This window comes from Panthera uncia, chromosome B4, assembly GCF_023721935.1.
Source record: "Panthera uncia isolate 11264 chromosome B4, Puncia_PCG_1.0, whole genome shotgun sequence".
Lineage (NCBI taxonomy): Eukaryota > Metazoa > Chordata > Mammalia > Carnivora > Felidae > Panthera > Panthera uncia.
The window spans coordinates 5,101,458-5,173,546 of record NC_064809.1 but is presented as its reverse complement, the minus strand read 5'-3'; the positions used below and the strand labels follow the sequence as shown (position 1 = coordinate 5,173,546).

Genomic DNA, 72,089 nt, shown 5'->3' with positions numbered 1-72,089 from the left:
CTTCTGCCTTAGGACTTCTGCATAGGCTGTCACTCTACCTGGAGATTCTCCCCCACCCCTACTCCATTATCAACATGGCTAAATACCCTCACCTCCATGTCTTGGTTCAAATGTCGTCTTCTCAATGAGAACATATTTAAATTTTTTTTTTAATTTATTTTTGAGACATAGAGGATGAGCAGGGGAGGGGCAGAGAGAGAGAGAGACACAGAATCCGAAGCAGACTCTAGGCTCCGAGCTGTCAGCACAGAGCCTGATGTGGGGCTCGAACTCATGGACTGTGAGATCATGACCCGAGCTGAAGTCAGACTCTTAACCGACTGAGCCTCCCAGGCACCCCTCAGTGAGAACATATTTAAAGCTGTACCTTCCCCATAAAACATTCTTTTTTTAAAAAAAAATTTTTTTACATTTATTTGTTTATTTTTGAGAGACAGAGAGAGACAGAGCACAAGCAGGGGATGGGCAGAGAGAGAAGGAGACACAAAATGTGAAGCAGCTCCAGGCTTCGAGCTGTCAGCACAGAGCCTGACACGGGGCTCGAACTCACAAACTGTGAGATCATGACCTGAGCCGAAGTCAGATGCTCAACCGACAGAGCCACCCAGGCACACCCCCACCCCCAACAAAACATTCTTGATCCACCTTACCATATTCTTCTTTTCTTCTATGTAGTATTTTACAATGTCTTCTATAATTTCCTTATTTTTTTAATTCAAAATAATCTATCTTTACTAATGTACACCCAAGTGTTCTGCATAGTTATGAGCAATCACTTTTTCTTAAAAGTGCTCTTTTATATTCCATTTTTCTTCCATAATGTTATTTCATACAAGCAATGATGTTATTTTATATCCATCACGATGGGCCACAGGGCTGTGGTTTCAAATAGTGTTTTTGTGGGGGTGCCTGGGTGGCTCAGTTGGCTGACTGTCTGACTTCAGCTCAGGTCATGATCTCGTGGTTTGTGAGTTTGAGCCCCACATCAGGCTTTATGCTGACAGCTCAGAGCCTGGCACCTGCTTCGGATTCTGTGTCTCCCTCTCTCTCTGCCCCTCCCCCACTCATGCTCTGTCTCTCTCAAAAATGAATGAATGTTGGGGGAAGATCCAGCGTGGTGGAGAAGTAGGAGGACCCGAAGTTCCCTCGTCCCTCAGACAAAGCAGTATTGAGGCCACAGGACATTGAATTCCAAGAGTCTGGGCTGCAGAGTGACAGAGAATCTCCAGGGGCACACCAGGACAACCTGGCAGGCCATAGATGCTCTGGTTGTGAACTGGGAGAGATAAAACAGGCCGTGTAGGCACGCAGGGGAGGGATCCCCTTCTGCAGAGAGACAAAGGGAAGAGAAAGGGTGGCTGGGGAAGCATAGGACTGTATCTGGACAAGAGAAAAACCATGGACTGGGACAGAGAAGGCTCCAATCTCTAACCACGGAGCTTCCTCGGACGGGGACCAGCTGCCCTGCTTGCACACCTGGGGAGGAGGGAGCCTGCCCTCAGCTTGGTAACTAGTTCAGAGGCACAGTCTGTAGCAGGAGAAAGCAGTCCCTTCCCTGGAGTGAGGTGGGAAGAAGGTATAAACTGCTCAAAGGAAAAAGACTGCCTGTGCCCGCCAGCTAGAGGCCATGAATCGGTGGTGCAGAGCGACACTTCCCTGGAACCGGAGCGCACAGAGCAGGACCCTTTAAGACATTGGGGTAAATCCCAGCCAAGCGCCAGGGAGGCATGGCAGACTGTGGAGCGGGGGGGGGGGGGAAGGCCCCTTTGTGCCTATGTAGCACTGTGAGAATGGCCTGAACAGACTGGTTTGGGACCCCCGGTACAGGGAGGAGAGACTGGGGTGTCGCCATTTTTCTCCCCATCACCACCAAGGTGGGGCCTCAGGGAAAGCACAGCTGGCCCCGCCCACACCAAACCCCGCCCCTCAGTGCCTGCTAACTGCACATTTACTGGAGTGGGATTGACCTGGACAAACCAGACAGCCCTTCCTCCAGCCCAGTGATGCCACTGGTTCCAAGGCACCCAGTGGTTTTGCATTCCCTGACTTAATTCTTGGACAGTTTTTATTGTATATATTTTTTCTTCCTTTTCTCCTTCTTATTTCCTCCCTTGTCTAGTCTGGTTTTTCTGATTTTGGTTTGTTTGAGCAGACATATTTAATCTATTCTCTTTATACTTGCTCTATATCTCCTTATTTTCCTCTCTCTCTCTCTCTCTGGATTAAGCCATATAGTTTCTCTGCCTGGTCAATTTTCTTTTCTTTTCTTTTTCCCCACCTCTGTCATTTCTCTCTTTGTATGGGATAAGGCATTTTCCACCAACACCACCCCCCACCCCAGTGTTTTTATTTGTTGTTGTTGTTGTTGTTGTTGTTTGGTGTTTGGTCCCCCCCCCCCAGGGCTACTTCAATGAACAAATCAAAGCACACCTGGTGGAGGGTCCAAAACATCACTATGAGTAGGGAGATAAAGCAACCTGAGTCACAAAAACTGAGAGCAAGTAACACACTCTAAAAACCACTCCTGAAGGGCCAGGCCCTGGACAGTGTATGACCTTTCTTAAAATAGTAGTGCTCACAGGTGTAGGACACATAACAAACTTCTAAAACACATAAGGGACAGAAAACTAGCCAGAATGACAAAATGGAAGAATTCTCCTCAAAAGAATTTCCAGGAAGAAATGACAGCTAAATAATTGATCAAAACAGATATAAACAATGTATCTGATCAAGAACTTAGAATAATAGTCATCAGATTAAAGGCTGGGCTTGAAAAAAGCATAGAAGACAGCAGAGAATCTATTGCTGCAGAGGTCAAGGAACTAAACAATAGTCATGAGGTGCAAAATAAACTAGAGGCAGTGACAGTGAGGATTGAAGAGGCAGAGGAGAGAATAAGTGAAATAGAAGATAAAATTATGGAAAAAGATGAAGCTGAGAAAAAGAGATAAAAAAAATTCTAGACTAGGAACAGCATGGAAGTTTTTTGTGTGTCTCGTGCCCATGAAATACAGCCAGACCAACACTAAACCATCCTACACACCTAGAAAACTGACTGGCAGATTAACACAACAATCTGCACAACCTGAACCACAGAATTCATCAGGTACAGAGTGCAGAGAAGTGAACTTGGGGAGTGAGAAGGCACTGAGGGTAGGGAACCGCTTTTGCAGGCAGAAAGGGGATGGAGACTGGGGGGGGGGGGAAGCATATGGGAAAAGCACCCCTCCCCAAGAGCAGCTGGAGAGAAAGTGGAAAATTGGAAACAGCCACAGGCACTAAACTAAAAAGGAGGAAAGGAGAAAGGAGAGGGTTTCAATTCCATTAAGACTGTAAACAAGGGGAGCTCAAAGTCTGCAACTCCGCAGCTCGATACCTGATGGTGCTCTGGTGGGAAGGACGAATCCCCAGGAACAGAATGGGGTCCAGGAGGTTCTCGGGTCACACGGGGAAAAGCGGTTCCACTGCTGGAAGGACATTTGGTAGAGACTGTTGAAGCCAACTGGTCCCAGCAGACCCCAGAAAACAGCCACATTCTCTGGTGCTGGAACAAGGTCATTAAGGGTGAAGCCTGGTGCCAGATGTGTGTTGCGATTTTCCATAATCCCAGAAACGCTGATGCCACACTGTTTCGCGATCTTTTTCTGGGGCAGGCTGGCACCTGGCCGCAGTCTCGGGGCACCGGCAACAGCAGGGTCCAGCAAGCGTTCCTGGGTGCAGCCAACATTCAGCCATTGCTTATTCGGCCATTGCTCGGTGAGACCTTCCCGCAGAGGGGTGGAATGGATCAAAGCCACAGTCCTTCAGAAGTAAGGGGCCAGGGAAAACAGCCACATCTGAGACAAAACTCAGGAGAGAGGTACTGCCTGGGGCCTGGTCACAGAGAGTGGGAAAGAATGGGGAGTGGACGAAAGCTGAAGACAGAGGAAGGGTGCACGATTGCTGATCTGGGAAAACAGACCGGGTAGCTGGGTGGCGCCATTTTCACCACTCCCGTGCATGCGCATATGCACTTACAAGCGCCACAACACTCCACCCCAGTAGGCTAGCAGTGCCATCTAGTGGAGATCGGAGCCATTACACTGAGCCCACCCAACTGGGCCAACTTCGCTCTTCAAGAACACAAGTCTCACCGCCAGCTTAGTTTATGGACTATAAAGCGCTACATAGACTGATTTCTAGGGGAAAACAAAGTAATTTCAGTCCTACTTCAATCTGTTAGCAGGTTCATCTATTCAATTTTCTTTCTTTTTTTTCTTTTTCTCTTTTACATTTTTCTTAAATACAGAAAGAGAAAAAAATTCATTTTTATTTTCAATTTTTATTAAAAATATTTTTCTGTAATTTTTATTACTATATTTTCTACTTTTGTGTAAATTTTTTCAAATTCTATTTTACTTTCACCATTTGATTTTAGTCTACATCACTGTATTCACCTTTTCAAATTTTCAATTTCCTTTTTTTCCTTTCTTTTTCTTTTTTCTTTTTCATTTCTTTTCTTTTTCTTGAATGCAGAAAGAGAAAAAACTTCATTTTACTTTCAATTTCTATTAAAATATTTTTATTTAATTTTTTACTATGTATTTTGCTTTTATATAAATTTTTTCAAATTCTATTTTACTTCCATCATTTTATTTTAGTCTACTACAGTGTATTCATTTTTTCAAATTTTCAAACGATTTCATTTTTTTTCTTTCTTTTTAAAAAATCTTTTCTCTTTTTGGCTCTTCTTTTTTTCTTGAATACAGAAAAAGAAAAAATTTGTATTTATTTTTAATTTTTATTAAAAATTTTTTTAATTTTTTTCTACTATATTCTTTATTTTTGTGTATATTTTTTCAAATTCTATTTTACCCCATCATCTCATTTTAGTCTACTTCAGTGTGTTAATTTTTTCAAATTCTCAAACGATTTCCTTTTTTTTTCTTTCTCCCCTACCCCCATTTTTTTATCTAATCTGTCAAACCACTTTCAACACCAGACCAAAACACACCTAGGATCTAGCATGATCTATTTGATTTGTGTGTGTGTGTGTTTTTAATTTTTAATTTTAATATTTTTTTAACTTTAATTTTTTTATTTCAATTTTTCTACCTCATTAATTCCTTTTCTCCCTTCAAAATGACAAAATGAAGGAATTCACCCCAAAAGAAAGAGGACTAAGAAACAACAGCCAGGGATTTAACCAACACAGATACAAGCAAGATGTCTGAACCAGAATTTAGAATCATGATAAGAATACAAGCTGGAGTCGAAAATAGGTTAGAAACCCTTTCTGCAGAGATAAAAGAAATAAAAACTAGTCAGAATGAAATAAAAAATGCCATAACTGAGCTGCAATCATGGATGGATGCTGCGCAGCAAGGATGGACGAGGCAGAACAGAGAATCAGTGATATAGAGGACAAACCTATAGAGAATAATGAGGCAGAAAAAAAAGAGGGAGCTTAAGGCAAAAGAGCACGATTTAAGAATTAGAGAAATCAGTGACTCATTTAGAAGGAACAAAATCAGAATCATAGGGGTCCCAGAAGAGGAAGAGAGAGAAATTGGGGTAGAAGGGTTATATGAGCAAATCATAGCAGAAAACTTTCCTAACCTGGGGAAAGACACAGACATCAAAATCCAGGAAGCACAGAGGACCCCCATAAGATTCAACAAAAACAGACCATCAACAGGGCATATCATAGTCAAATTCACAAAATTCTCAGGCAAGGAGAGAATCATGAAAGCAGCAAGGGGAAAAAAGTCCCTAACATACAAGGGAAGACAGATCAGGTTTGCAGCAGACCTATCCACAGAAACTTTGCAGGCCAGAAAGGAGTGGCAGGGTATATTCAGTGTACTAAATCAGAAAAATATGCAGCCAAGAATTCTTTATCCAGCAAGGCTGTCATTCAAAATAGAAGGAGAGATAAAAAGTTTCCCAGACAAACAAAAATTAAAGGAGTTTGTGACCACTAAACCAGCCCTGCAAGAAATTTTAAGGGGGACTCTCTGAGGGGAGAAAAGATGAAAATGTGTGTGTGTGTGTGTGTGTGTGTGTGTGTGTACACATATATCAAAAGCAACAAAAATTAGAAAGGACCAGAAAACACCACCAGAAACTCCAACTCTACAAGCATCATAATGGCAATAAATTCATATCTTTCAGTACCCACTCAAAACATCAGTGGACTCAAATGCTCCAATCAAAAGACATAGGGTAACAGAATGGATAAGAAAATAAGATCCATCTATATGCTGTTTACAAGAGACACACTTTAGACCTAAAGATACCTTCAGATTGAAAATAAGGGGATGGAGAACCATCTATCATGCTAATGGTCAACAAAAGAAAGCCAGAGTAGCCATACTTATATCAGACAATCTAGACTTTAAAATACTGTCGCAAGAGATGCAGAAGGGCATTATATCATAATCAAGGGGTCTATCCACCAAGAAGACCTAACAATTGTAAACACTTATGCGCCAAATGTGAAGCACCCAAATATATAAATCCATTAATCACAAACATAAAGAAACTCATCAATAGTAATACCATAATAGTAGGAGATTTCAACACCACACTAACAGCAATGGACAGATCACATAATCAAAAAATCAACAAGGAAACAATGGCTTTGAATGACACACTGGAACAGATGGACTTAACAGATATATTCAGAACATTTCATCCTAAAGCAGCAGAATATACATTCTTCTCCAGTGCACATGGAACGTTCTCCAGAATAGACCATATACTGGGACACAAATCAGCCCTAAGTAAGTACAAAAAGATCGAGATCATACTGTGCATATTTTCAGACCACAATGCTATGAAACTTGAAATCAACCACAATAAAAAATTTGGAAAGGTAACAAATACTTGGAGACTGAAGAACATCCTACTAAAGAATGAATGGACTAACCAAGCAGTTAAAGAGGAAATTAAAAAGTATATGGAAGTCAATGAAAATGATAACACCACGACCCAAAACCTCTAAGACACAGCAAAGGTGGTCATAAGAGGAAAGTATATAGTAATCCAGGCCTTCTTAAAGAAGGAAGAAAGATCTCAGATACACAACCTAACCTTATGCCTTAAAGAGCTGGAAAAAGAACAGCAAAGAAAACCCCAAACCAGCAGAAGACAGGAAATAATAAAGATTAGAGCAGAAATTAATGCTATCGAAACCAGAAAAAACAGTAGAACAGATCTATGAAACCAGAAGCTGGTGCTTTGAAGGAATTAACAAAATTGATAAACCGCTAGCCAGTTTGATCAAAAAGAGAAAGGAAAGGACCCAAATAAATAAAATCAAGAATGAAAGAGGAGAGATCACAACCAACACAGCAGAAATAAAAACAATAATAAGAGAATAGTATGAGCAATTATATGACAATAAAATGGGTAATCTGGAAGAAATGGACAAATTCCTAGAAACATATACACTACCAAAACTGAAACAGGAAGAAATAGAAAATTTGAACAGACCCATAACCAGTAAGGAAATCAAATTAGTATTCAAAAATCTGCCAAAAAACAAGAGTCCAGGGCCAGATGGCTTTCCAGGAGAATCCTACCAAACATTTAAGGAAGAGTTAACACGTATTCTCTTGAAGCTGTTCCAAAAAATAGAAATGGAAGGAAAACTTCCAAACTCTTTCTGTGAAGCCAGCATTACCTTGATTCCAAAACCAGACAGAGACCCCACTAAAAAGGAGGACTATAGACCAATTTCCCTGGTGAACATGGATGCAAAAATCCTCAACAAGATACTAGCCAACCAGATCCAACAATACATTAAAAAAATTATTTACCACGAACAAGCAGGATTTATACCTGGGACACAGGGCTGGTTCAATATCCACAAAACAATTAACGTGATTCATCACATCAATAAAAGAAAGGACAAGAACCATATGATCCTCTCAATAAATGCAGAGAAAGCATTGACAAAATACAACATCCTTTCTTCATAAAAACCTTCAAGAAAGTAGGGATAGAAGGAGCATACCTCGAGACCATAAAAGCCATATATGAACGACCCAATGCTAATCTCATCCTCCATGGGGAAAACCTGAGAGCTTTCCCCCTAAGGTCAGGAACAAGACAGGGATGTCCACTCTCGCCACTGTTATTCAACATAGTATTGAAAGTCTTAGCCTCCGCAATCAGACAACACAAAGAAATAAAAGGCATGCAAATCGGCCAGGAGGAGGTCAAACTTTGACTCTTCGCAGATGACATGATACTCTATACGGAAAACCCAAAAGATTCCACCAAAAAACTTCTAGAATTGATTCATGAATTCAGCAAAGTTGCAGGATATAAAATCAATGCACAGAAATCGGTTGCATTCCTATACACCAACAATGAAGCGACGGAAAGAGAAATCAAGGAATCGATCCCACTTACAGTTGCACACAAAACCATAAAATACCTAGGAATGAATCTAACCAAAGAGGTGAAAAATCTATACACTGAAAACTATAGAAAGCTTATGAGAAATTGAAGAAGACACACACACACACACACACACAAAAAAAAAATGGAAAAAGATTCCATGCTCCTGGATAGGAAGAACAAATATTGTTAAAATGTCGATACTACCCAAAGCAATCTACATATTCAATGTAATCCCTATCAAAGTAACACCAGCATTCTTCACAGAGGTAGAACAAATAATCCTAGCATTTGTATGGAACCAGAAAAGACCCCGAATAGCCAAAGCGATCTTGAAAAAGAAAACCAAAGCAGAAGGCATCACAATCCCAGACTTCAAGCTCTACTACAAAGCTGTAATCATCAAGACAGTATGGTACTGGCCCAAGAACAGACACTCAGATCAATGAAACAGAATAAAGAACCCATAAATGGACCCACAAACGTATGGCCAACTCATCTTTGACAAAGCAGGAAAGAATATCCAATGGAATAAAGACAGTCTCTTCAGCAAGTGGTGCTGGGAAAACTGGACAGTGACATGCAGAAGAATGAACCTGGACCACTTTCTTACACCATACACAAAAATAAACTCAAAATGGATGAAAGATCTCAATGTAAGACAGGAAGCATCAAAATCCTCGAGGAGAAAGTAGGCAAAAACCTCTTTTATCTTGGCTGCAGCAACTTCTTACTCAACACATCTCTGGAAGCAAGGGGAACAAAAGCAAAAATGAACTACTGGGACCTCATCAACATAAAAAGCTTCTGCACAGTGATGGAAACAATCAGCAAAACTAAAAGGCAACTGACAGACTGGGAGAAGATATTTGCAAATGACATATCAGATAAAGGGTTAGTATCCAAAAATCTATAAAGAACTTACCAAACTCAACACCCAAAAAACAAATAATCCAGTAAAGAAATGGGCAAAAGACATGAATAGACACTTCTCCAAGGAAGATATCCAGATGGCCAACCGACACATGAAAAAATGCTCAACATCACTCATCATCAGGGAAATACAAATCAAAACCACACTAAGATACCACCTTACACGTGTCAGAATGGCTAACATTAACAACTCAGGCACTAACAGATGTTGGTGAGGATGCAGAGAAAGGATCTCTTTTGCATTATTGGTGGGAATGCAAGCTGGTGCAGCCACTCTGGAAAACAGTATGGAGGTTCTGCAAAAAACTAAAAATAGAACTACCCTACAACCCAGCAATTGCACTACTAGGCATTTATCCATGGGATAGAGGTGTGCTGTTTCCAAGGGACACATGCACCCCCATGTTTATAGAAGCACTATCAACAATAGCCGAAGTATGGAAAGAGCCCAAATGTCCATTGATGGATGAATGGATAAAGAAGATGTGGTACACACACACACACACACACACACACACACACACAATGGAGTATTACTCAGCAATCAAAAAGAATGAAATCTTGCCATTTGCAGCTATGTGGATGGAACTGGAGGGTATTATGCTGAGTGAAATTAGTCAGTCAGAGAAAGACAAAAATCATATGGCTTCACTTATATGAGGACTTTAAGAGACAAAACAGATGAACATAATGGAAGGGAAATAAAAATGATACAAAAACAGGGAGAGGGACAAAACAGAAGAGACTCATAAATATGGATAACAAACTGAGGGTTACTGGAGGGGTTGTGGGAAGGGGGATGGGCTAAATGGGTAAGGGGCACTAAGGAAACTACTCCTGAAATCACTGTTGCACTGTATGCTAACTAATTTGGATGTAAATTTAAAAAAATAAAAATAAATAAATAAACATTAAAAAAATAAAAAAAATTCTAGACTACAAGGGGAGAATTGGAGAACTAAGTGATTTAATGAAACATAATAATATCCATATCATAGGAGTTCCAGAAGAAGAGAGTAAGGGGCAGAACGTGTACTTTAACAAATCATAGTGGAGAACTTCCCCAATCTGGGGAAGGAAACAAACATTGAAGTCCAGGAGGCACAGAGAACTCCCATCAGATGTAACAGGAATTGATCTTTTGCACAACATATCATAGTGAAACTGGCAAAATACAAAGATAAAGAGAGAATTCTGAAAGCAGCTAGGGACAAATGGGCATTAACCTACAAGGGTAGACACATAAGAGTGTAGCAGACCTATCTACTGAAACTTGGCAGGACAGAAGGGAGTGGCAGGAAATATTCAATGTGCTGAATAGGAAAAATATGCAGCCAAGAATCCTTTATTCAGCAAGGCTACCATTCAGAATAGAAGGAGAGATAAAGGTTTTCCCAGACATACAAAAACTGAAGGAGTTCATCACCACTAAACTAGCCTTACAAGAGATCCTAGGGGAACTCTGAGTGGAATGTTGCAAAGACCACAAAGTACCAGGGACATCACTACAAGCATGAAACCTACAGATAACACAATGACACTAAATGCATATCTTTCAGTAATAACACTGATTATAAATGGATTTAATGCTACAATCAAAAGACATAGGATATCAGAATGGATGAAAAAACGAAGACCCATCTATTTTCTGTCTACAAGAGATCCATCTTAGCCCTGAGGACACCTTCAGATTGAAAGTGAGGGGATGGAGAACCATCTATCATGCTACTGGAAGTCAAAAGAAAGCCAGAGTAGCCATATTTATATCAGACAAACTAGATTTTAAACTAAAGGCTATAACAAGAGATGAAGAAGGACATTATATCATAACTATGGGGTCTATCCATCAAGAAGAGCTAACAATTATAAATGTCTACGTATCCAATTTGGAAGCACCCAAATAAATAAATCAATTAATCACAAACATAAGCAATATTATTGATAAGAATATGGTAATTTCAGGGGCGCCTGGGTGGCTCAGTCGGTTAAGCGGCCGACTTCAGCTCAGGTCATGATCTCGCGGTCCGTGAGTTCGAGCCCCGTGTCAGGCTCTGTGCTGACAGCTCAGAGCCTGGGGCCTGCTTCAGATTCTGTGTCTCCCTCTCTCTGACCCTCCCCCGTTCATGCTCTGTCTCTCTCTGTCTCAAAAATAAATAAACGTTAAAAAAAATTTTTAAGAATATGGTAATTTCAGGTGACTTTAATACTACACTTACAACAATGGACAGATCATCTAGGCAGAAAATCAATAAAGAAACAATGACCATGAATGATACACTGGACCAGATGGAATTGACAGATATATTCAGAACTTTTCATCCAAAAGCAGCAGAATACACATTCTTCTCAAGTGCACATGGAACATTCTCCAAGACAGACCACACACTGGGTCACAAAAGAGCCCTCAAAAAACATAAAAGAATTGAGATCATACCATGAACAATTTCATATCACAATGCTATGAAACTTGAAATCAACCACAGGAAAAAGTTTGGAAAACCTCCAAATGTATGGAAGTTAAAGAACATCCTACTAAAGAATGAATGTGTCAACCAGGCAATTAAAGAAGAAATTTAAAAAATACATGGAAACAAATGAAAATGAAAACACAACAGTCCAAACCCTTTGGGATGCAGCAAAGGCAGTCCTAAGAGGAAAATACATTGCAATCCAGGCCTGTCTCAAAAAACAAGAAAAAAATCCCCAATACAAAATCTAACAGCACACCTACAGGAACTAGAAACAGAACAGCAAAGACACCCCAAACCCAGCAGAAGAAGAGAAATAGTTAAGATTAGAGCAGAAATACACAATATAGGATCCACAAAAAAAAAAAAAAACCAAAAAAAAAAAAAAAAAAAAGACAGAAAAACAAACCCAAAAACCAAAAAAAGAAAAAAATTAGTAAAGATTAGAGCAGAAATACACAATATAGGAACAAAAAAAAAAAAAAAAACCCAAAAAAAACAAAAAAAAACCGACAGTAGAACAGATCAATGAAACTAAGAGCTGTTTTTTTAAAAAAACTAAACAAATTTGATAAACCCCTAGCCAGACTTCTCAAAAAGAAAAGAGAGAGGACCAAAATAGATAAAATCACAAATGAAATTGGATTTATCACAACCAACCCCTCAGAAATACAAAAAATTATCAGAGAATACTATGAAATATTATATGCCAACAAACTGGACAATCTGGAAGTAATGGACAAATTCCTAGATACCCACACACTACCAAAACTCAAACTGGAAGAAATAGAAAATTTGAACAGACCCATAACTAGTGAAGAAATTGAATCCGTTATCAAAAATCTCAACAAATAAGAGTCCTGGACCAGATGGCTTCCCAGGGGAATTCTACCAGACATTTAAAGCAGAGAAAATACCTATCCTCCTCAAGCTATTCCAAAAAAAAAACAGAAACGGAAGGAAAGCTTCCAGACTCAATCTATGAAGCCAGCATCACCTTGATTCCCAAACCAGACAGAGACCCCACAAAAAAAGGAGAATTATAGCCCAATATCCCTGATGAACATGGATGCAAAAATTATCAACAAGATACTAACAAATAGAATTCAACAGCATATAAAAAGAATTATTCACCGGGGCGCCTGGGTGGCTCAGTCGGTTAAGCGGCCGACTTCGGCTCAGGTCATGATCTCGCGGTCCGTGATTTCGAGCCCTGCGTCGGGCTCTGTGCTGACAGCTCAGAGCCTGGAGCCTGTTTCAGATTCTGTGTCTCCCTCTCTCTGACCCTCCCCCATTCTGACCCTCCCCTATTCATGCTCTGTCTCTCTCTGTTCAAAAATAAATAAATGTTAAAAAACATAATAATAAAAAATAAAAAAGAAAGAAAAAAAAAAGAATTATTCACGATGACCAAGTGGGATTCATTCCTGGGCTGCAGGGCTGGTTCAACATTCACAAATCAATCATTGTGATACATCACATTAGTAAGAGAAAGGATAAAAACCATATGATTCTGTCAATAGATGCAGAAAAAGCATTTGACAAAATACAGCATCCTTTCTTAATAAAAACCCTCAAGAAATTTGGGATAGAAGGAACATACCTAAACATCATAAAAGCCATATATGAAAAGCCCACAGCTAATATCATCCTCAATAGGGAAAAATTGAGAGCTTTTTTCTGAGATCGGGAACACGACAGGGATGTCCACTCTCACCACTGTTATTTAACATAGTATTGGAAGTCCTAGCATCAGCAATCAGACAACAAAATTAAATAAAATTGGCAAAATGAAAAAAACTGGCACCAAAATTGGCAAAGAAAAAGTCAAACTTTCACTTTTTGCAGACGACATGATACTCTACATGGAAAGCCCAAAAGAGTCCACCAAAAAACTGCTAGAACTGATACATAAATTCAGCAAAGTCACAGGATACAAAATCAATGTACAGAAATCGGTTGCATTTCTACACACCAATAATGAAGCAACAGAAAGAGAAATCAAGAAATCGATCCCATTTACAATTGCACCAAGAGCCATAAAATACCTAAGAATCAACCTAACCAGAGATTTAAAAGATGTGTATGCTGAAAACTACAGAAAACTTATGATGGAAATTGAAGAAGACACAAAGAAATGGAAAAACATTCCATGCTCATCGATTGGAAGAAGAAATATTGTTAAAATGTCACTACTACCCAAAGCAATCTACACATTCAATGCAATCCCAATCAAAATTGCACCAACATTCTTCTCAAAGCTAGAACAAACAATCCTAAAATTTGTATGAAACCACAAAAGACCCCAAAGAGCCAAAGTAATGTTGAAAAAGAAAACCAAAGCAGGAGGCATCAAAATCTCAGACTCTACTACAAAGCTGTAGTCGTCAAGATAGTATGGTATTGGCACAAAAACAGACACATAGACAATGGAATAGAATAGAGAACCCAAGGGACGCCTGGGTGGCTCAGTCGGTTAAGTGTCTGACTTTGGCTCAGGTCATGATCTCACAGTTTGTGAGTTTGAGTCCCATGTCAGGCTCTGTGCTCACAGCTCAGAGCCTGGAGGTTGCTTCAGATTCTGACTCTCTCTACCTCCTCCTCCACTCATACTCTGTCTCTCTCTCTCAAAAATAAGTAAACATTAAAAAAAAAAAAAGAATAGAGAACCCAGAATTGGACCCACAAATATATGGCCAATTAAACTTTGACAAAGCAGAAAAGAGTATCCAATGGAAAAAAGACAGTCTCTTTAGCAAATGGCATTGGGAGAACTAGACAGCAACATGCAGAAGAATGAAACTAGACCACTTTCTTACACCATTCACAAAAATAAACTCAAAATGTATGAAAGACCTAAATGTGAGCAAGGAAACCATCAAAACCCTAGATGAGAAAACAGGCAACAACCTCTTTGGCCTCAGTCACAGCAATTTCTTGTTCAACACGTCTCCAAAGGCAAGGGAATTAAAAGCAAAAATGAACTATTGGGGCCTCATCAATATAGAAAGCTTCTGACTGCAAAGGAAACAATCAACAAAACTAAAAGGCAACTGACGGAATTGGAAAAGATATTTGCAAATGACATATTGGATAAAGGGTTAGTATCCAAAATCTGTAAAGAACTTACCAAACTCAACACCCGAAAAACAAATAATCCAGTGAAGAAATGGGCAAAAGACAAGAATAGATACTTTTCCAAAGAAGACATCCAGATAGCCAGCAGACACATGAAAAGATGCTCAACGTCACTCCTCAGCAGGGAAATACAAATCAAAACCATACTGAGATACCACCTCACACCTGTCAGAGTGGCTAAAATTAACAAATCAGGAAATTATAGATGCTGGAGAGGATGTGGAGAAACAGGAACCCTCTTGCACTGTTGGTGGGAATGCAAACTGGTGCAGCTGCTCTGGAAAACAGTGTGGAGGTGCCTCAAAAAATTAAAAATAGAACTACCCCACAACCCAGCAATAGCACTACTAGGAATTTATCCAAAGGGTACAGGAGTGCTGATTCATAGGGGCACATGTACCCCAATGTTTATAAGCACTTTCAACAATAGCCAAATTACAGAAAGAGCCTAAATGTCCATCAACTAATGAATGGATCAAGAAGATATGGTTTATATATACAATGGAATACTACTTGGCGATCAAAAAGAATGAAACCATGCCATTTGCAGCAACGTGGAAGGAACCAGAGGGTATTATGCTAAGTAAAATAAGTCAGGCAGAGAAAGACAGATACCATATGTTTTCACTCATATGTGGAACTTGAGAAACTTAACAGAAGACCATGAGGGAAGGGAAGGGGAAAAAATAGTTACAAACAGAGAGGGAGGGAGACAAACCATAAGAGACTCTTCAATACAGAGAACAAACTGAGGGTGTATGAGGGGGTGGGGGAGAAGGAGAAATGGGGGACCGGCATTGAGGAGGGCACTTGTTGGGATGAGCACTGGGTGTTGTATGTAAGCGATGAATCACAGGAATCTACCCCCAAAACCAAGAGCAGGCTGTACACACTGCACGTTAGCCAATTTAACAAGAACTTTTATTTAAAAAATGAATAAATGATTTGACAACAAATTTCATATTTAAAAATAAATAAATAATGAATAATTGTTAAAAAAATTTTAAATAGTGTTTTTGTATTGAATTTTTCTTTCTTTCTTTTACATTCCATATATGAGACATTATTTGTCTTTCTCTGTATTATTTCACTAAGCATAATGCCCCCGAAGTCCATCCATGTTGTCACAAACAGCAAGATTCCATTCTTTTTATGGCTGAATAGTATTCCAGTCTCTGTGTGTAAAATATATAATATAAACTGTACATACATATAAAATATATATATAAGACAATTTCTTTATCCATTCATTCATTGATGGACACTTAGGTTGTTTACATATCTTGGCCATTATAAATAATGCTGCAGTGAACATGAGGGTGCAGATATCCGTGTGACTCCTGTAGGAGAGGTGCAAACAAGGTATTGCCAAAATAACAGGTGGCAAAGAGTGGCCTTTAACAAGTAGGCAGGGATGTAATTCAGTTTTTCTTGGAGACTCAGAAGATGTTTGAGAATTATTCAGTGCTGCTGTTTTATGTGCATGACATCCATTCATTGTGGTCTTTTTTGTGTGCACAAGTGCTATGAAAAGAGATATCTGGCCAATAAAATGAAGAACTGGAGAGAATAGGGCTTCAAAGTCAATTAAAAAGTAAAATACCAAAGGAACTTTGAGTTCAAAAACAGAACAATTTTAAATAATTGTTAAGCTCACTCTACTCCGACAGGTTGAAATATTTAAAATTCAAAATCCATTTCACAGCATAATTTTCTCAACTACAAAGTGATTAGAATTATGGTTAGGAGGCTCCAGATTAATATAACCGGGTGAGCTACCAGGAAATGAATTGGCTTCTTGGGGACTTTTGCTCCCAAGACTCATCATAGGGAAGAAGGTAAGGGGTGATTTTCCCCAAGACCAGGCAAGGGATAGTATACTAGAATTTGGGCCTTTCGCTCCAGGGATGCAATTTACAGACTGTTTATTTGGTTGAGTTTCTGGGTTTTTTTCGTTTTTGTTTTTGTTTTTGTTTTTGTTTTGTTTTGTTTTGTTTTGTTTTGTTTCATTTAGAAGGCTAACCCAAATAGGTCTTTTCTGGAGGACGACCTAGGCTAATTGAGATAATCTGCCTAGATTGTGAGGATAACTGGATGCACAAAAAGTGTTTTGAAGGGGATGGGGTGGGCTACCGGGAAGGGAGTCAGGGAGGTTTGCTGAGACCAGAGACCAGAGGATGGGTCTGGACAATGACCGTCGGGAGTGACCAAGAAGACACAGGGCACAGTCCTCTCCCTATTTTTCCTGGGTCCTGGTGAAACCCAAGGGAATGGAAGAGGACCATTTGCCATCGGGGGTGGAGGGGGCAGGGAGAACACAATCAGATTTTTGTTGATCTTGGCAAGAGAAAGCTTAGAGTCAGATATGATATGACTTACAAAAATAAGGAAATGTGATTGTTTTATATTTTGAGTACCAATAAACACTTCTTTCCTCTTCCATCTGTTTTTGCGTCTTTGGTTTTGTCTGCTCTTTCCTTCTACAAGTAGAGTGGTGTTCTTTCATTCTCTCGCCCTAACTTTCGCTGCCGTGGTTTCCTCAGGGTAGCTGTGATAGTCAGATGCCCTTATGCTGGTCCCTTAGTTCCTAAGTCAATATCTCCCCAAACCAAGTACACCCTCACTTGGTGAGCACCAGAAGGCATCACCTTCCAGTCTGAGAACCAATTGTCCCTGCTTCCTAAATGGCTCCATGAGTCTCCTTGCTGTTGGAAGTACCCCATGACCCAACGATTCCATTCCTAGGTACACACCTCCCAGAAATGAAAACATGGTTATGCAAAAGCTTGTACACGAATGTGCACACATATGACAAAAGTGCATGGAACTATACATATAACACACACGAATGCACAGAAAGCTGACAAAATTTGAATAAGGGCTATGCATTGCGCTAATGGTTGTGCAATGGTTGTGCTACCATACGGTAGTTATTCATGTTAGCCCCAAGATGAAAATAACTCAAATACCCATGAGCTGGTGAATGAATAAACAAAACGCGTAATACCTATCTAGTGGAGTACTATTCGGTCACAGAAAGGGATGAAGGGCTAATACATGCTACAACATGGATGAGCCTTGAAAACATTATGCTGAGACAAACCAGACCCAAAAGGACGTGTTTTATGATTACATTTATAGATTAGATTACATTAGATATAGGTTAGATTAGATTACATTCTAATTCTTCAGAATAGGCAAATGTATAGAGACAAAAGTAGGTTAGAGGTTACCAGAGGCTGGGAGAAAAGAAATTGGGAGTGATTAATAACAGGCACTGGGTTTCATTCTGAGGTAATGGAAATGTTCTGGAATGAGATAGTGGTGATGGCTGGGCAATATCGTGACTATACTAAAAACTACTGGATTATACAGTAACAAATGGTGAATTTTGTGTTATATGAATTTAAAAGTTTAAGACAAGAAAGAAAGAGGAAATAAAAGAAGGAAAGAAAGAAAGAAAACAAGAAAGAAAGAAAGAAAGAAAGAAAGAAAGAAAGAAAGAAAGAAAATAAAAGAAGGAAAGAAAGAAAGAAAAGAAAGAAAGAAAGAAAGAAAAGGAAAGAACGAAAAGAAAAAAGAAAGAAAAAGAGAAAGAAAAGTCCATTAGCCTTGAGCCACAGCCCTCCCCTTCTTGGTGACACAATTTGACATCTTACCCTCCAGCTCCAAGGGCTCAGTGTCTATCCCCCCACAGCAGATAGCTGGTGACTGAAGACCCTGCCACCGGGCATTGTCTGTCCTGACTCCACAGCATTGCTCTCAACACCAGCTCTGCTCTGAGCGGTGGCTGCTGGCCGAGTTCCCTATCCCTGTATGGGCATGCGGATTTGGAGCCAGCAAAGGAACGACCACCGGCATCACCCCTGAAGTCTAGACGCTATACCTCAGGAACTCAGGTGCCCTGCAGTCAATTCAGTGTCGTTTGGCCAGAGAAAATGGGTTTTGGACTTTGTTGGCAGAAACAGAGCTACCACGTTGCCATGGGCGGAAGAGGGCCAACCCCAAAAGTCATGGTCATCAAGTTAAAATGAGGTTATTAGGACTGGGGACACTGCACACACAGAAGAAAGATGACGTGAAGATATACAGGAGAAGATGGCCATGTACCTGGAAGGACACATGTACCAGCCCCGGGACACCAAGAATTGCCAGCAAACACCAGAATCTGGAAGAGGCAGGGGAGGATCTGCCTGGAGAGCCTTCCAAGAGAGCGTGGCCCAGCCAACACTCCTGACCTCCACAACTGTGAGAGAATCAGTGTGCTGTCTTAAGCCACCTAGCTTTGGTACTTTGCTACACCAGCCCTAGGAAACGAATGCATGTGTAATAGCACAGGGCTGTTGCATGGCGGATGGCAGAGCTCCTACATTTAAAAAAAGAAACCAGCGGGGAACCTGGGTGGCTCAGTCGGCTGAGCGTCTGTCTGATCTATCGGTTGGCGAGTTCCCGGCTCAGGTCATGATCTCACCGTTTGTGAGTTCCAGCCCCACATCAGGCTCGCTGTTGTCAGCAGAGAGCCCACGTTAGATCCTCTCTCTTCCTCTGTCTATGCCCCTCCCCTGCGCCCTCTCTCTCTCTCTCTCTCAAAAATAAATTAAAAAAAAAAAAAAAAGACAGAAACCATCATGAGTGTTATTCACAAATGCAACTTCTCACAGGGCAAGATCTCTGATAGAGATCTCAAGGGGATTATGCTGAGTGAAGAAAGTCCGCCTCTCACACGCATTCTTCGAATGATAAAATCACAGACATAGAGCATAGATCGGCGGTTGCCAGGGCTTAGGGAGGGTGTGAGAGGAGGGTGGCTGTGGCCATAAAAGTAACAAGGACGGATCCCTCCTTGTGGCCCATCCCTTCTGCGTCTTGACAGCGTTGGTCACAGACGGATCCGCATGTGTCACACCTGCACAGAACTGAATCCACACGCGAACGGACGCATGGGAACCTGACAAAATTCGAACAAGGCCCACGGATCGCATTGAGGTCCCCTTCCTGGTTGGGATACTATATGGCAGTCACTGGAGATGCTCCCACCGGGGGAACGGAACGCGGAGCAGAGAGGCCCCGTCTTGCCTAATGTCAGTCCTGTGACCGGGAGTTTCTGAGCTTTCTCATCACAGACCGGCTCGAAACAACTTCAGGCGCCGCTTGAGATCCCAAGAAAGGAAAATAACCCGCCTGCCAAAGAGGCAGACGGAAAACTAGGAGCGCTTGTCTGACGAGAGGCACCGGGGCACAGAGACGCGAACTGCCGGGCCTTTCGTTGCTCCCCCCGCGCCCTCCACGCCCCCTTCAAATGTCTGCAATTTCCTTGGGGAAGAAAGGCGCCCCCGGATTTGGACAAAGCGCAGGTGGCACAGGAGGCAGGCGGCCCGACCGGCCACAGCGCGGCGACACCTCCGCCGTCGCCCACGGAGACCGGACGACACCAGCGGAGCTCAGGGCCACTCGCCCGCCAGCCGGTCTCCGGCCCAGAAGTGCAGGGACACCGGCAAAGCGGCGGTCGGAGCGACAGGCGGGGACCAGCGAGAGGGGAGGTGCCCGGGGCGCCGCAGCAATCAGGTGTGAACGCCCACCAGCCGCGCTCGCTGATAAGAGTTTGCGTCGCGAACGCCCTGTGCGAGGGGACACGAGCCCCGGTGGCCGAGTGGGGACCCCGGGGGCGAGGAGACAGGCGGAGGGGCAGGACCGCGGGCCTGCGCAGGTGGCGATGCGGACCCCTCTCCGCGCAGCCCGGGGCGCTCCGGGGACGCGGGCGGCGGCGGCGGCGGGGCTTTTCCGAGAGGAGGGGGTGGGGATGCTGAGTCACCCATCTGTCACGGCTCCGCACCTCTCCCCAGCCCTCCGGGGGCCAAAGCAAAAGCGAAAGCGAATGCGACTGGCGGGGCGGCCAGTCCCGGGAGTGGCGCCCGCCACCGCCTCGGGGACGGTCGGGCATCTGCCCGCGCGGCCGGCGGGGCGTCGGGGCGGCCGCGAGCCCGGGGGCCGGCGGGCCGGAGCGCGGCCGAGCGTGCGGACATGGGCCGGCGGCCGCCCCAGGGCTGCGGGCTCCGCGCCCTCCCCGCGCCGCTGCCGCTGCTGCTGCTGCTGCTGCTGTTGCTCCGGCCGCCGGCGACGCCCGGTAGGGAGAGGCGCGCGTCCCCCGCGGGGCGGGGAGGGGTGGGGGGGAGAGGCGGCGGGGGCGCCCCACCTACCGCGGCCGCGGGTCGGTGCCCAGGACCCGACGCTGCGCCCACGCGCGGGGACACGTGGACGGGGCGGCGGGGAGGGCCCGCACCCCCGGCACGCGAGCCACGCCTTCCCCGCTTCCGAGGCGAAGGGACGGAGCCGGGGTCGCCAGCGGGGCTCCGGGCCGGAGGTTCCCAGCCGCTCGGAGAAATCTGGGAAGGCGGCTGTCTGAGCCCCCCACCCCCCACCCCCCGGGAGAAAACGGTGCCGTCTACACCGCTGGCAGAGCCCGCGGGGGTCCGAGGAAGACCCCCGGTCTCTGGGTCTCTGCCCTCGGACCCGGAGCGCGGCGGTAGGACGGGGTGGGCGCTGCGTCCCTGCGGAGAGAAAACGTGTGCGGCCGGTGAGTGCAGATTCCTAAGCAGCAGGAAACCGCGAAAGGGTTAGCAGCCTGGGGTCCGCGCACCCCGGCCAGCGGGGAAGAGACCAAGCCGGTGATGGCTCGGTGCGCTCGCGACGAACGTGGGTCGTCAGATGTAATCTCAGCAGGAAGACCCGAACGGGGAGCTAGAGAGCAGGGAGGAGAAAGCATAGACGGTCTGGCTTTGTCCTTGTCAGCGTTTCTTGATCCTTTTACAGTCAGGAAGCGACCTGAGGGTCTCAACAGGGCTCGGAACCCTCTCCCCAGAAAAATGCATCAATGCACGTGCATAGAATTGGGGGGGGGGGGCAGGGATTCACTGAAGGCCATCCACCCATCGTACACTCGCCGGGAGTTGGTTAACCCCGTGATGTGTGTGCGTGCGTGCGTGTGTGTGTGTGTGTAAGGCAAGACTCTCCATCATTTACACCGAGTCGGTCCAGTCTGTCCGCCCAGTGGGTGATCAGAGCTATCCATCCACGGCTGCTGCTGCTGCGGCTGGGTTGGTGTGAACCCTGTAGCTCTGCGGGCTTTCATGAAGTTTTATTTTCTTGACACTATGGATTTCCCCCCACATCTGAGAATCTGACTTGTGTTGGTGACCTAGTCAGTTCCTCTCAGCTCGCTAGCCAGCGTGCGGGGTAGCCAGCAGACCGGGGCAACTGTACCCGCACGACGTGGAAGTGAGGTGCAGCTTTAGTCTGAGCCCAGCCAGGCTGAGCTGTACCCTTCCAAGCGCAGAAGAAAGGTCTCCAAAGCTCATCAGCTACAGCGTGGTTGTTGGCCTCACCAAGGTACTGCTGCCATTCAGCTGCTCCTGATGTTTCCTGTTTCTTGAACCGTTTTATTGAAATACAGGATATAATAAACTTCATACATTTAATGGCATGATCTGATGGGTTTAGAGGTAAATGTATACACTTGTGGAACCGTCATGATCAAGAAGGTCAATATAATCATCGCCACCGAAAGTTTCCTCTTGTCCTGCGTGATCCTCTATCCCCCCAGGCCACCACCATGGCCTTTCACTTTTGGCTTGCTGTGATTTCTAGAATTTTATATATATGGAATCATCCAATGTGTACTGTTTCTTGTCTGGCTACTTTCACGCATAGTCATTATTCTGATAATTCTCCCTCCGTCTTGTCCTTTGTATCAATAGTTCACTCCTTTTTATTGCTGAGTAGTATTTCATTGCATGGGTATCACACTGTTTGTTTATCCATTCAGTTCTTACTGGACATCTGGGTTGTTTCTGGTTTGAAGCTATTACATTTAAAGCTGTGATGAACATTCATATGTAGGTTTTGTGTGGACACAGGCTTTCATTTCTCTTGGGTAGAGAAGGTGGGAGTGGAGTGGCTGAATCATGGGGCATGTATGTGTTTAATTTTTACATTCCCACCAGCAAGTGTCTGAGTTCCAATTCCTCCACATCTTTGTCAGCACTCGGTATGATCAGTTTTTTTTTTCCTTTAAAATATTTTCCCAGCTTTACTGAGATATAATTGACATATAACATCATGTAAATTTAAGGTGTACAATACAATGATTTAATATATGTACTTCTTGTGAAATGATTTCCATCATAAGTTTAACACATTCATCACCTCATATATTTGCCAAATTGTGTGTGTGTGTGGTTCATCAGTCTCTTTAGTTGTACCCATTCTAATAGGTGGGTAGTGGACCCTTGTAATTTTAATTTGCATTTTTCTAATAACTAATAATGTTGAGCATCTTCACATGTGCTTATTCGCCACCAATGTATCTTCTTTGGTAAAGCATCTGGTTAAACCTCTTGCCCTTTTAAAAATTGAGTTAAATTGTTATTGAGTTTCCAGCATTCTTTATATATTTTGGATACAAGACCTTTATCAGATATGATTTGCAAATATTTTCTCAGAGTCTGTGGCTTATCTTTTCATTCTCTTAACAGTATCTGATGAAGAACAGAAATTTTTAATTCTGAGAAAGCTCAATTTATTAATTTTTCTTTTATGTATTTTAATAGCTTTCAGTGTCCTCTCTAAGAAATCTTTGCCAAACTCAAGGTCACAAAGATTTTCTTCTAGAGGTTTTATAGCTTTAAGGTTTTACATTTATGTCTGTGATTCCTTTTTGAGTAATTTTCTATATAATGTGAAGTATGGATTGAAGCTTCCCTATTGGTTTGGTTTCAGGTTTTGTTTTGCGAATGGATATCCAACTGTTCTAGCACTATTTGTTGGAAAGATGATCTGAGCTGAATTCTTCTTACACTTATTTTGAACATCAGCTGTTCTTTAAGCCTTGGTTGCTGTAGACAAAACATTAGTCTGTGAAAATCAGTTACATTTCTATACATTAGCAATGAGCCATTGGAAATTGAAATTTAAAAAATAGGAATCATTTTCAATAGCATCAAACAGTACGACCCACTTACAGATAAATCTGACAAAAGGTGAGAAAGACCTGGACACTAAAAACCACCAACCACTGCTCAGAGAAATGAAAGCAGACCTAAACAGATGGAGACTGTATACCATGCTCATGGACTGGACAACCCAATATTGTTAAGGTAACACTCCCCCCAACCCAGGTCAGAATTTCAGCAGGCTTTTTGCAGAAATCAACAAACTGATGGCAGATTTCACCTGAAAATGCATAAGGCACAGTGTAGCCAAAACAACTTTGAAAAACAACTGAATTGGAAATAATACTTCTGACTCTGAGACTTATTAATAAGGTCACAGTAATCAAGACAACAGAGTATTAGGGAAAAGATGAACAGAGAGCTAACAGAGTAGACTGTGCCCAACGTTTTTCAATGAGCTAGGAAGGGAAGTGGATACAAATGATTAAATTTGCTACTTGGTACTATGATCCTGGTCAGAAATTATAGAGAGAAGCCCATTCCTTATCACCAGCTGAGCAAATAATACAGTCTCAGATATGCTCCTGCTAGTTTGCAGTGCTAACAGACACAGCAAGTTGCTGTTATCTGTTCTCATTCAAAAGGCATGATTTGGAGGGGAAACCCATCAACTTGAGCATGAAGTAATTTAATTCTTAAAGATCCTCACAACCTGAAAGGTTGAAGATGATTTTCCAAAAGCAGCTGGAGAAAATGATGATTTGTTTGAAGATAAATATATCTCACCAACTTGGGTTTCGTTGTACAGGGTGTTAGTACACTTTGGGGTGGTTTTACAACTTGTGTGTGCTTAAACATTTTTTAAACAATTTTTTGCAGAATTCTAGGGAGTTTTACTCAAACCTTTCCTTTTTTTTATTTGAAATCCATCTTATCTAGTTATAATTGCTTTGTGCTGCTACTCATAACAAAACACTGATGAAAACTTTAATGCACAAAATATGGGATTTATTGAAATCAACCTAAGTGTTCAACAGTGGAGGACTGCATAAGCAAAGTGAAGTTCCTTTCAAATAATATGCATCATATTATTCAGTTTTTACTAGAAGATCCTTAAGTAGTTGTCATTGAGCAGGGAGATACTATGGGTCATGTGTGTGTGAGTGTAAGTCTGCTTAGTTGTCTGCCTTTTCTTATTTTTCTCTCATAATTTAAATTGCCTTTGTAAAGAGAAAATCAAACTACAAAAGAAGTAGCACAAAAAAAGATGTAGAATTTGGGGGTTTTCTCAGATTCATTTTTAATTAATTATAGCTGATCTTGTTTGGCAATGTTTTCATGACTTCATAAAGTTTGCAAATGCGTTCTATAAAGTTACCATATATAACATTTGTGCATACTTTTATACATATTATAATGTTTTATACATAAATTTTATAACATTTTTGCAGTTTGTTTAAACAGTTCCTTATGGCTAGAGATGTGTGTAGGCTGGATATTTAGGTCGTTTCAAAATGTTGGATGTTCTGAGGCACCTGGGTGGCTCAGTCGATCGAGCAGCTGACTCTTGATTTCAGCTCAGGTCGTGATCCCAGGATCGTGGGATTGAGCCCTATATTGGGAGCTGAGCACGGAGCCTGCTTAAGATTCCCGCTCCCTCTCTCTCTCCCTCTCCCTCTCCCTCTCTCTCTCCCTCTCCCTCCCTCTCTCCCTCTTCCTCTCTCTCTCTCCCCCTCTCTCTCTCTCCCTCTCTCTCTCTGTATACATATATACATACATATGTACATATATACATACATGTATATACATATACATACATATAAAATAAAAGTTTTTTTAAATATTTGATGTTCTAAAAAGCACACAGTAGGAATAACTGGATGAAAATAAGCTATACAGAGCAAAAAAGGGCAGGGAAAATGCCTCAACATCTAAAAACAAAAAATGGAAGAAATACTCCTGGGGATATTCTTTTTCAATCAAATCATCACTTTCAACTAACTTGTTTGGGCTAAATCACCTTTGCCAAATTGATCTTACCAAATAGTGAGTAACTCAGTGACAACATGTATAACCACCCCCACCCCCCCCCCCCCCCCCAGTATATACACTTGGGAGTCATATCCATGTTACTCATTAAACATGGTTGACATTATTTGAATGTTTTCTATTAGGAAAGACTTGATCTTTCGAGCAGTAGGAAGCCATTGAAGGTCTCTGGGCAGGAGGGACATTATTGGACCTACATGGTAGAAAGATTACTCTTGTAAAGAATGTGAAGAGTAAACTGTAGTCAGAAGGGTCTGAAGGCAGGAAGCTAAGTTGGAAACTTTTGTAATAGTTCCAGTAAGTGGTGATGAAATCCTGAATCAAGACAGTGTCAATAAGGAAGAGAGGAGGGGGCAGATTTCCTCTTGAGTCTTACAAGTATAGAGTCTATTTCATTCTTTCTCTTTTCTTTGCTCTTTACCCTCTAGCCACTCAACTATTCTGATCCCTCAAAAATCAATATTTAAGGACTTGAACTATGATGAATTCATCTGCCACACAAAAAGTGGATTGGGAATTTCTGTTAGTGAGCCTGAGAGAGAAAGAAAAGAATTGATGAGTTAAAGATAATGACCTGGATATAGAGTGTTTACCAAATTCAAGTTTGAAAATGATTAACAAAGTGAGTGCCAAAAGGAAATAAATGTGTTGGCTTGGCTGGCATTTCAGCTAGAAAAATGAAGGAAAATGGATTACTGTGAACACAAGGCCTTTATGCTTTTGATGTGTCAGCATCACAGTGAGCTTCTTGAGGGGAGAAATTACATCTTATTCTTCTTTGTATCTTAACACACTTGGCATGCCGTGGACATATACTTGGTAGAATAAGAGGGAAAAAATGGGAATGGATTCCGACTCTCCTTAAAGAACGGGAAGGGCATGCTAACAGGATACCTTTTGAACTCTGGATATGAGACTGGGCCAAGGATACTTAATATATTAGACTGTGTAAATCAACTTGACAGAGGAGTCTGATTCACAGGTTCTGTGAAATAGAGAGAGGTGTGGCCCTCCACGCTATTTTGGTGACTTCATTTGTGATCACTGGGGCTTGTATATGATTTTTTTGGCTACTTGAGAATTTTCAAAATCCCAGAACCTTAAGTTTACTATTTTCATTACTTCATCCATTCCTCTCTGTGTATTCATAAGCCACTAACCCCAGAAGACACCTATGACCTACCAGGCCTACCTAGCACTGTGGGAGCAGCAGAGAACTGTGAAATCCATTCACCATAATATTATGTTCCACAAAGAACTCACAATATTATAAATGAGGCAAGACGTGCTTACACGGAATATCTAAGGAATAATGTTCTGAGAGAATATATACAGAAATTATAATTGAGTATCAAAAGATATGATTAAGGCCTCTAGAAAGAAAGGTTATTGCTACAATCAAATGTATTATCTCTGTTATATTTATGAGTTTAGCTTTGTATAGTAAGTAACTGGTCATTGTGTGGCTGACTGGGCTGGCTTCAGTGTCTTGATACCCTTGTGCATTCATATATCAATTGTTATCTTTTCTTGAGGCATGTTCACAATGGAAAGACCACTAGTAGGTTTCCTTTTTCGGCAAAATGACAGAGTAGATATTCTAAATAAAAACTCTCCTGCTACAAAACACCCAGAAATGATGAATAATACAGAGGAAGTATCTATTAAAATCTGTAGCCAATAAAATCACCAACTGTTTAAAGCAAAAATAATAATAATCTATTGTGGTGTTTATAACATATGTGGAGGTAAAATGTATGACAACAATAGCACAAAGGCTAGAAGAGAAATGGAAGTATATTGCTTAAGGTCCATAAGAACTGCATATGCAAAGCAGTATAATGTCACATGAAGGTGAACTGTGATGAGGTAAATACGCTATAAATCCTAAAGCAACCACCAAAATAATACAACAAAGAATTACAGTTAGTAAGCCGAGTGGATAAAATGAAATCGTGAAATATACTCAAATAATCTCATGACATGATCATCTCCATAGAGAATCCTATGGAATCTACAAAAATGCTCTTAGAAGAAGTGAGTTTAGCAAGGCTTCAGAATACACAATTAACTCACAAATGTCAATATATAAAATACTAGCAATAAGAAGTTAGAAACTGAAACAAAATACCATTTGTGTTGACATAAAAATTAGGAAATATTTAGGAATACATCTGACAAAAAAATGTGCAAAACTGGTAACCAAAAACTATATAAAATTTCTGAGATAAATTACTGAAGACTTAAATAAATTGAGAGAGATACTGTTTATAGATATTGAGAAGACTCAATATTATTATGATGTCACTTCTTCCCCAACTTGATCTCTAGATTTGATGCGATTCCAATCTAACTTTCAAAGGGATTTTTTTTTTTTTTGGTAGAAACTGATATACTTATTCTAAAATTCAGTAAAGGACCAAACCCAACTTTGAAAATGATTAACAAAGTTGCAGGATTGATACTACCTGACTTCAAGATTTGTTATAAAGCTACAATAATCAAGACATAGTAGTATTGGTGTCAAGATTAACAGACAAATATATTGATTGATGAAACAGAATACCAAGTCCAGAAATAAACCCACACATATTTGATCCTGGCTCAGGATCCTATACCAATTCCACTGGAGGTCCACTACTGTGGGACAAGGGGAAGGAAGCTTTTTTTCTACACAAAACCTGTTAAAGATATAAGGGAGAAGTTGCATGCCATGAAAGTAAGGAGCCATATATTGAAAGCTCCAACCCCGAGAGCCGGATACACAAGGCATCCTAAGACTGGGATAGGACTAGGACAACAGCAAACTTCTCCTGACCCCACCACCTCCAGCAAGTGAGCACCAAGTAACAAGCACAGCAGTCAATCACTGAGGGTGTGGTGAGCAAGGGTGTAGAGAAGTCCTCTTGTGGTTTAGATACAGAGAGAAGGACAAAAGATGAGGGAGGATTAGGGACATAGAGAAACCCTCTGGCACTCCAGCCCCCGCCCTAACCACAAGTTACCACTAGAGGAATTTGAAGCCAGTGGTGTTCTGAAGGTAACCAGAGAACAACAAAATCCAAACCCAATTCAAAACCTGACTAGACTGACCAATCCCCCCACACTATCAGTCTAGCAGGAGAAGCTTTCTCATTTTCAGGCATAAATACTATTTATCTCAGTTCTACACACATGGTCCAGCATTCGATTAAAAATTACATGACACTCAAAAAAAAGCAGCAACAACACAATCCCACTATTAAGGGACAAAGCAATAACAAGATTCAGAGATGACCCCCAAATCGGAACTATGAGACTGAAAGTTAAAATAAATATCATCCACATGTTAATGGCTCAGTGGAAAGGATGGATGGTATTTCTGAACAAATGTGGAATTTCAGTTGAGAGGTGGAAACCATATGAAAGTGTCAAATGGAAATGTTAGAAATTTAAAAAAAAATCAGTAATAGAAATGAAGAAAGGTTTTGACAGACTTATCAGAACACTGATAGCACAAAGCCAAAGACACAGCCAAAGAATCAGTTAACTTGAATATAGGTCAGTAGAAATTACTCTAACAAAACACAAAGAGAAAAAAAGAGAGAGAACAAAATGGAACAAAGTATCTAAGATCTGTAGGACAACAGAAAATAGGCTAATCTATGTGTGATCAGAATTCCAGAAACAAGAGGGAATGAAGCACAAGAAATATCTGAAGAGATAATAGTTGAGAATATCCCCAAATTTATAAAAGATATTAAATCACAGATCCAGGAATCTCAGAGAACACCAAACAAGGTAAATGTCCACCCCCCTCTCCCACCCAAAAACCCTCATCCTGAAACACATCATACTCAAACTGCTGAAAAACAAAGATAAAGAAAAATTATGATAAAGTGGATAAAGAGACTTTCCACATAGAAGAACAAAGATAAGAATTTAAGCAGACTTCTTATCAGAAATTATGCAAGCCACAAGAAAATGGAGTGACATGTTGAAAGTCCTAAAATAAAACAAAACAAAATAATCTGTCATTCCAGAAATTCTATAACCAGGAAAATATCTTTCAAAAATAAAAACAAAATAAAGACTTTCCCTGACAAACAAAGAGTAGAAGGATTCATCACCAGCAGACTTACACCATAAGCAACACTTTAAAAAGTTCTTTGGGCAAAAGGAATATAATCCTAAACAGAAACTTGGATATCTGAAAAAAAAAAAAAAGCTCTGGAAAGGATTAAAATGGAGGTAAATAAAATATATTATTTCTTTTAAATCACTCTAAAAATATTTGACTATTTAAAACAAAAATAGTAGCAAAGTATTGCATTTATAGAATGTATAAAAGTACAATGTATGACAACAAAAAAATGGGAGGGAGAAATTGTTAACTATGCATTGGTAGAGTTCTTAACTATATGTGAGATGCTGTAATATTATTTGAAGGTAACCTCTGATAAAATAAAGATGTATATTCTTTACCTTAGCAAAATCACTAAAAATAATTTAAAGTGGTACACATAATAAACCAATGAAGATAAAGTGGGATAATAAATAATAATCAACCCAAAAAAGGGAGTTAAGAGGAAAAATGAACAATGATCAGATGGAACAAACAGGAACATCTAGAAAAATGGTAGGCTTAAATCCAGCCACATCAAAAATTACATTAAATATAAGTGATCTAACCACACCAATTAAAAAACAGAGGTTGTTCAATTAAATTAAAAAAAAAACTCAACTATATGCTGACTACAAAATAGCCACTTAGGATATACAGGCAAAGATATGTTAGGAGAAAAAGGATTGAAAAAGATATACCATGCAAACAATAATCAGAAGAAATGTGGAGTATTTGTATTAACAGCAAAGTAGACATCAGAATAAGGAATATTACCAGGGATAAGGAGGGACATTACATAATAAGGGGGTTAATTCACCAGGAAGACATAGAAATCCTAATGGTGTCTGTACCTACATTATGGAGCTTCAAAATTCATAAAGCAAATGTGATAGAACTGAAAGAAGAAAAATACAAATTCGGGATTATAGTTAGAGACTTTAACACTATTCCTCCAGTTAAAAAAAAATAGAAAAAGAAGCAGTAAACATATAGAAGATCAAAATGTTAATCTAATTGGCATTTACAGAAGACACGCCCATCCAACAACCAGAATACGCATTCTTTTCAAATACATATGGAACATTCACAAGAGAGACCATGCTGTGGGCCATAAAGTAAACCTCAACAAATTTCCAAATCATTGAAATTACACAAAATATGTCCTGTAACCACAATGGAATTAAATTAGAATGCACTAACAGAAAAATATCTGGAAAATCCTCTGGATAAAAATATCTGGAAATTCAATAAATTATTATATTAATAATTTTATTATATTATTATAAATAATCTGCAGGTCAAAAAAGAAATTAGAAGGGTAAGATAGAAAATTTTTTTAATTGAAAATAATAAAAATACATTTAAATAACATAATTTGTGGAACTCAAAGAGATCATAGACAGAAATTAATCATACTAAGTACTTATATTAGAAAAGAAGAAAAGTCTCAAATCAATGATCTAAGCTTCCACCTTAAGAAACCAGACAACAATGAACAAATTAAACCTAAAGTAAGCATAAGGAAGGGAATGTAATGATAGGAGCAGAAATCAATGAAATTGAATGCAGAAAAAACAACAGACAATATCAACTAAACTAAAAGCTGGTATTTCAATAGATCAATAGAATCCTAAACCTCTAGCCAGACTGATCAAGAAGAAAAGTGAATAAACATTGATTCTCAACATTGGAATGAAAAGGAACATCACTGCAGATCCTACAGATACCGATGGGTCATAAAGTTTTATTATGAATAACTTTATGGCTGTAAATATGACAACTTAGATAAAATGGACAAATTCGTTGAAACACAAATACCAAAGTTCACTCAGGAATGGATAACCTGAGTTGTCTTATATTTTAGAGAGTTAAAATTGTAGCTTAAAACAACTCCAAAAAATTCCAGACCCACATGTCTTCACTGCTAATTCTTTTTTTTTTTTTAATTTTTTTACATTTATTTATTTATTTTGAGAGAGACAGAGACAGTGTGAGCCAGGGAAGGACAGAGAGAGAGAGAGAGAGAGAGAGAGAGAGAGAATCCCAAGCAGGCTCCATGCTACAAGCACAGAGCCCGATGTGGGGCTTGAACTCATGAAACCATGAGATCACCACCTAGGCCAAATCCGAGTTGGAGGCTTAACCAACTGAGCCACCGGGTACCTCTTCACTGCTAATTCTTAAAAAAAAAAAAAAAAAAAAAAAAAAAAAATCAACAAAGGCATGCAAATTTGAGTATTGGCTAAATCCTCAACAACAGCAATGAAGTACGGAAGACAGGTAATGATAACTACCCAGAATTCTATGTTGCACAAAACTGTCATTTAAGAAAGATGATGAAATAAAGACTTATTCAAACAAAAAGAAACTGGTAATGGGTGATGGCATTAAAGCATCTCCAATGTTCTTGTATTGCTGGGGAGGAGGCTGTGGATATGAATTAACATTTACACATTGAGGATGCATGTTAAAGAGGTTAGTATAATCAGTAAATAGAGAGAGATCACTTAACACAGAATGGTACCAATTCTAAGCCTGTGTACCTGTAAAGCATAACCTCAAAATATATGAGGCAAAAATGATTAGAACTATCAAAACAATTAACAAATAGGGGCGCCTGGGTGGCTCAGTCGGTTGAATGTCTGACTTCAGCTCAGGTCATGATCTTACAGCTTGTGAGTTCAAGCCCCGCGTCAGGCTCTGTGCTGACAGCTCGGAGCCCGGAGTCTGCTTCAGATTCTGTGTCTCCCTCTCTCTCTGTCCCAACCCACTCGCATTCTGTCTCTGTCTCTCTCAAAAATAAATAAACATTTAAAAAAATTTTGTTAAAAATAAAAAAATTAACAAATACACGATCATAATGGAAGCTTTTAACATACCTCTCCAAGTGTTTGATGGGTCAAATGTGAAAATAAATCAGTAAGAATATAAAAGTTTTGAAAATAATTAACAAGCTTGATCAAATATGGACTACTATGTCTAACAACTGAATACCACACACAGAGAACATTTATACATTTTTTTTTACATTTATTTATTTTTGAGAGACACAGAGAGACACAGAGCGTGAGCAGGGGAGGGGCAGAGAGAGAGGGAGACACAGAATCCGAAGCAGGCTCCAGGCTCTGAGCAAGCTGTCAGCACAGAGCCCGACTCGGGGCTCTAACCCATGAACCACGAGATCACGACCTGAGTAGAAATCAGACTCAACCAACTGAGCCACCCAGGTGCTGCCAGGGAACATTTATAAACTCTAACTATGTGTTGCCAGGTCATAAAATCAGCCTCAATGCATTTCAAATGATAGAGATCATATAGACCAACTTCTCTCATCACAAGGAATGTAAGTCAGAAAAAAATAACACAAAATAAATTAGGACAAAACAAAACAAAAACACTATCTTCTGAAAACTTAGAACCATAAATACTTACATTAGAAAATAAGGAAAGTTTCACATTACATGCAAAGGATCCAACTACAGACGTGATTAAAAAGCAGAATAGGTCCAATAGAAGAATGAAGCAAATAATAAGGATAAAAGCAGATGTAAATAACACTGAAAACAGAGGTACATCAGAGAGATGCAACAAATCCAAAACTTGGTTCTTTGAAAAAAAATCTACTGAAATGAACAAACCTCTAGCAGAATTAATCAAGGATAAAAGAGAAAGGATAAACAAATAACATTAGGCATGTAAAAGAGGAGATAAATAAAACGTTTAAAATGCCTTCACGCTCGTAAGTTTGAAAGTGTAGGTGGCAGGTCCTTATTTTTAAAAAATTACCAAAACTAACTCAGGAAGAAATAGACAAACCTGAATATTCCCTTTCAAAATAGGAACAAGACAAAGTTTCACGGTATAATGCCTACTCTTCAACCTTGTACAGGAAGTCCTAACCAATATAGTAAGACAAGAAAAGCAAACATTATACAGATTGAAGTGAACTTTTTAAGCTCATTTTTCTCAGATATATGATTGTTATTTTATCATAATAATATGCAGATAAATTATTAAGGATGGAGCTGGATTGCCGAATTAAAAGTCAATATTCAAGAACCAATATTCTTTCTGTGTACCTGCAAAAAGCATTTTGATAATGAATGTTTTTAAAAGATAACATTTAGAAAGCACACCTCCTCGCCCAAAGTACCTAGGAATAAATCAACAAAAGATATGTCACTCCTTTATACAGAAAAATTATAAAACTTTTTGAAAGAAACCTAAATAAGTAGAGAGATATACATTGTTTCTGGATAAGAAGACTCAATATCTTCAAGATGTCAATTCTCCTCAAATCTATCCTGGGATTCAATTTAAAAGTTTTAAAAATTAAGATGGACAAATGTTAGTGAGACTGAAAAAGTAACCCGCCTACTGCCGGTGGAAGTATAAATTGGTGCAGTCACTTTGGAAAACAGTTTGGTATTATCCAAAATTGATACACATATGCTATCTCCCAGCAATGCCATTACTAAGAAAATACCATAAAGAAACTCTTTTCCATGAGCATCAAGAGACATGTGCAAGGTTATTTCTAGCACTATTATTTGTAAAGCAAAACACTAGAAACAATCCAAATGTCTGACAACAGTAAAATGGATAAACTGTGGTGTTTCCATATAATACTTTAATACCAAAAGTGGATGAACTCTAGCTACATGCATCAACATAAATAAAAAACATGACACTGTGTGAGAAGCATAGTAGAGAAGAATACATATAATACATTCAAAACAAAACCTAGGTATTTTATTACTTGGGAATACTTATTTGTGCAGTAAAGCCATAAATAAAAGCAAAACAATGATTATTACAAACATCAGCATAGTGTTCATTTCTTGAGGAGATAAAGGCATCTGGGGAAGGCACTCAAGTGACCTCTAAGTTACTGGTAATACTCTATTTCTTAAGCCGATTGGCATACACATGAGTCTTCATTTTATGATTAATCCTTAAACTGCACATAAACACTTTATATACTTATGGATGTATGATTTTCACAACAAAAAGGGCTTTAGGTATGTGCAGGAGGGGAAGAGGGTACTGAATAGGAGGTACTCTGAAGCAACCATCCTTCTCAAATACAAATTCTGTAACTGATTATTGACTCACCCTGGTAAATACTTGTCAACAATAAATGGATTTAATCAACTACAAATAATCAACATTCAAACATTTATTTAAAAAAATCAATACAGAAGTTAAAGATCAAATTAGAGCCTGCTAAGGAGAAATTAGTGAACTAAAAGATGAGTCTGAAGATACCAGAGTACAGCACAGAGAAATGGATGATGAATCAGAGATTAAAGATATAAAGGACAGAACTATGGAATGAATGTTTGTACCCTCTCAACTTCAAATGTTGAAATCGTAATCCTGAGGGTGATGATACTCAGAGGTGGGACATTTGGAAGGTAATTCCATTTAGATGAGGTCATAAGGGTGTAGCCATGAGGGGATTAGTGTCCTTATAAGAAGAGGTAAAGGCTCAGAGCTCTCTTTTTCTCAACCCTGTGAGGATAAGGCAAGAAGGCAGTAGTAGTCTGTAAACCATGCAGTGGGCTCTCACCACAACCCAATCATGCTGGCACCTTATCTTGGATTTCCAATGTCTAGAATGTGGGAAATAAATGTTTGTTGTCACCCAGTCTACAGTATTTCGTTATACATAGCAACCTGGACTTAGACAGATAGAACAAGGATCATGACTGGAGCTCCAGAAGATGATAATAGGGACATTGATGAAGAGGATATAGGGAGATAATGGCTGAGTATTTTCCAGAAAGGCTTAAAGCCATCAAAGACACCAAAGGTCAAACTTGGGAAATGACACCAAGCAAGATAAACAAAAACAAACCCATACCAAGAATCATTGTGAAAAGACCTCTCTGACCTCAGCTGTAGCAATTTCTTACTTGACACATCCCCAAAGGCAAGGGAATTAAAAGCAAAAATGAACTACTGGGACCTTATGAAGATAAAAAGCTTCTGCACAGCAAAGGAAACAACCAACAAAACTAAAAGGCAACTAACGGAATGGGAAAAGATATTTGTAAATGACATATCGGACAAAGGGCTAGTATCCAAAATCTATAAAGAGCTCACCAAACTCCACACCCAAAAAACAAATAATCCAGTGAAGAAATGGGCAGAAAACATGAATAGACACTTCTCTAAAGAAGACATCCAGATGACCAACACGCACATGAAAAGATGCTCAACGTCGCTCCTCATCAGGGAAATACAAATCAAAACCACACTCAGATATCACCTCACCCCAGTCAGAGTGGCTAAAATGAACAAATCAGGAGACTATAGATGCTGGAGAGGATGTGGAGAAACGGGAACCCTCTTGGACTGTTGGTGGGAATGCAAATTGGTGCAGCCGCTCTGGAAAACAGTGTGGAGATTCCTCAGAAAATTAAAAATAGACCTACCCTATGACCCAGCAATAGCACTGCTAGGAATTTACCCAAGGGATACAGGAGTACTGATGCATAGGGGCACTTGTACCCCAATGTTTATAGCAGCACTCTCAACAATAGCCAAATTATGGAAAGAGCCGAAATGCCCATCAACTGATGAATGGATAAAGAAATTGTGGTTTATATACACAATGGAGTACTACATGGCAATGAGAAAGAACGAAATATGGCCCTTTGTAGCAACATGGATGGAACTGGAGAGTGTGATGCTAAGTGAAATAAGCCATACATAGAAAGACAGATACCATATGGTTTCACTCTTATGTGGATCCTGAGAAACTTAACAGAAACCCATGGGGGAGGGGAAGGAAAAAAAAAAAAAGAGGTTAGAGTAGGAGAGAGCCAAAGCATAAGAGACTGTTAAAAACTGAGAACAAACTGAGGGTTGATGGGGGGTGGGAGGGAGGGCAGGGTGGGTGATGGGTATTGAGGAGGGCACCTTTTGGGATGAGCACTGGGTGTTGTATGGAAACCAATTTGACAATCAACTTCACATATTGAAAAAAAAAAAAAAGAATCATTGTGATAAATCTGCAGAGCACCAAAACAAAGAGAAGATATGAAGTATCCTGAGAGAAAAGACACATCGCTGGCAAAGAAACAGGAATTAGACACACAGTGGGTTTTTCAATAGAATGTCAACATTAAAAGCTAGAAAACTTTGGGGAACCTGAGTAGCTCAGTCAGTTAAGCGTCTGACTTTCATGATCTCAGAGTCCGTGGGTTTAAGCCCCACATCAGGCTCTGTGCTGACAGTGTGGAGCCTACTTGGGATTCTCTCTCTCTCTGCCTCTCTCTCTCTCTCTCTCTCTCAAAAGAAATAAACTTTAAAAAAAAGCTAGAAAGCTTCAAAGTGCTAAGGAGAAAAATCATCTGCCTAGAATTGTATGCCCAGGGAAACATTTATTCAAAAAGGATTCTGGGAAGATTGTAGAGTAGGAAGTATCAGGAATCTATTTACTCCCCTGGACAATCATTGCACTGGCAGAATCTGTCTGACAGAACTATTTTGGAACTCTGGAATCTATTGAAAGCTTGCAACTTCCAGGGGAGACTGGGAAGGTAAACTGTGGTTAGTTTCAGGTCTTTACACAACAGCAGCTGCCCAGCCCTCACCTCCAGCCCCAGGGCAGGCAGCTGTGCATGTGTTCCTGGCACAGCCTGCACATGGCTTGCAGGAGCCAGGGGGAGGGCAGAAAGGACCCTGTCCCATAAATATAAGGGATCGTTGATCGCTGATTAGTGCTTCTGCTCACAGACGTGCTGCCAAAGAAGTGGGAAGCCATTGTTGTTGTATCTCTCCCTCCTGTTGCAAGCCCCTCTCAGACAAGCTGAAGTGACTTCCAGAGGATTTAGAGAGCTAGTATCCTTCTTTCCCCCACCCCTTCTTTTTTCCCATTTCCTCCTTTTGGGAGCCAGACATTAAAGACTAGGACAGCCACGAACAATTGCATATCTAGGGAAAAATAGAAAGGTGGCCATGCAAGCCCCGAGAAAAGTTTAGAAAAGACCCGAGAAGACCTTAAGTTATACCTCAGGCTGACCTGTGGCACAGTGACAGCCTGCAACAATAAAAAAATAAATAGGGATGCCTGGGTGACTCAGTCACTTAAGCATCTGACTCTCGATTTTGGCTCAGGTGATGATCTCATGTTTCATGAGATTGAGCCCTGTGTTGGGCTGTGTGCTGACGATATGGACCCTGCTTGGGATCCTCTTTTTCCCACCCTTTCTGCCCCTCCCCCACTCATGCATGCACTCTTTCTCAAAATCAATAAACAAAAACTTTAAAATATATAAATAAATAACAGCAAGCCATGAGAGATGAGCAAAACTGGTTTCTAGAATTACCACATTATTAGATTCAAATGTCCAGTTTTCAACAACAACAACAAAAAAATCACAAGTCATAGAAAGAAACAGGAAAGTATGACCCAGTCAAAAGAAAGAAAAAAAAAAAAAAATAGAAATTGTCCCAGAAAAAAGACTGGATGGCAGATATACTAGACAAAGACTTTAAGACAACTGTCATAAAGATGCTCAAAAACTAAAGGAAAATGTGGAGAAAGTTAAAGAAAACGGTGTACAAACAAAATGGAAATATCAATAAAGAGAGAGAAAATCTAAAAAGAAACCAAAAAGAAATTTTGGAGCTAAAAAGTACAATAACCTAAATGAAAAATTCACTAGACAAATTCAAAGGCAGATTTGAACAGGTAGAAGAAAGAATTAACTGAGTGTGGTTTTGATTTGTATTTCCCTAATAAGGAGCGACGTTGAACATCTTTTCATGTGCCTGTTGGCCATCCGGATGTCTTCTTTAGAGAAGTGTCTATTCATGTTTTCTGCCCATTTCTTCACTGGGTTATTTGTTTTTCGGGTGTGGAGTTTGATGAGCTCTTTATAGATTTTGGATACTAGCCCTTTGTCCGATGTGTCATTTGCAAATATCTTTTCCCATTCCGTTGGTTGCCTTTTAGTTTTGTTGGTTGTTTCCTTTGCTGTGCCGAAGCTTTTTATCTTCATAAGGTCCCAGTAATTCACTTTTGCTTTTAATTCCCTTGCCTTTGGGGATGTGCCGAGTAAGAGATTGCTACGGCTGAGGTCAGAGAGGTCTTTTCCTGCTTTCTCCTCTAAGGTTTTGATGGTTTCCTGTCTCACATTCAGGTCCTTTATCCATTTTGAGTTTATTTTTGTGAATGGTGTGAGAAAGTGGTCTAGTTTCAACCTTCTGCATGTTGCTGTCCAGTTCTCCCAGCACCATTTGTTAAAGAGACTGTCTTTTTTCCATTGGATGTTCTTTCCTGCTTTGTCAAAGATGAGTTGGCCATACGTTTGTGGGTCTAGTTCTGGGGTTTCTATTCTATTCCATTGGTCTATGTGTCTGTTTTTATGCCAATACCATGCTGACTTGATGATGACAGCTTTGTAGTAGAGGCTAAAGTCTGGGATTGTGATGCCTCCTGCTTTGGTCTTCTTCTTCAAAATTACTTTGGCTATTCGGGGCCTTTTGTGGTTCCATATGAATTTTAGGATTGCTTGTTCTAGTTTCGAGAAGAATGCTGGTACAATTTTGATTGGGATTGCATTGAATGTGTAGATAGCTTTGGGTAGTATTGACATTTTGACAATATTTATTCTTCCAATCCATGAGCAGGGAATGTCTTTCCATTTCTTTATATCTTCTTCAATTACCTGCATAAGCTTTCTATAGTTTTCAGCATACAGATCTTTTACGTCTTTGGTTAGATTTATTCCTAGGTATTTTATGCTTCTTGGTGCAATTGTGAATGGGATCAGTTTCTTCATTTGTCTTTCTGTTGCTTCATTGTTAGTGTATAAGAATGCAACTGATTTCTGCACATTGATTTTGTATCCTGCAACTTTGCTGAATTCATGTATCAGTTCTAGCAGACTTTTGGTGGAGTCTATCGGATTTTCCATGTATAATATCATGTCATCTGCAAAAAGCGAAAGCTTGACTTCGTCTTTGCCAATTTTGATGCCTTTGATTTCCTTTTGTTGTCTGATTGCTGATGCTAGAACTTCCAGCACTATATTAAACAACAGCGGTGACAGTGGGCATCCCTGTCGTGTTCCTGATCTCAGGGAAAAAGCTCTCAGTTTTTCCCCGTTGAGGATGATGTTAGCTGTGGGCTTTTCATAAATGGCCTTTATGATCTTTAAGTATGTTCCTTCTATCCCGACTTTCTCAAGGGTTTTTATTAAGAAAGGGTGCTGGATTTTGTCAAAGGCCTTTTCTGCATCGATTGACAGGATCATATGGTTCTTCTCTTTTTTTTTGTTAATGTGATGTATCACGTCGCTCCTTATTAGGGAAATACAAATCAAAACCACACTCAGATATCACCTCACGCCAGTCAGAGTGGCCAAAATGAACAAATCAGGAGAGTATAGATGCTGGAGAGGATGTGGAGAAACGGGAACCCTCTTGCACTGTTGGTGGGAATGCAAACTGGTGCAGCCGCTCTGGAAAGCAGTGTGGAGGTTCCTCAGAAAATTAAAAATAGACCTACCCTATGACCCAGCAATAGCACTGCTAGGAATTTATCCAAGGGATACAGGAGTACTGATGCATAGGGGCACCTGTACCCCAATGTTTATAGCGGCACTCTCAACAATAGCCAAATTATGGAAAGAGCCTAAATGTCCATCAACTGATGAATGGATAAAGAAATTGTGGTTTATATACACAATGGAATACTACGTGGCAATGAGAAAAAATGAAATATGGCCTTTTGTAGCAACATGGATGGAACTGGAGAGTGTGATGCTAAGTGAAATAAGCCATACAGAGAAAGACAGATACCATATGGTTTCACTCTTATGTGGATCCTGAGAAACATAACAGAAACCCATGGGGGAGGGGAAGGAAAGAAGAAAAAAAAAAAAAAAAAACAAAAAAAGAGGTTAGAGTGGGAGAGAGCCAAAGCATAAGAGACTGTTAAAAACTGAGAACAAACTGAGGGTTGATGGGGGGTGGGAGGGAGGGCAGGGTGGGTGATGGGTATTGAGGAGGGCACCTTTTGGGATGAGCACTGGGTGTTGTATGGAAACCAATTTGACAGTAAATTTCATATATTAAAAAATAAAAATAAAATAAAATAAAAAAAAAAGAAGAAAGAATTAACAAATTTGAAGATGGAAATCACAAAAATGATCAAGTCTGAGAAACAGAAAGAAAAAAGATTGAAGAAAGGTAAACAGAGATTAAGGAGTCTATGAGACACTATCAAGAGACCAACATTGTGTGAGTCTCAAAAGAAGAAAGAAAGGAACAGAGAGAATATTTCAAGAAATAATAGCTGTAAATTTCCAAAATTTGATAAAAGACATGAATATAAACCTCAAAGGAGCTCAATTAACTCCAAGTAAGATAAATTCAAAGAGACCTTCCCCAAGACACTATAGAATCAAACTTTCAAAAGCCAGAGCCAAAGAGAGAATCTTGAAAGTGAGAGAGAAGCAAATTGTCATATATAAGGGATTCCCCAATAAGATTATCAGCATATTTCTCATCAAAAACTTTGCAGACCAGAAGGCACTGGGCCAATATATTCAGAGTGCTAAAAGAAAAGAACTGCCAACCAAGAATCCAGAAAACCTGTCCTTCAAAAGTCAGCAATTAAGACATTCTCAGATAAGCAAAAGCTGAGGGAGTTCACTACCACTGGGCCTGACCTGTAATAGATACTCAAAGAGTTCTGCAACGTGAAACAGAAAGACACTAGACTGTAGCTTCACTGGATGGAGAAATAAAGAGCTCAGTAAAGGCAAATAATTCATGGGCAATCATAAAGCTGGTATTACTCAATAATGGTTTGTAACTGCACTTTTTGTTTTATGCATGATTTAAGAGACTCATATGTATAAAGAAAAAAAAATACTAGTGTAAAAGGTAACTTTGGTTCGTAACTCCAAATATTGTTTTCTACATAATTTAAGAGATTAGTACATTTTAAAGAATTATTAGATTATGTTTTTGGGGCACACAATGTATAAAGATATAACTTTGAGACATCAACAACAGAGACAGAGCTGTAAGAAAGGAGTTCTTGTATCTCATTGAAGTTACATTAGTATGAATTCAAATTAGAGTGTTATAAATTTAGGATGTTAAATGCAATCCCCATTTAATCTATTTACATTTAAAGGAATTACTGGACACCACAAATAAGATAACTATAGAATATACACAAAAGAAATGGAGAAATTTATGTTTCATGACATAAAATTGACTAAACATAAAAAAAAGACAGTGATGCAAAAAAGAAGGACAAAAAAGCTAAAAGGTATGTAGAAAACAAAGAGCAAAATGACAGAAGTCCCTCCTTATCAGTAATTCCTTTATATGTAAATAGATTAAACTGTTTAATGGAAGACGATTGGCAAAATGAATAAAACACTTGATCTGATTATATGCTGTCTGCAAGAGACAAACTTAAGTCAAAAATAGATTAAAAGTGAAAAGATGCAAAAAGATATTCCATGCAAATAGTAACCAAAAGAGAGCAGGGATGGCTATGCTAATATCAGACAAAATAGACTTTAAATCAAAAAATGTTTAGAGACAAGGGCGCCTGGGTGGCTAAGTTGGTTGAGCTCAGGTCTTGATTTCAGCTCAGGTCATGATCTCACTGTTCATGAGTTTGAGCCCTGCAGCAGGCTCTGTGGTGACAGCGTGGAGCCTGTTTGGGATTCTCTCCCTTTCCCTCACTCTCTGCCCTACCCTCGCTCACATGCATGCATGTGTGCACTCTCTCTGTCTCAAAATAAATGAACTTTTAAAAAAGTTAAAAAATCATTTAATAAAAAAAAGTTTAGAGACAAAGAAGGACACTATATATCAATAAAAGGTTCAATATGGAAAGAAAATATAACCGTTATAAACATTTATGTACCTAATAACAGACCACCAGAATACACATCCTTCTCAATCCACATGGGACATTTTCTAGGATGGACCACACATTACGCCACAAGTTAAGTCTCAATAGATTTAAAAAGACAGATATCTTGCAAAATATCTAATCCGATCACAGCAGGATGAAGTTAGAAATCAATAACAGAAAGAAAACTACAGAATTCACAAAATTGTGGAAATTAAACAATACACTTTTAAACGACCAAAAGATCAAAGAAGAAATCATAAGGGAAATTTGAAAAGACCTAGAGATGAATAAAAATGGGAACACACATACCAAAACTTATGGAAAGTGGAGCTAAGGGGGAAATTTATAGCTATACATGTTTATATTAAAAAAAAAAAAAGACAGATCTAAAGTCAACAGCCTAATTTTATACCTCAGGGAACTAGAAAAAGAGCAAACCAAACCCAAAGCTAGCAGGAGGAAGAAAATAATAAAGATTAAACCAGAGATAAATGAAATACAGAATAGAAAAACAAGAAAATCAATGAAACCAAAAGTATGTTCTTAAAAAAGATCAGCAAAATTGACTAACCTATAGCTAGATGGACTAAGAAAACAAGAGAGGTGACTTAAATTACTAAAATCAGAAATGAAAGCGGGGACATTACTGCCAATTCTACAGAACTAAAAGGATTATAAGAGAATACTATGGACAATTGTACACAAATAAATTGGATAACCTAAGTGAAATGGGCAAATTCCTAGAATACCAAAACCTGTCAAGAAGGTAGAAAAAATTAAATAGGAGGGAACATTTCCTAACTCAGTCTGTGAGGCCAGCATTACCCTGATACGAAAGACAGATAAAGACACTGTAAGAACAGAAAATTACAGACAAATACCCTTTATGAATATTAATGCAAAAATCCTTAAAAAAAAACTAGCAAACTGATTTCAGCAGCATATTAAAAGGATCATACACCATGACCAAGTGGGATTTATTACTGGAATGCAAAGATGGCTCACATATGAAAACTGACCAGTGTTAATACACCACATTAAGAAAATGAAGGGGGAACAACACATGAGCATCTCGATGCAGAAAAAGCATTTGACAAAATTCAGCACCTTTTAATGATAAAAAAAAAAACCACTCAAAATACTAGGAATAGAAGGAAATTTAATCAACATGATAAAAGCCATACATAAAAACCCATGGTGAACATTATACTCTATGGTGAAAGACTGAAAGCTTTTCCTCTAAGATCAGGAACAAGGCAAGGATGCCAGCTTTCACAGCTTGTATTCAACATAGCACTAGAAGTTCTACCACAGCGTTAGGCAAGGAAAAGAAATAAAAGCCACCCAAATTGGAAAAGAAGAAGTAAAATTATCTCTGTTTGCAGATGGTATGATCTTATATGCAGAAAACTTTAAAATTCCACCAAAAAAAAAAAAAAACCCCACCAACTCTGTTAGAATTACTACATGAATTCAGTAAAGTAGCAGGATACAAGGTCAACATACAAAAATCAGTTGCATCAAAAGTAATAACATACTTAGGAGTATTTTATTATTACACTTATACCAAGGAGCTGAAAGACCTATATAATGAAAACTACAAAATATTGCTGAAAGAAATGAAACAAAATACAAATAAACGGAAACACATCCCATGTTCATGGATTGAAAGACATGTCAATACTACCCAAAGCGATCTACAGATTGAATGCAATTCCTATCAAAATCCCAATGATGTCTTTTGCAAAAAGAGAAAAACCCATCCTAAAATTCATATGGAATCTCAAATTATCTCAAATAGCCAAAACAATCTTGAAAACAAAGCTTGGAGGACCCATACTTCCTCATATCAAAACTTACTACAAAGCTACAGTAATCACAACAGTGTGGTATCGGCATTAAGAGAGACATACAAATGAATGAAATAGCCCAGAAATGAACACCATATATATGGCAAAATGATTTTTGACAAGGATGTCAAGACCATTCAATTGGGAAAGGACAGTCTTTTTAAAAAATGGTGCTAGGGAAACAGGACATCCTACATGCAAAGTAAAGAAGTTGGAACCTTACAGAACATCATATGCAAAAATGAACACAAAATGGATAAAAGACCTAAGTATAAGACATAAAACAATAAAACTCTTAGAAGAAAACATAGGACAAAGCTTCATGATATTGGATTTGGTAGTGATTTCCTGAATATGACACCAAAGGCATAGGAAACAACAACAACAAAAACAAACAAGTTGGACTTCATGAAAATTTTACAATTTTGTGCATCAAAAGACCCTATCCACAGAGTAAAAATCAAACCACTGAATGAGAGGAAATATTTGCAAGCTGTATATCTGATAAAGGATTAATTTCCAGAATATATAGAGTACTCCTAAAATTCAACAATAAGAAAACAAATGGCCCGATTCAAAAATGGGCAAAGAACTGGATTAAATATTTCTCCAAAGAAGATACAAAAGATGTGCAGTAAACACATGAAAATATTCTCAACAGCACTAATCACTAGGGAGATGAAACCAAAACTTCAGTGAGATACATCTTCTACCATGAAGATGAAAAAACAAGAGCATGTAGAGAAAAGGAACCCTGTGCATTGTTGTTGGGAATGTAAAATGGTATAGTCACTGTGGAAAACAGTATAGCAGACCCTCAAACATTAAAAATAGAATTACCATATGATCGAGAAATTCCACCTCTGGGTATCCACCCCAAAGACTTGAAAGTAGGGTCTCAGAGAGGCATTTGTACATCCACGTTCATAGCAGCCTATTCACAATAGCTAAAACATGTTATCAACCCAAGTGTCCATCAACAAATGAATTATAGATAATCAAAATATGGTATGTACATACCAATGGAATATTATCCAGCGTTAAAAAGAAAGGAAACTGTGTAATGTACCACAATATGGACTGTGCTAAGTACAATATGCTAAAGTAAAATAAGCCAGCTACAAAAAGATAAATACAATTTTGTGCAAGATGTCTTTGCAGCCCCCCCAAAATGGACTGGTCTTGAAAGTAACTGTATGTGTGGTGTTTGGAGCGAGGTAGGGGTTCTTAGACTCTCCTTCCCTTCCCAAGTTTCAGAATCACCCATGGGAGGGGTCATGAGTCCTCCACAGGCTGAGAGCTTGACTCTGCGATCTCACAAGTTTCTCCAGGCCGAGGACAACGATGCTGTCAGCATCAAAAAGCAAACTTGGCTTAAGGAAAGAAAGGGGTAGGTGAGGAAAAACCAGCTAAATCCAGTCTTTGCCTAGCCATTCCCTCTGGGGACTTCTTATCTCTCGTGTCCTGATTTATGGCATCACTGATTCATGGCTGAATAGAGACTTTCCAGCCACCAATAATGTAATATTACCTGGGACATCCAAAGTTCCATGGTCAACTCAGGCTCCCTCAGAAGGAGGGAACATTTTATCATAGAGCAGAGTCTAGTATTTTTATTAGACTATCCCTTCCGGTCTACTGTTAAATATTTCTAGAGTGGAGTGTTTTATGATCATTCCTCCCCATTCCACCCCACCCTCCATCTCTAAGTATTTTTACATCTTTGTTAACATACAGCAAAGCACTACAAACACAGATTTAAGATTTTGGTAGCATGGAACTAAACCCACGGTACTACCAAGCTAAACACACACACACACACACACACACACACACACACACACACGTGCATGGGGAGTAGGTACATTTTTTTAAATAAGTAGAATGCATTTATTGTTTTCCTTCTAGAATTCATAACCTGCTGCACGAGTAGCCCAGGAACTGCTGTGGGGGCAGGGAGGAATTGTAGCAATGACCCTGGATTAGTTGGGAGTTTCCAGTGTGCTTCATGTCCCCAGTGCTGGTTTAGGCAACGTGTTTAATAAATGTAGAGACAGCACCAACAAGCCCATGTTGGTGGGCTGGCAAAGTGCATCACTTCCCTGTTCTCAGAGCCCTATAATCTAGGCCACCCAACTCAAGATATTCATACTTCCGTGTATGCAATTCCTCTCATGGGGTAAACTGTTGCATGGTGTGTAGACACAGAGAAGACACAGCCAGACTGCCCAGGTTCCGGGAGTCGGTACATTTTTTAAATGGGGGTGGAGGGATTGGGTCCAATTAAAAACTGCTAGAAGGGAAATTCAGAAGAGCACATCAGGAAGAACCTGTGAAAGAAACCTTCACTGATGCAATCAACACCATAGGTTGAGATAACTTCAAGAGAAACTTTAAATGCCTGCAAGAAAGTAACTTGTGGTGATGCCAAGAGACCCTGCACCTGTAAATACCATATAGCATGGTTCTTGGATGAGCAGTATCACCATCACCTGGATATTGCTAGAAATACAGATTCTGCAGCCCTGCCCCAGACCTACGACTCAGGAGCTCTGGGAGGACAGGCCAGCACTCTGGGTTTTAATAAGCCCTCCAGGTGGCTCTACTGTATGCTCACATTTAGGAATCACTGACAGAGAGGGCCCAGGATGAAAAGGACGACAGTAAGGAACAGAGCTGATGTAGCAGAATATGGACTCCAACACGGCAACGATGAACCTATACAACCCACCAAAGCCACAGTCAAAATATTGAACGTGGAAAGAGTGGAAACACTACTCTTAGGCTCTGGAAATGGAATGAGGAACTCTAAAAGGTGTGATTAAGGGACAAGAGAAGAGGGAAAGGCAGCACTGTGAAAACCACAAGGAGGGAAATACGTAAAGAACATTTTCCTGACCAGATTATAATCTCGGCCTGAGTTGTCGAGGGCTCTTAGAGTTTCCTTCCAGAGCAATCCTCAAAGAAAGGGACGCGGGTGACATTCGCCAACTGGATTTTGTTTGGTTACTTACTTTGCTTATTTTTTACCTTATTTATTCGGATGCAATCTCAAACTTAATAGTAAAACTGCAAGAACAGGAAAAAAAGACCTTCTGAATACCCTTTACCCAGATTCACCAACTGTTTACATTCTGCCCCATATGCCTTATCACCCCTCTGTCTATATATTTATAACATATGTGTGTTTTCCTCTGAAGTATTTGAAAATAAGTTGGAGACACTATGCCCCTTTATGCCTAAATACTTCAGTATATATTTCCTAAGAATACATTCTCTTACATGCCTTCCTAAAATACAACACTCTCACATAATCACAGAACACTTATCAAAAATCAGGAAGTTTAACCTGGACACAATATTATTATCTAATATTCAGGGCATGTTCAAATTTTGTCAGTTGTCCCAATAATGCCCTTGTTAGCCATTTTCTCCCTGATTCCAAATCTAATCCAGGACCACATGTTACATTTTGTTGCCATGTCCCCTTAGCCTCTTGCAGTCTGTAACATTTCCTTTGCCTTTCTCTATCCTTCTTGATCTCGAATACAGGCCAAGTGTTTTTTAGAATGTCCCTCAATTTAGGTTCAACTAGTGTTTCCTCATGATGAGATTCAGATTATGGATCTGGGGGAGAAATACCACAGGTGTGATGTTGTGTCCTTCTCAGTGAACTGTATCAGGAGGCACATGAACTTGATTTGTCCCAGGATTGGTGATTGTGCCACAGGCTAACTGGTCACCATGCAGGGAGGAGATTTGAGGAATGCGTGTCCCACTTAGCTAAACTGACACAGTGGAATCCGCCACACTATATAAATGTCCTGTCCATTATCAAACTTCAATCCGCTCATTCTAGCATTGTTTCTTCCCTTACGCCATCATTCTTTCTCTATTAGTTAGAATTATACCTTAAGGAGGGCTTTCTCTTCTCCCTCTGCTCACTTATTTATTCATTTATTTGTTTATATTAGTTCAGACTTACAGAGTTTTGTTTTATGTTGTTCCATAATCTGTCATAATTACTGTCTTTGTTTTGATACTCAAATGGTCCTGTATGTGGCCAGTGACAGCCAGTTCAGCCTTCACCCTATATCCTTTTGATATGTCACCATCATTCTTTGAGTATCTCCTTACTTTCTGGTACAAGGTATTCCAGGCTCCTCTGGCATGCCTTCCCCATCCTAGCCCTGGAATCAGCCTTTTCCTCAAGTAGCCATGGTTTCTTCTGATGGAGACCAAGATCTGGGCACCAAGTACATTCAGTGCTGATACGTCATTGCTTCTAAGCATTGTAAGAGGAGAGAGCTGGAACACGCACAGACACACAAACACACACACATCTGCACATGCACATTCCCATGTACAGACACACGTACACACACATGCATGAAACACACACACACACACACACACACACACACACACACACACACCATGGTTACATTCTGATATCGCTGGTCCCAATTCTCTTTAACATCATAGGGCACTTTCTAGTCATCCTCTCCCCCCCTTTCCATAGTTGTAACTTCTTCTTCCAACAGTGGGAAACCTGGGCTGTGTTTGTCTTTCTCATTGATGATGACTGGTTCCCAGAGGTTATCAAGAAGAAAAGAGCATTGACGGTGCCTTTAGACCTTTGCCCTCTGATTTAACAGCATCGATGAGTTTTCAAGGAAAATCTGTAGAGGCTATAAACTTTGTCACTGTTTACTCAGTGTCTGTCCTGGTTTACTTTTCCTTTCAAAGAAGTGGTTCTCAACTGTGTGCATGGCATGTTTCCTGTGAACCCTGTCCTAGTTGCTGTGTCAGATTGATTGCTGCAAAACTGAATACACCTGCAATAACACCGGCATTTGGCAGAAGGGGTGTATTGAGCTGAGAGGGGTACTATCTGTCATGAATCTAAGATAAGGGGAATAAGTCAAGCGATTACAGAGAAGACTGCATATTTTTTGAAATCTGTAAGAACTCTGAGTTCACATAGACTCAATAAACTGCCCACACACATAGCAACCAGCTCCAAGGGGCCATGAAATGAGTCACACTTTAGCACTGATGCCCTTCTACCATAGCATCAATTCTTTATAACTCTTGCTGATATGGTCACCAATGCCTTGACCTTCTAAATCCCCCTCAGTGACAGGTCACAGATGTTTCATTTCAAAGTGTGCCACAAATGCTAAAAGTTGAAAACCACCATTCTAAATGGAGGAGAATATTTTAGGACTTAGAAGATGTAGAACAATCTGCCGAGAAAAATATCCAGTGTGGAAACAACACAGAAAACAGCAGAGACTGAAAAAAAAGATGACAGACAGAAGATCAATAGATTCAGAACATTACTTGAACTTAAAAATGGAACTTGAGGACTACCTGGTGAATAAAAATGTTCTGGGAGGGATTCAGGCGAACAAGATACAATCCAAAGACCAGATGGGAGAGAGAGAGAAGACAGGGGATGGTAAAGGAAGTAAATCTAAGCAGACAGATTTCTTCTCTCCTATTAATTTTGTGTATAGAAATTAGTAAGAAAATAGTATTTTTAGGAAACTGATACGTCTAAATCAAGATTATCTTATGACCTCACTGAAAAGGAAAAGAAAATGTTTGAGTCCACTCTAGAAGCCACGTAAATGAAGAGGGAGCATTGAGACTACCAGCATGGAGTGGTAAAGAACAGCACAGATGTATCTTATATTGTACAAAATCTAAGACTAGATTATCGGTGGGACTTTAAAAGTCAGTGGCTGGATTAAGAACAAAAATCAAACAATCCATTTTCTCTCCTGAGACTAGGAAGACTACAGTAAGGCCTGGGCTTTACTGATCCATGGGGCTGTCATAGCTCAGGTGGGCTCAGGTATGAGGCATGCTGGAGCCTCAGTCGGGAGAGCCTACTTCCTGAAGGAGGAAGGGAGAACCCAACAGCTCATCCGCTGGCAGGCTGGTCTACCTGCAGGCTGCCAGGCATTTACAGCAGACTGTTCTGACCACATTCTGAATTCGGAGGGGGGATCCCTCTGACCCTAATGTGTAAAGAAGCCCAGCTGGCCGGTGGGATATGGCATAAGGGGCCTGGGCTGTGAGTTCATGTCCTGGTGATTCTGGCCGTCATTCTTGGACATCCAAACCTAAGCCAGCAGCTGGGGAGTGTGGCAATCCAGGGGTTGCTCTCTGCAGGAAAACACAGGCAAGACTGGGGCAGAGGAATCAGGGGGCTAGTCCTGAAAGCTAGGGTTCCTAGGAAGAGACAGGCCAGCCCACAGGAAGCAGGTGAAAGGGAAGGAGAAAGCTGCCATTTGGGGGCCCATGGCTACCAAAGTGGACCCCAGATCCTGCCCAACCAAAAGAAGTCTCAGATTGCAGGAAAGCAAACACCGACACTATTTGGGTAAATCAAACTAGACTGGCTTATTTGAAGGATGCAGAAGGAAACCAGCACCACTCACCACACCCAGGTTAAGATCAGAGAGACATTACATTTTCTGGGACGGATGGGGATTCACGTTCCAGAATCCAGAATCCTCACTATGACATGGAGAAATACAGAAGATGGTTGCATTTTCCAGATTCTGTCCCCCTCAGACCTTGCACCAAAGTCTACGATGGACAGGTGACTGAACTCACCTCATCCATTTGGGATTTGGGCCATTTACAGTATTTTCAAGTAGTTAAATCATCACACTTGCAGACTAGAACTGTGTGTTCCTGGCATATAGCCAGATATGGGGATCAAGAACTTCAGTAGGTATCACGCCCTCAAGTCATTAGACAAGGTCTGGAGTTTACCCTGCAGATCTACTGAGCACCTCTCTGTAGAGGTGCCACAAAAATGAAATCAATGTACATGGTCGGGCAAGTCCCAGGACATGGGGTTTAACCAGTAAGTTTCATACCGAAGAAAATCTTAGGGTCTAAATCTTGCTCAAATCTTTCAACTTCTAATTAGAAAGGGTGGGGGGCATTTTCAACACTGTAGCACAGCTTGGAGAAAACTTGAATCGGTCTAGCTCTGGCTCTTACCTTCTTTTGGTACCATTCTTCTGACAAAAGGTATGTTAGTTCTCACTGGGCATGCACTTCGTCACACCCACGGTCTGCTGGGAGTGACTGGTGGGTTGTCTCCCAAAAGAGGGCCCAGAATCCTCCCAATGGCTTTGCAAAACCTCTTGGCTTCAATTTTACCTCAAGCTGCCTTAACTGGCTCAGAGAAAGCCAAAAATACCTAATTCTAGAATCTTCTGCATTTCTCACATTTATTTCACAGGCAACATCTTACAATAGAAGCAGTGAACACTCACACTTGGCATGATTTACCCCTCTCTTGCCCTAGATTCAACTGAGGTCTGAGTTCCTATGGCAGAGAACCCCAAAATCCCTCACCCCAACTTATTTCATTATGAAGAATTTCATGTATTTTAAACAGTCTATAACATTTGGGCACAACTAATATTCTGCCAGCCCTCATCAGTGTGGCCTTCCATCTGTGGCCAGTGGCCAGCCGCCCGGCCCCCATGATTGCCCGCACCCATCCCAATCGGTCAGCATCTCAGTGGCACTGGTTATTTATTAACTATTTCAATTCTCACCCTGGCTTAGATGTAATCTATGAAAAGGAAAAACATCCATTTACAAAACAGCTGAAGAAACAGAGCATTCCAAAAACTTTCAAAAGCATTTTTAACAGGTAAACCATTTGTACTACTAAAAATTCAGAAAGTATGGAAAGGAAAAAAGTGAGAAGCTATGATAAGGCATTCAGTAAAAAGTCTCCCACTCCCAGCGTGTCCTCAGCTGTCTCTCCTCCAGTGTTAATAGTCTTTTGCATCTTTTCAGAGATTTTATGTACAGACAAAAAATTGTGGATAGGTACCATTTCTTCTTTTTTCACCGATGGCAGCGAATGACACACGGGGTTCTGTTCATCTTCTTCCTAAAGTAACAGTGTGTCTGGGAGATCTTTCCACTTCAGTGATAAAGAGCACCCTTTCGTCTGTTACAGAGGTCTGACTAGCACTTCTTCAAGGAGTAGCTGTACTGTAAGTTACTAAATTAGTCTCCTGCTGACCACATGCGAGGTAATTCACACAGATACTGGCTACTATAATCAATAACTCTGTACATACTCACTTCATAAATATGCCAGCATGTCTGTCGGGAAAATTCTTAGAAGCGAAATCGCTGGGGTAAAGGGCATGTGCATAATAAATGTCATTCTCTGAACAGGTGTTTCTTGAACACCTTCTCTTGCCAGTTACTGTACTAGGCTCAGGGAGGGTGGTGTCGGGCAAAACAGATGTGGCCCCCACCCTCTAGAGCTCGCAGCGCACATTAGGAGACAGACAGACAGACATTATAACATCTCAGTGTCTTCCATACAACTCTGAAGGCAGCTGACTGTGCAGGGAAAGAACACGGAACTACGGGACCTGGCTGCTTTGAGGGGGGAGCAGCAGGGAGGGAAGGCTTTCCTGAGAAAGTCATGTTCAAGTTAGGGAGGATGGCAGGAGATGGGCTGGGGAGAGCGGTAGGCATGGTGAGTGGCAGAGGGTGGGGGGGACCGAAGGCCAGTGTGGCCGGGGGCGGGGGACAGGGGGAGAGTAGCTAGGGAGGAGGCGGGGCCCCATCCAGCAGAGCCTTGAAGACTTCTTGAGGATGTGAGTTTTTATCCTAAGAGCAGTGGGCAACCAGGAAAGAGTGAAACCATCATATGCATTTCTGAAGATACCTGGCTGTGTTACAGAAACGGATGAAAGGCTTTCAGGGAGAACAAGCAGGGAGAGCAATCCCAGGGCTGCTACTGTTTTCAGGCAAGAGAGCTCAGAGGCCCGGGCTGGGCTGCGTGGGCTGGGAAGACCAATAGGAAGGGGAGGGAAGGGAGAAGGGTTTCCACTGATGACTCCCCAGTCCCGAGCCATGCTGGATGGCGAGCGCCTAAGGCAAGCCTTCTGGGAGGCCTCTAAACGATGAGAGCCCTTACTAAACATTTTCCACATGCTTGGAATGTGGGGTGTATCCTAAGGGGCCCCCAGGAGAGCCAGTCCCTGGCTCGAAGGTGCTGAGTGCCACCCAAGTGACCCTGGGGAGCTCCTCTGAGCCAGCTGAAATGTGGTCACCTCTCCTCTCTTGTCTGCACCTTTGCAGGTGTCACGTGCCCTCCTCCCACATCTGTGGAACATGCAGACATCCGGGTCAAGAGTTACAAACTGAACTCCACCGAGCGGTATACCTGTAACACTGGCTTTAAGCGGAAAGCCGGGACATCCACCCTGACAGAGTGCGTGCTTAACAAGACCACGAACACTGCCCACTGGACAATTCCCAATCTCAAGTGCATCAGTAAGTACACGGCCCTGCACTGTCTCTCTGTCCCCCTCGCCAAGACCGTACAGAGAACGGAAGGCAGTGTGGAAGGCTGCGGGAGCCCATCTCTCAGGGGAGGGGGACAAGACATTTGTGTGGAAGTCTGAGGCTAACTGAACCGTTGGGCCTCTAAACAACACCTCTGGGGGTGGGAAATGTACAGGATTTAGGGTCACACAATTCTGAGTTCCAACCCTGGCTCGGCCCCGCACCATCCTGAGCAAGGGCCCTCCTATCTTGGAACTTCGTTCATCATCTAGAAAATGAACCTGAGGTCAACATTGTGGGTTGTAGCAATGTTAAGTGAGCCCCGGTCAACATTCACTACAGCCACACCTCATTCTGTTGCGCTCTGCGGTGTTGCATTTTACACATAATTGTGTGTTTTGTTTTGTTTTTATGAACTGAAGGTTTGTGGCGATCCTGCCTCAAGCGAGTCAGTCTGTCGATGCCATTTTTCCAACAGTAGTTGCCCACTTTGTGTCTGTAGGTCAAATTTTGATAATTCTTGATGTATTTCAAACTTTCTCATATTTGTTGTGGTGATCTGGGATCAACAGTCTTTGGTGTTCCTACTGTAATTGCTTTGGGGTGCCACAACCCACACCCATGTAAGGCAGTTAACTTCATCAGCCGATGTTGTGTATGTATCCTGAGTGCTCCATCGACTGGCTCCTACCTCATCTCTCCCCCTCCTCGGACCTCCCTGTTGCCTGAGACCGAACAATACAGAAATTAGGCCAATTAATAACCCTACGATGGCCTCTAAGCGTTCACGTGAAAGTAAGAATCACATCTCTTCTCAAATCAAAAACTAGGAATAAGTAAGCTTAGTGAAAAAAAAGCATGTCAAAAGTCAAGACAGGCCAAAAGCTGGCACGCTTGTGCCCAACAGTCAGCTAAGTTGTGAATGCAAAGGAAAAGACCTTGAAGGAAACTGAAAGTGCTACTCCGGAGAACACACGAGTGTTTCTTTCTGGAGAAAGTGTGAGTGGTCTGGATAGAAGGTCAAACCAGCCACAACATTCCCCTAAGCCAGAGCCTCACCCAGAGCAAGGCCCAACCTCTCTTCAGTTCTATGAAAGCTGACAGGGGTGGGGAAGCTTGAAGCCGGCAGAGGTGGGCTCAAGAGATTTGAGGAAAGGAGTCGTCTCTACAACATAAAAGTGCAGGTGAAGCGAGCAAATTATCCAGAAGATCTAGCTTATCCAGATGATCAACGCAGATGAAACAGCCTTAGAGTGAGAGAAGACACCATCCAGGACGTTCATAGCTGGAAAGGAGAAGTCAATGCCTGGCTTCAACCCCTCAAAGGACAGGCTGACTCTCACATGAGGGCCTAATGCAGCTGGTGACTTTGGGTTGAAGCCAATGCTCACTGACCATTCCAAAACGCCCAGCACCCTTCAGAACTATGCTAAATCCGTTCTGCCTGTGCTCTGGAAATGAAACGACAGAGCCTGGATGACAGCACTTCTGTTTACAACATGGTTTACTGAACATTTTTTTAAGTTTATTTATTTATTTTGAGAGAGACAGAAATGAAGAGAGAGCACAAGCAGAGGAGGGGCATAGAGAGAAAGAGAGAATCCCAAGCAGGCTCTGCAATGTTAGCACAGAGCCCGACGTGAGGCTCGAACTCATAAACTTCAAGATCATGACCTGAGCTAAAACCAAGAGTCAGTCGCTCAACTGACTGAGCCACCCAGGTGCCCCGTAGTTTCCTGAATATTTTAAGCCCACTGCTGAGCCCCACTGCTCAAGATGACTCCTCTCAAAATATGACTGCTCATTGACAATGCACTGGTCACCCAAGAGCTCCGATGGAAATGGATAACGGCATTATTATTGTTCTCATGCCTGTTAACACAACACCCATGCTGTAGCCCATGGCTCAAGGAGTCATTTCAACTGTCAAGTCTTATTATTTAAGAAATACATTCCATGAGGCTATCACTGCCATTCCTCTGATGGATCTGGGCAAAGTAAATTGAAAACCTTCTGGAAAGGATTCTCCATTCCATATGCTATTAAGAACACTCATGATTCGTGGGAAGGAGTCAAAATATCGACATTCACAGGATAACAGGAGTTGGGAGAAGCTGGTTCCAGCCCTCGTGGATGACTGTGAGGGGCTCACGACCTCAGTGGAGGGAGTCACTGCAGATGAGGTGGAAACAGCGAGAGGACCAGAATCAGAAGTGGGGCCTTGAGATGGGACTGAATGGCTGCAATCTCAGGATAAAACTTGAACGGATGAGGAGTTGCTGCTTCCCATGGGTTCCTGAGATGGAATCTATTCCTGCTGAGATGCTGTGAAGATTGTTGAAATGACAACAGAGGATTCAGGATATGACACAAACTCAGTTGTAAAGCAGCAGCAGGTTTGAGAGCATTGACTTCAATTTTGAAAGTTCTACTGTGGGTTAAATGCTATCAAACAGCATCACCTGCTACAGAGGAATCATTCGTGAAAGGAAGGGTCAGTCGCTGCAGCAAACTTCATTGGGGTCTCTTATTTTGTTTTGTTTTGTTTATTTATTTTGAGAGAGAGTGAAAGAGAGAGAGTGTGTGCACTCAAGTCGGGGAGGGGCAGAGAGAGAGGGAGAGAGAGAATCCTGAGCAGGCTCCACATAGAACCTGATGCGGGGCTCAAATCCATGGACTGTGACATCATGATCTGAGCCAAAACGAAGTGTCAGATGCTTAACCAACTGAGCCACCCAGGTGCCCCCACTGGTGTCTTATTTTAAGGAATCGCCACAGCCACCCCAACCTTCAGCAACCACCACCCTGATCAGTCAGCAGCCATCACCATCGAGGGAGGACCCTCCACCAGCAAAAAGATTATGACTCACTGAAAGCTCAAATGATGGTTAGTATTTTTTAGCAGGAAAGCATTTTAAATTAAGGTATGTATATTGATTTTTTTAGGCACAATGTTATTGCCCATTTAATAAACTATAGTGTAAACATAACTTTTCTCGGGTTCAGGTTGTACAGATTGTTGTATTAATCCTCAAATAAGTTTTCTAGGTGTGCAGGATGGTTTAGTGTTGATCTGGCTCTATTTCAGGGACAAGAGACGCAAAAAACTTCCATGCTGTTCTGCCATCTTGGCCCCTCCCTAAACATAACTTTTCTATGCACTGAGAAACCAAAATATTCATGTGACTTGCTCTATTGCCACATTCACTTTATCATGGTGGTCTCGAACTGAACCCACAATATCTCTCTGAGTTATGCCTATATTATTACTATCAGTGCTTTAAGATTATGATAGAATTTGGCTACAGACAAGGGTGTATGTTCACAGCATGCTTGCTTTCCAGAGATCTTTCCCAATTTCTTCCTAGAAGATGGTGTGCAGGGAAATTATTACTGTTCTCTGTTGTTAGCCACCCAGGAGAATGGGGGTACCCACCGAGCAGATTCCCTTAGCCTGGTCACCCATGGCTGGTGTCCAGCCAGCACTCCAGAGCACATGTGAGGGAAGGTTGTCCGAATCAATTATTTTTAACTGTCCACAACTGGGGAATTTTGCCAGAAGAAGTCAACAACCTTGGAGTGGAAGCCAGTAGGGCTATTTCCAGGACTACTAAGTCCCTTACTTTGGAAACATAAAGATTAGCTCATGGTTTATTGCATATTTGGTGGCTATCCAACTGCAAGCTAGATACTTTCTCATATAACATTTGTGAACATTCTCAACTCCTCTCTGGGGAAGGGGACAGAAGGAGTTGTTCTAGAGCAAATTCCCTCTGCTGTAAGAGTCCTTGAAGAGCCAGACTTTCTCACTGAGTGTGCGCTCCTTCCCTCTCCCCCTGCACGTCCGTCTCGCAGACATCAGGGCAAGGAGGAAGCCTTCTGTTTGTTGCAAGGGAATCACTCAGGGGCAGAACATAGTACCACATGGCATCAAATGCCACTCCAATGATGAGCTGGGTGAGGACAGGTACGAGCAATAGCACTGTGGCAAAAACACAGAGTAGACAGCTTACTCTGTCCAGTCCGGGCACGCGCTGGTACCTGTAATCCAGGGGCAAAAATAAGGGCTTTCCACTGCAGGGAGAGTGACTGTTTCTTTGAAGTTCCAATCCATTTGGATGAACGAATCCAGGATGGAGAAGAGTTGTAGGCTCTGAACCAGCTGGTGGGGGGTGGGGGGAGAGGAAGGAAGGGGGGAGACCTGGAATTACAGACTTGTAGAACCTACAGACTCGAGCACCCTGAGGCTTCACTGGCACAAAGACATCTCACCTTCTGCCGCTAACAACTCCCTCCATTACTTTTCCTAACCTCTTGTGCTTGGGATGCTTTTATTTTTTTTCCTTACAAAATAACTGAAGCTACTGAGTAGTCATGTATTTTCCCATGTAAAAGACAACATTATAAAACTGAGTTGATCTCATGAATACCCTTCTACCCAAAAATAAAAGACATTTGATATGTGCGCAACTTTTTGGAAAGCCTAGAAAAATAGTTGGCAGTCTGTTTGCATTTGCATGGGAATGACAGATTGGGACACATTGTTTGTTGACTATTTCTTGTGCTTCTGACCTCTCCCAGGAAGCCGGATATCTCCATTTTAAATTTCTGTATGTATTATTTTTTTATTTATAGCCAGTTCTAAAGCAAGTCTCCACCCTCAGGCTCATAAATGCCATGTGGTTATGCTCTCTCTAGGAGACCCCTCCCTGACTCATCTAAAGCCATCCTCTACAGAAATGCCGGCAGGGGTGACCCCAGAGCCAGAGAGCACCTCCCTTTCTGGAAAAGGTAGGGACGTTGGAAACGTTTTAAGGACTCCCATTCTCCACCACCTCTCAGGTCCCCACAAATGTGTCAGATTCTTGAGGCCCTGCTGGAGTCCCACTGCAGACTCCAACAAACAGAACCCACTTTTTATTTGAGTCAAAATTAAATTTTATAGTAGCTTCATTTTCTCTTTTAAATCAAAGGTGCTTGATATCCAGGTTTCATTGGACTTACAGTAAAACCTTGGTTTGCGAGCATAATTCGTTCTGGAAACCTGCTTGTAATCTAAAGCACTCGTATATCAACGGGAATTTCAAGAACCATTGGCTCAGGTATGATCATGTGACGTTCAGCGTCACGTACAACCTGTATTGCAAGACATCATTGGTTTATCAAGTTAAAATTTATTAGAAATGTTTGCTTGTCTTGTGGAACACTCACAGAACAGGTTACTTGCAATCCAAGGTTTTACTATAATTAATAGTGGTTCCAAATCCACTTTTCATATGCCGGATCAGACTTAGTTGCAGATGTATTTCCTCATCAAGAATTGGGGAGGATCTGAAGTTTTGCCTGCCTGGTGTGTTAACCCACCAAAACTTCCTGGGTGCCTGCGAAGAACATTAGCTCCCCAATTCAGAGACCAAGGACTCCCTTACAGGGCTCAGCAGTCAGCGGGAGCGTGGGCATGCTTTTGTCAATTCCCTCCTCCCTGTGTCCCACGGGGGCAGCAGGGATGGGTCTAGAAGATGCCTGTCCATCCAGCAGGCTGCCCCACAGGAGAGGAGGCCTGAGTTCAAGCAACTGGAGTCTTTTATAACTGGCCGACCATGTCTGCCCTTTGCTCCAGAGGGAGGTGCCATCTCCACCTTCCGAGATTTCATGAGCATCCTTGAAAAGTTAGTCCTGAGAAAGGGCTGTCAGGGACTCTGCTGACAAGGCATGGGGAAACATGAGGGACCCCTGAAGAATTGTCCCCCAACCATCCCAACTATGACAGCTCTGGTAAAAAGCTGCGAACATCCCGCATTTCCAGGGTCTTTCTTAGGTAATCTTCTATCCCAATTTGCTCAGCACTGTCCTGATGTTTTTTTCTTTTTAAATGTTTATTTATTTTTGAGACAGAGACAGAGACAGAGCAGGGGAGGGGCAGAGAGAGAGGGAGACACAGAATCCAAAGCAGGCTTCAGGCTCTGAGCTGTCAGCACAGAGCCCGATGCAGGGTTCAAACTCATGAACCACGAGATCATGACCTGAGCCGACGAAGTTGGACACTTAACCAACCCAGGTGATCCCTGGCACTGTCCTGATGTCAAGAAAATTTGAGACCTTAGCTGCTTGGGACAATGTGCTCTATATCCTGGGAAAGCCTTACTTTACACTTAACTCTTGAGGTTTTATGTCTGGTCATCCAGTGGCTTTTCCTGGCCCTGGTCTCCCCCTTTTGGCCCCAGGTGTACTCTCTCTGCGGCCGTTGGCAGCTCTGAGCTAGAACACGGCTTCTTAGCCGTGGATGCACACTGGGATCTCCTTGGAACTCTGGTGGTCTGGGGAGCAGTCTGGGAACTCGGGTTCTAGAAGCTCCCCAGGTGATTCTCAGGGAGCCAAGGCTGAGAACCAATGCTGAAGGGAAGACAGGCCAGAAGGAGGTTTCCTCCTAGTTAGTTAGTTAGTTAGTTGACTACAAACAAGAGGATATAGTAGAGTACTGGCTACATTTAAGTTTGGGGTAATTCCAAGACCCCTTTGACCCAAGTCATGCCCAGATCACCCACTGATGAGAATAATCAAGGGGCCTCTCCCAGCCTTGCTTCGTGCATCAAACACGTGGTCAGATGAAACTGTGCCATCAAACTCTCAGACATGAAGAGTGCAACGGAAGACCCATTTTTCATGGAAAGAGAATAGTGAAGTCTTGCCACCACGCCTCACAGTTTGGGAGCGGCTATATGCCAGTTAGCACAGGGAGGGTGAGGACATAAACACCAGGAGGGCTGCCCTCCCTTAGATCCGGGCAAAACCAGGGCACTGTCTTCAAATACTCTAAAACTCGGTCTGGCTGAATCTCAGGCTTCCCCTTATTTCAAAAGTTGTGTGCAAACACGCAGAAAGGAAACTAAAATCAGCAGCCCAGATATCTTTGGTAAATACAGTCATACTTGTTTTTTGAGATCAGTCCCTCACCGCATCTTCCGCGCCTTCTCTAGTAAACAAGCTGGGAACGACTCGAATCCATGGGACCTTTAGGTTACGTGCACCATGATAAATAGCTGTAGATCCTCTCGTGTTATCAAATGTCCCTCGGCCATCCAGATGGAGGAATAGGCTACTGACTGAAGGGATTTCCCCAAAGAGCCCTGGAGGAGGGTGCTGGGCGAGGGCCGGCCCGGGGTGGGCTCACTAGAGCAAATCTGAAGTCTACTGTCTTCAAGAGCTGCGCAGAGACACTCTTCAAAGTATTTATGTTCTCCATATCTTGCACTTTCCTACAGAGCCAGCTTTCACTTCCAAGTCAGACAGCACAGTGGCCACAAAGGCAGCTACTGAGCCAGGCTCCAGGCTGATACCATCAAAGCCTCCGGCTGCGGGAACCACAGGGGTAATCAATAATGAACCCTCCCGAGCCCCAGCTCAGACAACAGCAAAGGCCTTGGAACACACCCCCTCTGCCTCGCAGGAGACGCCAGGTTAGCACTGGCTTTGCATACTTTAGGAGAGGTCAGCAGTCCATGAGATGTGGGTGGAGACCTCGAGTGAGCTGGCTGCCTAGCATCACACCTTGCAATCCAAAGTCCAGGCCACTCAGCAACCCTCCGCCTCCTGTTCTGTGCCACAGCCTCCTTGCTCTGCTCTCTAACCTCTGTGCTCTGCCTTGGCTCGGTCAGCTGGAAAAGAAAGTCCGTCTCCCAGAGGTGAGAAGGCTCGGCGTATTGACCTGCATGGCAGAGGCTTTGCCGATCTGAATGGTATCTGCCGTCTCCCAATATGGGAGGACGGTGGAAGCTTTCTGCAATCTGGAGTCACAATCTGCGGTATGAAACAGCCCTTGGTAATCTGCGTCTGCCGCAAAGGCATATCTGATTCTTTGTGGGGGTTTTCTTCGCTGCCACAAAATACATTTGACTACATTCCCCATTCTGCACCTTTCATCCCCATGACTTAGTCATCCCATAACTGGAAGCCTGTATCTCCCGCCCCCGCTTCACCCACCTTGCCCATGCCCCCCACACTCCTCCCCTCTGGCACCCATCAGTTCGTTCTCTGTATTTATGAGTGTTTCTGCTTTTGTCTGTTTGTTCATTTGTTTTGTTTTTTAGATTCCACATCCAAGTGAAATCGTACGGTATTTGTCTTTCTCTGTTTGACTTATTTCACTTAGCCTGATACTGTCTAGGTCTGTCTGTGTTGTTGCAAATGGCATGACGTCATTGTTTTCTATGGCTGAGTAACATTCCGTTGTGATTATACACACCACATCTTCTTTATCCATTCATCTATTGATGGACACTTGGGCTTGCTTCCATATCTCAGCTGTTGTAAATAGTGCTGCAATAAACATTCGGGTGCATATAACTTTTCAAATTAGTGTTTTTGCTTTCTCTGGGTAAATACCCAATAGAATTACTGGATCATGTGGTAGCTCTTTAATCTTTTGAGGAACCTCCATACTGTTTTCCACAGTGGCTGCACCGGTTTACATTCCCACCAACAGTGCACAAGTTTCCCTTTTCTCCACATCCTCCCTAACACTCGTTATGTCTTGCCTTTTTGACTCTAGTCATCCTCACGGGTGTAAGGTAATATCTCATTGTGGTTTTTCACTTGCATTTCCGTGACGATCAGTGATGTTGAGGATCCTTTCATGTGCCTGTTGGCCATCTGTATGTCTTCTTTGGAAAAACATCTTTTCAAGTCCTCCGCCCATTTTTAATTGGATTGTGTGTGTGTGTGTGTGTGTGTGTGTGTGTGTGTGTTGAGTTGTATAGGTTATTTATACATTTTGGATATTAACCCCTTATTAGTTATGTCGCTTGCAAATAGCTTCTCCAATTTAGTAAGTTGCCTTTTCGTTTTGTTGATGGTTTCCTTTGTTGTGCAAAAGGGCATATGTGATCCTTAAGCATGGCCCAGCAGCTAAGTAAACTACCCTTGTTCTTTGCTAACGGAAGTTTGGTTCCGCCAGCCATGACTCTCTCAGGCTTTAAGATGGGAGGCAAAATGTCTAGAATTCCTCCTGCTTAATGAGAAATGAGTGCCTTTAGGACTACGGCAATAACTGAACTGCACTCTCTTCTCTGCAGGTACCTATTCATACAGTTCCGGAACTGTGACTGGTAAGTGTTTTGTTTTTTTGGTCCTAGCAGTGCTTCTGCCCTGAGGACCTCGGTCTCAGGGTGCGGAACAGTCCTGGCTTATGCCTGCTGCCCCAGCATGGCCACTCGCAGCCCCTTTCACTCTCAAAAGTGACTCAGTGTAGATAATAAGTCATAGATAGGATCACCCTACTTATGGGATTCTACCATGACTGTTTATCTCAATACTGGTAGCTTCTCTCTGTCAGGCTACACACGTGGGAACCAGAGAGCTGGCACATCACAAAAGGGCCTCCTCGTTCAGCTACTCAGTTCCACTAAGCCGGGCTAGACTCATCCCAGACTTAGCAGAGAACCACAAGCGTGTGAGCGGCTGTCAGTAACATGATGTTATTCATCCGTCAGCTGCATTAATCTCTCACAGGGTGTTAGCCCCATGCACTTTACAGCAAGACTGGCCACACTTCTTGGGATAAAAGGCTGCTGTCTACACAAGACGCACACAACACTCAACGTAGGAGAGGAAGAGACTGTCCCGGTGAGTGTTAAGGAGGAGAGTGGAAAAGTGTCTGCAAGGAAAAGAGGAAAGAAAAAGAGGAAGGGAGGGGAGGAGAGAGAAGAAGAGAAAGAAGGCAGAAATGCAAGTAGTAAGAGAGACTAAGACTTTTGTCTGTACAAGTTTTCAATAAGCCAAAAAAAAAAAAACCACTGTAATTTATACAGAGAAAACACAACTTATTTCTATTTTCTATTCACGAGTTATCCTCTTAGAGAACGACTCATATTTTTATGATTATATTTTATCTGCATCAAGTGTCATCTAGAAAAAAAAAAAACAAGCAGCTTCAGCTATTTCAACAGCTAATATGCAAAGGCAAGAGATTGAAACTAAAATATGTTTATCACGTAAGAGGTGACCAGTAAGTCAAGTAGCCAGCCTAATTTTTCTCCTTATGTAATATACTACGTTCACCTTTCCACAAAGTTTTAAGTTTTTTATTCAGTTTTTTGAATTGGTAATATTTGCCGGGGTTTAAAAATTACAAATTACAAAAACATATACAGCACAAAGCCCCATCTTAAACTGAAAATTCCCTTGTAGGAAGAAAGTTACTCCTGTTACCAGCTTTCTGGGCATCCTTTCAGAGAGGATCGATACACGATGCTAGCTAGGTATTTTAGTTTCACTGTGTTGCACCTGTGTTCATTTTCAACTAATGGTACCTCGTGGAAATCCTTCCATATCAACACATAGAAACCACCTCATTCTTTAAAACAGCTACCAAATATTCCACTACCTGGATTTGCTACAATTTGTGTAGCCAACCCCCTATGGGCATGTGACTGTTGACAGTCTTGGCCACATGACAAACAGTGATTAATTGGAAAGCCTTCTATCTATCACTTGGCTATGTGCCAAGAAATCTGTAGGATAAAATCCTACACATAAAATTTGGGGGCCATATTTTCTATGTCGATTTTCAAACAACTACTTTACTACGGGATATCATCTTATGATGTATTTCTCCAGTTCGTGACTTTCACTGGACTAAAACATCAGAAACTCTCTCCCAAACTCTGAAGTGTTGTGTAATACACATTAACTCAACACCTGCAATAGTCTGATAGCTCCATGCAAGAAACTTTGGAAATACAGAGAATTACAAAAAACAAACAAAAACTTTAAATCTTTCCTGTTATAAGATTTCCTTCTTCGAGGGTGCTTCAATATAAACATGTTAGCACCTAACTTAACAAGACAGATCAAATAATTGTCAGCAAAGAAATAAAAACGAGTTATACTTCACTAGGCGTTAAGTTTTATCTGCTAAGAAGGTGGAAGCTAAAATGGAAATCATGCTAGTTTTCTAAAGACACTTAGTGATGGTGACTTCCGACTACATCATATATGTCCCAGTACTGTGGACCAAGAGTATACCCGTCAGGTTCAAGTGGCAGAGACATTCACTGGCTCCCTGAGCATCAGTAAGTGTTGCTATTTCTGCACGAAGAAGCAAGCAGTTGAGAGTGTTTGTAAGGGTATATAAACGCTTTACCGTAGTAGTCGCTCAGCAAATGTGAATATTTTAATCAGCCCATTGATAACCACTGATATCACCATTTTTAAAATAAGCTATATAAATGATTATCACAGCTTTTAAAAGTTGCTTTTTTTTTTTTTTAGTTCAACAGAAAATGGTAAATGGTAGATGCCTAATAAACAGCAAATGAATAAGTGAAGTTGAGGACTTGGACATTTATTAATAAACGTTTAGGAAGTGTGATTCATCATTTCATTGTCTTAAATATCTACAGGCTCACTTGGCAGCCTTTTTAATCAATAATTTCATTCCTTCATTCTAACTATCTGGTCTCCAATCCTTGGCTAGGCTATTCTTGAGGACTCCCGATTGTAAAATAAAAAGGTAGAATGTCACCTAGGACAAGTGTTCACCCGGCCACGTCCCTTTAATATGCTGGGAGGGAAGAGTTAGATTTTCAAACTGTCATACCTCTCGTCTTTCATATCAGAAATAAATTTGCTGCAGTTGATATGCTCAGCCTTTAATACGAGCTAGCTCTATATCATTCGTCTGTGTATTCAATATAAATCGAGTTCTACTTGGTGCCACGTTGGTCCTAAGTTGCAATAAAATGCAGATTTCTCATTGAGAAGCAAACAGCAGGTCAGAAGTACTTCAATTTATGGACCCTTAAGGGTTTAATTCAATCAATTACGTGTTTATTAAGTGCCTACTCTGAACCCAACACTTGTTATGTGCTTAGCACAGTAAGAGACAGCAGAGAAACACTGCCCAGGAATAACGAATTGATATTCTTACTTCAAAACTGCCTTCCTCGGACACGGGCACACCAGCACTCTGGTCATGGCCACATGGCAAATAGCACTCTTTGGCTGACCTAGTTTGCAGGGACTGCTAAGGAATGGTGAGTCCCCATATTCTCAGGGGACATTTTCATCATCCGCACTGGACAGTGGCCACTGGCTGCCAAGGCCACCTCTTACGTCAGACCCGCATGCGCTGTAGGATGAAGGCAGGGCAGGGAGTTACTGGCCTTTCCCGGCCTCCCAAGCAATAATCCACTCTTTCTCCTCCCTCCCCCAACTCAAATCCTCCTCTGTTGTCCTCTGGCTCACCAGACCTCTCTGTCTTCCTTTTTCTCCAGCCCATGCACCCCGCGAGGAAACACCAAAGGGTGGGGAACTTGCCAGTTGATATGTTTACCTATCATTTTAGTGATTTTGGTGTCGGTTTCTTTACTCAGTTTGCCTGGATATAATTGAGGAAGAGGCCAAGGATCTGAGTTTGTCACTGAATTCAAACTGCTCTGTCGTATCGTTGGCTCAAGAGCCCTCCCCTCCCTGGACTTGGAGTCTGCAGATTCTATTCTTATTCAGAAGAAACAGGAAGATGCATTATGAAAGTAGAACCATAGTTAACATCAGCTGGCCTTTTCCAATAAATCCCTCCGTGGACAGTAAATGCATAACAAGCCTATTAGTCAGTGTGAAGAAATAGTTTACCCTAGGGTACACCATCTCTGCCTAGAAATTTATTTCTGGTTTTTAGTCATAATGATGATTAATGATAAGTCTAAAAACTCAAAACATCTCTCACTGATTTGCCATGTTTCCCGTTATTTCCTCTGGGACTTTTCTATTTTATTTTTATTTACTTAGGCACAGGTAGTTTTGCTTTTACAACTTTACTGTCTTCTGATGACAGTATCGTGTCAACAACGTCAGGAAAAAAGGAAATTTGTTTTAAAAAAGAAAGTAAAGATTATCTACAATTCCACCATGACTTAATACTTTGGGATCTATCCTTCAAGGCTGTCCTGTGCATATGGACATACATCTGGCCTACTGGAGATTCTTTTTTGGTTCATTTTTATCTCAACCAGCTTTTTTCACTTAAGATATTGTGGACATCTTTCCATGTTAATAAATACAGATTCATTCCATAATTAAAAAACATTTTTTAATGTTTTTATTTTTGAGACAGAGAGAGACAGAGCGTGAGCAGGGGAGGGGCAGAGAGAGAGGGAGACACAGAATCCGAAGCAGGCTCCAGGCTCCGAGCTGTCAGCACAGAGCCCAACACGGGGCTCGAACCCATGGACAGTGAGATCATGACCTGAGATGAAGTTGGACGCTTAACCAACTGAGCCACCCAGGCGCCCCTCATTTCATAATTTTTAAAAGCTGAATGATATTCCATTGGATGGATATATTTTATTTACTAATTTAATTTTTCTATTAATAAGAGATTGAGATTAATATAAAAATTGTGGTTTTTTAATGTTTATTTATTTTTGAGAGAGAGAGAGAGAGAGCAGGGGGAGAGTCAGAGAGAGAGGGAGACACAGTGAGATCATGACGTGAGCGAAGTCGGTCGCTTAACTGACTGAGCCACCCACGTGCCCCTAAAAATTGTTTTAAACACTACTACAGGGGTGCCTGGGGTTAAGTCAATTAAGCGTCTGACTTTGGAGCAGGTCGTGATCTCACGGTTCGTGGGTTTGAGCCCCGCGTGGGACTCTGTGCTGACAGCTCAGAGCCTGGAGCCTGTTTCGGATTCTGTGTCTCCCTCTCTCTCTGCCCCTCCCCTGCTCATGCTCTGTCTCTCTCTGTCTCATAAATAAATAAAACATTAAAAAAAAAAAAAAGGTTCACTGTGTCCTCTGGCTAAGCCCTCTTGCTACCAGGAGATCCCACTGTTCCTATCTTGTCTAATAAATCTCAAATGGCCGAGAGCCACTGGCCTCCCACCACTCCAGACCCTGCCTTCCAACTTGCCCAAAACAGGATCTTTCCCTTCTCCTCAGCCATTATCTTATTCTCCTCTTACCTGTAACACCTCTCTTAGAACACCACCTCATTCTCCTTACCATCTGCCTCACCATAGTTGCCAATAAAAAAAACAAAAAACAAAAAACAATGCAGGCAAATAAAAAAAACAACACGGGTGAAATTGGAAGATATGCTACACTGCATGCTGTGGTTTCTAAATCAGGATTCTGTGAAGCTGACGAAAAAGGAGAGGATGTCTCAGGGACAACTGAGGAGGACCCTCGCCCTGTCCGCTCTCTGACTGTGGCTTTCATAGCAGATATGGCTTCTTGTCCGCACAGTCCCACCCCAGCCCTTGAACTCTGAGGCTTTTGCCTTCCCTTCTCATCCTGTCACCGTTTCTCTTTCGTTGGGAAGGATGGGATTAGGAGCGGGGGATGAGGACAACATGAACTGGTGGCGTTGGTGGGGAAAGCATGGACTTTTGGCCCACAAGTAGAGTGCATCGGGCCGCAGAGAACTCGAGAAATGTTAACAACAGTAAGCTGGCTGGGAAGGCATTCGGATCTCTCTGCAGGAAGGTGAACCATACACTGTCCAGTTCTTAGAAGTGAACCTGCTCCCGGGACTTCTGGCATGACGGCTCACTTCTGCTCTCTTACAGCGGCCATCGTCATGCCTGTCACTGTGCTCTGTGTAGTATGTGTGGGACTTCTGGTGTGTTACAAAAGATCCAGGTGAGTAGAGCAAGAGAATCACGCCGGATGAGACTGCTCTTCCTCCAAGAAAAGAGTGTCACCGTAAAGACTCCGGGCCTGCCCTCGCAAAGGAAGGACCCCTTTCCCGGCTACTGAGGCAGGCTCTTGCACGCACCCCCTTCTATACTGGCCCAAAGGGGAGCCAGCCCCGGGCCACCCCTCACTTTTTCCAAGACAGTCCGCAGGCCCCCAGTCAGAAACAGAGAAGTTTTCTTTCCTTTTTGGAAGGAAAGCATGCCAAATAACTAAGTTGATGGGGATGCAGCTCTTACGCTACGTTCACAAGTATATTTTCTTGCAATATATACATTTCATGGGTAGAGTACATCTTCTGCCACTTGCTGAAATTTGAGTTTTTATATATTTTTTAAATGTTTATTCATTTTTGAGAGAGACAGACAGACAGAGCATGACTGGGGGAGGGGCAGAGAGAGGGAGACACAGAATCCGAAGCAGGCTCCAGGCTCTGAGCTGTCAGCATAGAACCCGACACGGGGCTCCAGCCCATGAACCATGAGATCACGACCTGAGCCGAAGTCGGATGCTCACCCAACTGAGCCACCCAGGTGCCCCAGAGTTTTCATTATTTTTCTACTCTTTAGGTACTTGTATCATTTTCATTAAAGCCTCAAATGGCATATTAGTCTTAATTTTCTACTCCTATTAATTAATAACCAGTGTTCCAGCACTCCATATTGCTATGGCTGTTCTGGATCCTTCCTCAGCATTACACAATGAACAATGGAAATCAAGTTTGCTGAAACTATTTAGTCACTAGTCATTAAATATTCTTTGCTAAATTTATCAGTATAAAGATTATATCATCCTTTGAGCCTGACTTTGGCAACATGAATATTCCATGAAATACTGCTCTAAAGCCACAATGAAAAAGTCACCTAAATATTCACATCAATCTTCAAAAGCTGGTAATACCATCTCAACCAAAAGAGGTGCCAGAAACCTCACAGATCGTTTAGAAATTAACACACTAAGTTTGATGTGTTACTCAAAAATCTGTCAAAACAATCCCAAAAATGCTCAAATGTGGCAAAATCAAAAATGACTTTTGAAGGATTTTCAAAATATCACTGTAACTAAATTTCCACATGAGCTGTTGTATTTGGAGTTACATTCTTAAGAGATTATAATGAGTAACTATATTGACTTAAAAAAAGTATACATAGTCTATTTTAAGAATACATTAAAAAGAATCTTAAAAGACTTTGTATATTTGGTATACATGGCTAATAAGTATGCTTATAAGATGAAAACATCAATATTCACTGACTATAATAAGGAAATATTCATAAATGTATCTTTAAGAAGAATTGATAAACCTGAAAAGCATAATGAAAAGCATAATAACTACTTGGTCATTTGGTGAATCAATTCTTTGCCATAAAGTTCTTTTTTTGCAAGTAGGTTATTAGGTAGATTTGTCACTCAACAAATTGGCTTTTAGCAAATTATTTTCAGTACGTGGGCCTAGAGTCCTGATCCATAGTCTAGCTCTCACTCCAAGGAGCTCAAAGTGCTTATGTACTGTATTATTTTTTTATTGAAGTATGGTTGACATGCAATATCCAATTCGTTTCAGGTGTACATCATAGTGATTCAGTATTTTTATGAATTATGATATGATCCCCACGCTAAGTCTGCTTACTACCCGACACGGTACAAAGTTATTACAAATATCATTGACTACATTCCCCATGCTGTACATGACATCCCCATGATTTAATTTATAACTGAAGTCTGTACCTCTTAATCCCCTTCACCTATTTCACCTGCTGGCCACTAGCCCCTCACCTCTAGCAACCACCAATTTGTTCTCTGTACCCACACGTGTGTTTGTTTTGTTTGTCCATGTTTGTTTTCTAGGTTCCACATATAAGTGAAATCATGTGGTATCTGTCTTTCTCTGTCTGACTTATTTCACGTAGCATAATGCCCTCTAGGTCCATCTGTGTTGTTGCAAATGGCAGGATGTCATTCTTTTTTATGGCTGAGTAATATTCCATTGTATCTACATAGCATTTCTTTACCCATTCATCAGTCAACGGACACTTAGGTTGCTTCCGTATCTTGGCTATTGTAAACAGTAACTGCAGTGAGCTTAGGGTCGATAAAGCTCTTCAAATTGACGTTTTGGCTTTGTTTGGATTCGAAGTGTTTACTTTGAAATGCCCTAGACTTGCCTATCCTCAAGAGGTACATGATATAATCCATGGAAGAAAACTGCTGACCCAGAAACTCGGGGCCTAAAAAAACAGTGACAGGGAAACATGTGGAATTAAGACTCTGCCTCCCCTACTCTTGGTGACTCAGGAACTGATTAATATATTTGTTTCTTTAACACGTACAAAGTGCCAAGAACTGTTTTAAAAGCTTTATAAATATCGCATCATTTTTATCAAGACGATCTTGTCTGGCTTCCCCAGGCTCCCAGGACTCTTTCCTTTTTGTTCCTGCCATTTGACTACTGCTATTTAGCAGAGGGAAAAGAGGCGGTGAGTGGCTCCAACAGCATGGTGAATATTTAGCGGATGAGGGCGTTAAAATACCAAACTAAGGTTTAAATTCCATCTGTGAATGGAAGCGATCTAGGCCTTCTCCATCTGAGTGTTCAATAGGAACCATCTGTTGACTTGGTTTGCGGGCAACCCTCTCCTCTTTTCAAAACCTGTGAATTACCTGCTTTACAGGCAAACTTCGCAGATACGCACTGTTGCAATGGAGAACATGGAAGAGATACCAATGACTGGGGGAACCAACGGCAGAGACGAGGATGCAGAAAACCAAGCATACGACCTAGGAAACTCCAGGGGGAAGCTGAGGGCAGCCAAGGCTGAAGCAAGGATGCCAACTCTTCCCTAGCCGAAGAGGTCCAAGGAAAGACTCAGGTGTTGGGTGCCAGCAAAGAGCCCGTCGGGATGATAAAACAAACATGTTGGTGTCATTTTATCGACCGTGGCCAGCCGAGACACCTCCTGTATTTGTAGCCTCTCCAGTCTCAGGATGCCCTGTCTCAGGAGGAGGGCTGACTTCCTAAAGTCCTGGCACTTGAAGCTTTCCTGGGAGTGGCTGGACACCTCGGCCTTCCTTTTACTTCATTAAGACACTTATTCAGGAGAGCTCATCAGCTTGACTATTCCATCCCGCATCCCTACTTGCAGTCCACAAAGAAGAGAAATAAATACCCCTGCGGCTGGAAGAGAATTATGCGGCTCCTCCTGGCTTATGAGACGGCTGCGAGGATGACGACGTCATCGTAGCTCCTAACCACCGTCTCTCCAGT

The 72,089-nt window shown here is 41.4% G+C and overlaps 1 protein-coding gene across 4 annotated transcripts; it reads left to right on the top strand.

Annotated features, from left to right (window-relative positions):
* Positions 1-20,499: 20,499 nt before the first annotated feature.
* Positions 20,500-71,764, top strand: IL15RA (interleukin 15 receptor subunit alpha). Of its 4 annotated transcripts, none has more exons than XM_049624585.1 (8): positions 20,502-21,051; positions 53,928-54,122; positions 58,833-58,925; positions 61,397-61,591; positions 61,790-61,936; positions 63,206-63,238; positions 68,698-68,770; positions 71,497-71,764. In XM_049624585.1, exons 1-8 carry the CDS (start codon positions 20,949-20,951, stop codon positions 71,666-71,668), a joined length of 1,011 nt encoding a protein of 336 aa, XP_049480542.1. In that variant the 5' UTR covers positions 20,502-20,948; the 3' UTR covers positions 71,669-71,764. The 4 variants fall into 4 exon arrangements, with proteins under 4 accessions (XP_049480545.1, XP_049480542.1, XP_049480543.1 ...); XM_049624586.1 differs by having other exon boundaries at positions 20,503-21,051; positions 61,741-61,816; XM_049624587.1 differs by lacking the exon at positions 61,790-61,936 and having other exon boundaries at positions 20,505-21,051.
* Positions 71,765-72,089: the final 325 nt, after the last annotated feature.

Bases quoted from the DNA above. Each gene is read 5' to 3' on its own strand.
- IL15RA (XM_049624585.1), top strand. From the start codon at position 20,949: ATGGGCCGGCGGCCGCCCCAGGGCTGCGGGCTCCGCGCCCTCCCCGCG. The intron at 21,052-53,927 runs GTAGGGAGAGGC...GCACCTTTGCAG, and splicing joins CCGGCCGCCGGCGACGCCCG to GTGTCACGTGCCCTCCTCCC. The intron at 58,926-61,396 runs GTAGGGACGTTG...ACTTTCCTACAG, and splicing joins CACCTCCCTTTCTGGAAAAG to AGCCAGCTTTCACTTCCAAG.